Source organism: Condylura cristata, unplaced genomic scaffold, assembly GCF_000260355.1.
Source record: "Condylura cristata isolate star-nosed mole 26May11 unplaced genomic scaffold, ConCri1.0 scaffold00031, whole genome shotgun sequence".
NCBI classification, from domain to species: Eukaryota; Metazoa; Chordata; class Mammalia; order Eulipotyphla; family Talpidae; genus Condylura; species Condylura cristata.
The window spans coordinates 25745107-25816927 of NW_004567132.1; the positions used below are offsets into that span (position 1 = coordinate 25745107).

A 71821-nucleotide genomic window follows, 5' to 3' on the forward strand; every position below is an offset into this window, starting at 1 on the left:
CATGCCCGAATTTCTCTTCTACATTTCTCCAACTCCTAAAGGCATTCCTCCATTCTGCTCTGAATGTTCACTTATCTTTTTACCCTTAGTAACACAGACTCTCCCTGAGGACAGTGCCTCAGAAGCAATGGGACTGTTTCTCTCTATAACCCTTAGCCACAAGGCCCTACACACAGCAGGTGTACACCTTACACCTTGCTATTTCCAAACGACTGCTTTTTCTCCTTTCTAAGGATCCTCAGGATCAGATAGTTACACTCACCTTCTCCGGCACCTAGTCATTGTCCACTGACTAAGATCACTAAGCTCATTCTATGAGGATTTCAGCTCCTGATGTACTCTCACCATTAACATATTCTCTGGGTCTTCACCCCCCCTTCTCTGGCTCTCTTACCTTAGCCATCCAGAGTTCAGCCCCCAGCCCTCGTCCACTACCAATACAACTCCCCTGCCTCGCTGAAATGTCCAGCACTCCACCCGGTCAACCCCTCTTTCCAGTAAATTACATTCTACTTGCTTGACTCCAACAATCTCCAACCTCACCAAAGACTCTAAGCCACTGTTAACTCATTTCCCCCTCACTTCTTATCCTGACCTTTACAACACTACCTGTAATTTCTTTCTTGTCATTTAAAATTTTACAGTCCTTCATTTTATACACTTCCTTTTTTATACCCTCAATCCATTCTCTCCTCCCTCACATCACAGGGTAGAACAATCTTGAGAACCAACTTTCTGCCTTTTCTCATTTTGCACGCATGCAATTGAAGGTGGCTGGAGAAAAAACAATCGCACTGACTGTCTCCTATCAGTCATGCTCACCAATTTCTATAGGGCTGTAACGATGCTCAGTAACAGCACACGTTTCTATTCCATCTACTCCCTCCACTTCTTTCCTAGGTTAACTATTTCATTTTTCTCCTTAAACTTCTAATACTGGCTCTTACATCCCAAAGACAGTGCTTTCCACTTCACTGACAAAAACACAGATAATCAAAACAGAACCCCCATCACATCTATTCAGCAGTTGGGCCCAGGAACTCTCCCTTTCCAGCTGTGACTGCAGATGAGCTGTCCACACCCCCATTCCCTGCCAGCTCGTCTGGGCCTAGGCCCCAGGTCTCTCCCTCATGTTCCTCCCACTAGCTCTTGTACCAAGTGCTCCCTCTCTACCACAGCATCCCCTCAGTATTCAAACTTGCCTTTACTTCTCCTGATTTAAACAGTATACTGGATTGAACAAAATGCAGCACTCTCCCCACCTCTAGCTTCTTGCCCCCATTTGGAGCAAATCCCTTAAAAGGATTGCAACAGGGCCCTCCCTGGTGGTGCAATGGGTTAAAGCACAGCACTGTGAAACTGTCCACAGCCACTGCAGCAAGAGTTCAATCCCCAGCCAGGGAGATCCCACATGGTGCAAAGACCTCTCTTGCTCCGCCTGCTGCTCCCCTCAGCAGTATACTTCAGTGGATCTGCCTGTTCTGCTCCCCACTCTGTCTCTGGTGAATCCTTTCACCCCCTGCACCTCTGACTTGTACCCCAGTTCTTGTATGCATAAATAAACAAGTCTTTAAAAAAAAAAAGAATTGCAATATATTCTGTCACTCAGTCCTCTTCTCCCCATCTGTCTTGAACTGTTTCTAATCCAGTTTTTGCCATTACCACTCCACTGAAAAGTGGTTCTTGTTGGAACCATCAATGACCTTCACAATGAACACCTGTAGTTAGGTCTTGGTTCATGTGATCATCTGGCAGCACCTGACCAGCTGTTTCTCCAAGAAATATGCCCTTCACTCAGCTTCCAGGACACCACGCTCTCCTGGTGTTTGGATTGTTTTTTCTTATGCTTTCTTGATTTCATTTTCTGACTCCTTCTCATCTCTTAAAATATTCTCTGTCTATATATATATATAGTCTCATCCAGAGTCATAGCATAAAATAACATAAAATAAACTGACAGCTCCCAAATTTATATCTGTTTCCAGACCTCTCCTTTGAACTCTGGACCTACATATCTAATCTGTCAGTTGAATTGAGATTGTCTAATGGATTTCTCAAGGCTCCCGTATCCAAAATCAATACCCCCAGTCTCAATCCACCAATTCCTCAACTCATGCATGATTTTTCCTTTAGGGTCTAGCCTGCAACATATACCCCAAAATGCATACTAGGCTCTCAATAAAACTATGTTGAACGAAAGAATGTACTAGAGCATCTAGTAATGTGTCATGCAAATCCCAAGCACATAACAATTATGTTCTTGGCTAGGAATATAAAATACAACTTATATCTTCTCTCTTTTACTTAGTGCACAATGTATACAAATTCAAAGTAAGGCTACAAGCTGACCAAGACAAAAAGTTCAAGTAAACTCATTTAAAACCTTTCTCAGAGAACCTTTTCATCAAATGAGCAAATGCATTAAGCAAATAAATAAAATTGTGAATTTAGTTGCCAATTCTGAATTTCTTAAATACTAACTCATAGTACAATTTGTTAAGTAAAAAATTTCACCCCACTACAAACTTGTAATTCTAGATAACCAACCAAAAGAAGGGAACTAACTCCTTTCCATACATTATGTTGCTTTTTAATTTTTCCTCAAACATTTATTTATTTATGCATTCAAGAACTGGGGAAGAGGCCAGAGGTGCCAGAGACAGAGTGGGGAGGAGAACAGGCAGATCACTGAAACAGAACTCCTGAGGGGAGCAGAGGGCCAGGCAAGCGAGGTCTGCTGTGCCATGTGGGTCAGTCAGCTCCCTGGCCTGGCTGGGATCGAACTAATGCTGCAGATAGCTTCATAGTGCTGAGACTTAACTAACCTCTTGCACTACCTGGGAGGCCCTTATCTTGCTTTTTAAAGGGAACTATCAAAAGCTGAGGAGAGAGAAGAGTATTACAGCAAGAAAATTATTTTATAATGAAATGTTTAAAAATTGATACCTTAGATGTGTCACTTTCAAATAAAGCAACAAAAAACTAAGCTAGAAATCCAGGATTCAGGCCACGTTAACTCTTTCCTAGTCCCATTATAGAAATGTGTTAATTTTTATGTTCAACAATCATTCAGTCACAAATATATGGCTGAATGCAAAACATTCTAACTGAAACAAAACCTAGCATAAATAAATTTTTTAAGCCATAAAAAATTAAGGAGATTAGCAGCATTCTTCAGATACTTTCTTCTCTAATTCACAAACAACATTGCTCATTTATCAACCTATGCATTCTACTTACAACAAAAAAGCTACAATTTTTCAGAATATGTAGTTATTTATACTCTGAATACACACATACATGCACTGGAACAATGGTAAAAGTCTAGTGATCATCTTCAAAGTAAAGACAAATCCAACAATAAAATATACATATCTTATGTATACATATCTTATGTGTATATAAGGACTTATTTTATATATATATATATATATATATATATATATGGGTTTTTTTTTAAAGATTTATTTATTTATTCATACAGAACTGGGGTACAGGTCAGAGATGCAGAGGGTGAGAGGATTCACCAGGGACAGAGTGGGGAGCAGAACAGGCAGATCGACGAAGTACACTGCTGAGGGGAGCAGCAGGGGGGTCAGGAAAGGTCTGCCACGCCATGTGGATCACCTCCGGGACAGGCAGGGATCGAACTCATGTGGAAGTGGCTTGAGCTTCTTAGTGCTGTGCTTTAACCCACTGCGCCACCAGGGAGGGCCCAGGACATTTTAATAAGTCCTTTGGAATTTAACATTTAATGTTCTTTACTGAAAACTTATCATATGAGGGGGAACTTATAAATTAAAAATTCTGTCTTTAATAAACAAAATACTTTCAGATTATAAAGTAATAAAGTACTATTTTAGAAAGCTATATGTCAGTTTGAGCAATAATGAAAAGAAACAGAAATATATAGACAGGAACAATGAACAGCACTCTCTCAACTGCTTCTGATATTCATGTAACTGGTTTCTTTGCTTTCAATAGGCCGGCCACCTTTAATGATTTTAAATCCCTTTACTGGGAATATCAGTAAATCCCCTAACCAATTCTGTCTGGTGTCAGAAAAACATCCTTCATTCTCTTATCTGCTACAAGCTAACTGTACTATTCACCAGACTCTTTCCCCAACATGCTCTGGTAGGGAGGTGCCCCTTCTGGTGTGGGGGGAATGGAGCAGCAACCCTATCTGTACCTGAGAGCACCCAAACCTGTAACAGCTGTCTCTCCTGACCCCAGCCTTTCTGACATCTTTTCTTTTCTTGGATCTCTTTCTCCTAAGCTCTTTCAGTAGTTTTGTTTCTATAGTAGAAAGCTGCTAAACTGCTGGAGTCCCCTGTGCCCTGTTAAGGCCACCTGGGCTCATAAAGACTTTCAAATCTGACATAAGCCCCAGCCCAGCCCTGACCCTCCAAGCACATTTCTAACTTTTTTATTTTAAAGATTTATTTATTTATGCATACAAGACCTAGGATGCAGGCTAGTGGTGGCGGGGTGGTAATGAAAGGATTTACCAGAGACAGAGTGGGGAGCAGAACAGGCAGACTAACTGAAATACACTGCCGAGGGGAGCAGCTGGCCGAGAGGTCTACCATGCCATGTGGGTCACTTCCAGGGCTGGGGATCGAACTTGCACTGAAGCACCTTTAGCTTCTTAGTGCTGCATTTACCCGCTGTGCCACCAGGGAGGGCCCACTAGGAAGTAGTTGCAATAAAAATTCCATTTACAGAAATTCTATTTAATAAAAGTCCTATTTACAAATAGAACCAAGTGAAAAAAATTTTTGAATCCCCCTTCTCACACTTAATTCTGAAACCTAGATGTCCTCCTCTTTGTATTTAAAACATTTCTAATAAAAATGTACAAGTAGCTCCTCTCTTACAAAAAAGGAAGAAAGCAGAAGGCGTTCCCAGGGAGTCTTCAGCGAGAACCATGCAGAAGCTAGAGCTCATAGCAAGTGACAAGGACAGGCCCGCCTTCTGCAAATGCTAGGACTGGAAAGTCTGCCAGTTCAAATTAAGAACATAGCCCTTCAATCCTGTAACACTGTCACATTTAGAGTAAGGTAAAACACAACCGTAGACAGGAAGGATAGACATTACTTGCCCAAAGTATGTTAATGGCTTATAACTTCCCTTGAAAGTTATTCCTAAGTTCTTTAAATATCATTTTTGGTTAACTTTAATAAAAGTCTGAGATGGGAAAGTCAGCAATGTTGGGACCATATGACCCAAACTCCTTTCAATAATATATTCAGAGATTCTATAATTCAATGATTGTGTTAGTTTTTTCTTTTTTTTTTTTGAAGCATGAAAATGCAAATGGAACTGGATTTCTATACCACTGCTTCACAGCTGATAAGTTTGAAAGAGGACAGAGGAGAGAGAAGAAAAATAGAGCAATTGAATCAGACATCTGCAAAGTATTTTCATACTACTGCACTAAATCAAAAAATTCAGCTTACACATATACAGATAAAAGAAGTACCACCGAATATTGTCAAATTTAGTGCAAAGGAAAGGGAACAAATAGTTTAGTGCAATCTTTAAAATAAAACTATTCTTTACAACTTCTAAGGCTGTCAGATGTCCTCAATATAAAGATGTCCATCCCACCCCAAGAATGCCAAGTGTGTTAGCCAGAAAACCGGTAGCTCAGAAATTTTGCCGACATGCATGAAACTCTGCAGGGAAGCGAGAGTGCATATTTCTTCCAACTTTCTGCAGTGGCCATTCCATTTAAATTTCAACTAAATGTAATGTTTAACAAAAGAACCACTGACAACAAAACTGCTACCAGAAAAACAAGTTATTTTAGCTACTTTTTAAAGAAAATAGTTTGTCATTCACTCATTCACATGCCTGAAATGCAGAGTAAGCATTTAGAATGAAACTAATGAGAAGTTCATCAAGAGGGAAAAACACAAGTGAACCAATGAATGTCATGTTGCTTCTTGAGCATCAAAAGACATTATGCAAAAACAGATCTTAATTTCCCACCTCCCTCTTTTTAAGTTTTGCACTGAGTTCTTCACAGCTGTTTGTGACTTAACGCTTGGTTAATTCAAATCTGGTCCCCTAATTCTCCTCCTTGAAACAAACAGGATACTAGCCTGTTATTATGGAACTGATATTTTGGGTTTTTCTTAAATCTTTTTTAAGAGCACTCTGAAAAAACTTTTGCAAACTTTGCATACAGACACACACACACACACACACACACACACACCTTGCTGCCTCTATCAATTTACTTATTCAAGGTTTCACAAACTTTCACACTATCTTAAGATACCAGGTAAAATTTCTCCCTCTTTTTAAAAGATTTGTTTATGCATACAGAACTGGGGTACAGGCCAGAGGTGCAGGAGTGGTGAGCAGATTCACCAGAGACAGAGCGGGGAACAGAACAGGCCGACTGCTGAGGGGAGCAGCGGGGACACAGGAGAGGTCTGCCATGCTATGTGGGTCACCTCCCTGGCCCAGAATCTAACCCCTGCAGAAGTAGCTGCGGCTAGCTTGGTAGTGCTGCTTTAACCCGTTGTACCACCAGGCAGGGCCCTAAAATTTCTCTATTTGTACTCATCTTGTTTCTGCTTGCCAAGTAGATCCTATCCAACTACCTTCACCTCCTCCTCTATTCCTTTCGTTTTCAACCTGCCTATGCTAAGGCCCTCCTCAACTATATACGTAAGTCCCAACTCCTAACATTTGCCTCCATCAGGTTTAGCAGAGAGGAAAGACAAGAGCAAAGCTGAAAAGGATGAATCCTTAACCTCTTTGTCATCTGACTACTCTCAAATGCTTTGCTTGAATCCTTTGTGCGCTCATCACCAAATTCCTTATTCTTCTAGTGGTCCCACACCTCTCACCTAGCCCGCTATATTTCTGTCTCTTTTTCTGGTTCATCTTCTCTGAACTGTAAGACAATTCCAAAGGTTTTCCCACAAGCATCCTCTTGCTCACAGCTTCAGCTATTTACCCTGACTTGTTCCCAGCTCATCATTTCCTCCTACCTCCAAAAGTCTCCATCTGCATGCCTTGTGCCCTTCCAAACACCACATCTAACCCCAAGTCCTCTACCTTTTCTTCCCTACCGCCCTGCCCTACATTTCTCAATTTTCTCATGTGTGTGATCTTACCTTCTAGCCACACAGTCTCAGTCTTTGGGGAAGCGCTAAGAAAAAGTCAACTCACTTTCAAGGGACCAAGAATCTGCCTCAAAACTCTCCCTTTTAGGCTGTATCCACCTCTTATTTGCACGGATGCTCCCCCTGTGGGAGCTTTACCTTGAGTTTTTAGTATACAGTCCTGCAAAAGAAGTATTCCTGAAGCTCCAACTTTAATCAGACCTGGCACACAAGATAATCCAATGCCTCTCAAATGGTAGTGTGGAAGGGGATCACATGGTGATTATGGTAAAATGCAGATATTCATTCAGTGGGTCTGCAGTGCTGACTGACTGGGTTTCTAACAAGTTCTAACAAGTTCCAGTGCTGACTGACTGGGTTTCTAACAGAATGGAAGGGATATGTCTAAAACATGGCAAACTATCCTTCTAGCCCTGTCTTCTACTCCTCCCTGCTCAGCACACACATGCACATCTACATTTCATGCACACAGGGCATACAGATGCACGCACATAGATGTATGAAGTAAGCCATTTCCTAAATATCATTTACAGCTTCTGTACCTTTTCCTGTCTCCTAAAGTTCAGTGTCTGCCCACTTCTCAGGAAACAACTAATTCTGCCACAACCTTTCCGTATCTTTTTGCCTACCTACTCCCTCCCCCCAACTCACTCACCCACTGAATACCACAAAAACTGCAGGACACCAATGATATTTAATTTGTACCACTTTGGCCCTGATTTGTCATTATGGGTCTCCTCATTTAATCCTCACTGTGAGACTATCTGCTACTCCTAAAGGGGAGGGACTATAAACTATAGCCACAGGACTTCTTGGACAGGTGTAAGTGCTAATAAGTACCTGCTGCTAGATTTGTATTCTAAGAAAAATGAATCATCTTACCCAGAGCAGATGCCTACCGAAGAAAAAAAAAAGCTAAACTTAAAAACACTCTTCTAGAAATATTAGTTCATTAGCAAAACCAATGAAAATTGGACCAAATATTTGCTATTCAGGAAAAAAAACCAACCTACATTCAAGCGGTGCCTAACGAGTCTTAGTATTTATCCTACTTATAATAGTTCCAGATATAGAGATCAAAGACCTGATATTTAATTGAAAATTAAATTTGTTAAGCTCCAGTAATTAACTGCATTATAACTTTACAATGCTTTCTTATCCAGATTCCAGTCCTCCCGTTTTAATTTGCTTAATGAGCCTTATCATTCCATTTGTTAGGGGGACATTACTTTCTACCCGGGTTTACTAACATTAACTAGCTACAAAATACTTTGTTAAAATGCCTCCGTTTGTGTCCAGACTTTGAAAAACGTTAAAAACGTGTCTCTTTAAATGATATTTTTAAGGAGGTTAAACAACCAGGGCAACCTTATATTAAAAGTTCTTATAGTAAACCTATAGAGCAAACAGCTGGCACTTAAGACCCTATTCACACTTCTTAAACTCTAGTGTGCTCAAGAACTGCCTGGTTTGCCTGTTAAAAACGCAGATTCCAGCTTCTCACCGAAGGTCTGATTCAGTAAAATCCGAACGGGACCTAGAAACGGCACAGTCAACAAGCATCCCCACGTGATTCTGATGCTGGTATCCCGCAGATCTCAACTTGAGAACTACCGACCTCGACACTGGTCCGCGGACACTACAGGGTTGTGCTTAGGAGGAATGCAGAAATCTTTGCAAAGTCACTTCCCCCAAACAGCTGTCACAACAGTAAAGGCACAGGGTGACTCGAGAGAAAAAAAGACAGGGCCCGGAAAGTTCCTCCGGGCACGAATAAAGCCCCAAAGAACGCAAAAGGAAAGGGATGTTTCTTTCCTACACGACGCTCCAATTTCTGAGCATCCCCAGAAACCTTGGAGGATGCGACGTCGCCCGCGAGCCAACACCCGGCGCCCGGGAGCACAGCGAAGGTGCCCGGGCTCGCCCCAAGTCGCCAGCTGCCCGCCGGCGAGAGGCCACAGCCAGGAAGGACTCGAGCCCCCGGAGCCCCGCGGCTAGCAGGCGTAAACAAGCCTCCCAGGCCCGGCGTTCCCGCGTCTAGCCCGCGCTCCTCACCTGCCGCGTGGCCGCAGCTCGGCCTCGTCGTCGAGTTCCGGCTCACGCGGCTCCGGTTCGCCCGTGGCAGCCGGCAGCGCCTCGGCGTCTTCCACCGTCACCTCAGCAGCAGTTACGACCCCCGCCGCCGGCACCCTCGCGGCGGAGGTGGGGGCGGCCGCAGCTCCCAGGCCGAACGCCGCCGCCGTGGACGCAGGGAGATCGGATGCGCGCTTCGCGGCCACAGTCCCCGCCGCGAACCCCAGCAGCAACTGCAGCAACAGCGCCCGACCTAGCGACCCCGGGCGGGTGGCGCGCTCCATCAGCGGCCCGCCCCGCGCGCGGGCATGGAGGTGCAGCTGCCCGCGCCCGCCTCTCCCGCTGCTCCGAGCCCCCGAACAGGCCGAGGACGCGCTAGGGACCCCGTCGCCGCCCCGACGGCCTGGACAGCCAGCAGTGTTTCCCCGGCCACGTCTCAGCCCGGCCTCCGCCACCGCCACCTGAATGACAGGCTCGCTCGGACATCGCCCATTGAGCAAACTTTCCGTGCGTCTACTCTCGGATTGGCTGCCGCCGCTGCCACTCTCCGGGCCTGCCTATTCCTGTTGGAGAGGGTGGGCTTTCCCTGGTTGTCAACATCAGGTCTGCCAATCAAATCGTATTATCGCCACCTGTGGCCCCGCCCTCTTCCGGACGCGATTACCAATGTGAAACGGTCCTCCCCTCAGCCTTCTTCGCTGATTGGTGGTCTCCGCCGTTCCGGGGATACCTTTACTCGCAGAAGATTGGCCGTCGTGGGGGTTTGCCTCGCCTCTCAAAGCGAGGCGCTAGAGAAGACCTGAAGGTCATTGGTGAAGGCGGATGTTTCTCAAAGATCTGCGACGGCTTCTTCTTGATTGGTTGGAAGCGGCACTTAATACGTGGCTTATTCTGACTGTAGAGAGGACAATCCCAAGTGAAAGCAAGAGCGGGAGGTGAGTCCCTGGTGGCGGAGAGGCGACCGACTTTAAAGGGCAAAAGGGAAGCGGGAAACAGGTGGCCGCACGAGAGGTGTGGCTCCTAGAAGTGAAAGGGATGAGGCGGATGCCAGAGAGCCGGTTTTGTGTGTGGCAACTGCGGTGCAGAGAATTACCTCGTTAAAGCACCTAACACCTACAGAAAATCCCGACTACCCGACATGTCCCCCACCCCCTTCTTGGTTATAAAGGGGAGAAACTGAGACCCCATACTTACGTCATTTGTCTAAGGTCCCATAGCTGTTTACAGAAACGTGCCTCTAACCCAAGCCCACTGCCCATGGCCTACACCACTACAGGGCTTTACCCAAAAGCAAAACAAAACAAAAGGTAAAAACTGCAAAATACCAACTGGGAAAGATTCGAGCGTTTGTCTAAGGCATTGGACGGTTTCATACCGAAGTTAAGGACACCCTGAAGACTTTTTGAGCAGAAGAGTGAGCTCATAGTGTTGTTGGAAAGATGTATCTGTCGGCAGTGTATTCATCAAAGATGAGAGGGCTAAATGCCCCATCAACCAGCAAAACAAACAGAAAGATCCATTTCACTCTCCTCTGCCACCATGTTTCTTTGCTCCTCATCACAGAAAAACTTTACAGTGTTCTGAGCGCCTTAGCTAATGCCTTTTCTCAAAGGCTTTCATGCCCAAAACTGCTGTGGCAGAAATAGTCTACATTTTATCAGCTGTATTTAACTCAGTAACTCAGTCATTCCTACATTAAACATGATTCACTGGCTTTCCTGCTTCCCCACAGGCTGTGCCATAACCCTCACAAGGGCTTCATTTTATCATAATTGCCTCTTTCAAAGTTTCATTTCCAAATGCAGTTACATTCTGAGGTGCAAAGAAATATAAAGACTTCAACATATGGATTTGTCCAGTAAGCCAATCGAGTCCAGAGAGGTTTCATTTTACACCCCACCAGCTGCATGGGAGAATTAGTTGCTCCCTATCCTTACCAACATTTGAGATTGTCAGTCATACCCTGGATGCAATGGTATTTAGTTGTGGTTTTAGGTTGCATTTCCTTTATGACTAATGATGTTGAGCATCTTTTAATGTACTTATGGGTCATTTATAGATTTTGTATTAAGTCTGTTCAAAGCATTTGTAAAGGGAGCATTATGTGAGTAATCACCCAGTACAGTTTGCCATACAGGGAAATACACACTGAGTATATTGCATATTGCTATTGCCGTAATAATGCTGTGTAAGTACCAGCCTGAAGTGCGGTGAAAAACAGCAAACATTTATTCTCTGACACCTTTCACCTGGGAATTAACTTACCTAGCCAGAGCATGATTTTCTTACTGGCAGTGGCAGAAGCATAAGAAAGGTGAGTGGAAACCTACATGGCCTCTGATCAAAACTGTTGTTACTCCCACTCACATTCCGTTAGCTAAGGAAACGCAAATGTCCAGCTGCAACATCAATGAGGCAGAAAAATAGGCCATGCCTCTAGTTAGAGAAACTATAAAATCACTTCACATAGGACATGAATGAATACAAGATTCTAGAGAACATAATAATGTGAAAGTAACTAGTTATATCTGCTCTGCATCTAGCATGAACAACAGGCACAAGATATTGTTCCATACATGTTAGCACAGCTAAGTAGTTGCTGGAAAGGATGGAGAGTAATTGGAGCTCTCATATATTGGTGGTGGTCTACATGCAAATTGGTAAAAGAGGTTGGCATTTTTACATACCATTAGACATATACTTATGATATACGCTAACAATTGCATTTCTAGGTTTTTACCCAAGAGACCTGTATGTGAATGTTTATTGCAGCTTTATTAATGATTACTAAAACTGGAAACACTAAAAGTGCCTATCCACTAGTGAATGTATAATTAAATTGTGGTACATCCAGATGATGTACCTTATGACTCAGCAATAAAAAGAAACAAGCCACAGATTCATGAATAACTTGGATGCATTTTTAAAGCATTGTGCTAAGTGAAAGAGTTCAGACACAAATAATTACGTTGTCTGTCACTTTGTGGCAGGAATGCAATGAGGGATGCAACAGTCATGGGGCAGGTTTGCAAGGTAAGATTCTGCTACTTGAGCAGAAGTTCTTTGCTATTTTTTTAAATTGAAAGCATACAGGCCAGTAAAAGCTAATCATGCAACAATGGTATAAGGAATAGGGCCTGGAGAATGGGATAGGGATGGGGCGGCAAAGTTTTTTTTTTTTAAAGATTTATTTATTTGTGCATACAGAACTGGGGTACAGGCCAGAGGCTCAGGGGCAGCGAAAGGATTCACCAGAGACAGAGGGGGAGCAGAACAGGCAGATCCACGAAGTACACTGCTGAGGGGAGCAGTGGGCGGGCCAGGAGCCATGCCATGTGGTCTCCTCCGGGGCAGGCAGGAATCAAACTCATGCAGAAGTGGCTTTAGCTTCTCAGTGCTGTGCTCTAACCTGCTGCGCCACCAGGGTGGTCTGGGGCGGCAAAGTTTTACGAATGACATCGTGACCATATGTCAAGAGACAGTTGCATCAGCAAAGTATAATGTCATCACAGGCAGAGTTATCCTGAGACTACCGTGGGGCTAGTCATGTAGTCAGGCCAACAGCGGACTAGGCGTCCTGGATCTACCTTGTAATATGGTCTGTACTCCATAGGTAGTCAAGGAATGCTCTGCTGTGATTTGTAGATAATAAGTAGGTCACAGTGCCCATAAGTGGCCAGCTAGTAGCCAGCTCAGAGAAACACACCTCTGTTTATATCTAACAGATAGCATTTAGAGTTTATATACGTGTCATATATGTGTTATTCTGGGAAAGGAAAAACTAATGATGAAGGCAAGGACATTGACTGCAGAATAAGGGAACCGTTTACAGATGCTAGAAATCTTTTTTTTTTTTTTTTTTTTTGGTGATGGAGTTGTTCAAATTTGTCAAATATCAAAGAACTACATATTCTTTTGGAGTGATTTTTACTATATATAATTTGTAAACCTGACCTTAAAGCAAACAAAAGCAATATCAGTTTTTCTACCTAAAACTGAAAAAGGCAAAAGATAAATAAATACTGAGATGTTATTTGTTTGAAAACTGAAAAAACAATGACTCTTAGGCACCCTAGCTTCCCCCAGTCAGGCATTTGCTGATTAAAAAGGAAGCAAAAGACAAACGTTTTTTACTGAAAACCTAAGTATTTTATCTTATCTTACTTTTATCTTACTCATGTGATTTTATTGGGCAGCAAGGGCTGACATCTCTGCAATTGGCCTTGATATCTCATCACTGTTCTTTTTGTGTGACTTCATGCTATGCTGAGTGTGATTCTAGTGTTCGAAGATAGATATTTGCCACTCAAAATGACTTCCAGACTCAAACCTATAATTTTATCTAATGGTCATCTGAGGAAAAATAATCTTTTACAAAGTTGAGCTTACTAAGAATTTTTATGTTCTTTTTCTGTGGTACTTAGAGGTTCTCAAAGGTAACTTTAGAAGTCTGTTCTCAAATAGGAACCAGTTTTAGGGATACTTCTTGAATGTTTTCATGTAAATTCCACCACTTCAACTTTTTATTCTTTTAATTCTTTTTAAACATCTTTATTTTGCGTTTTTTAAAAAGCTAAGCATACTTCATTCAGCATGCTAGCACCTACTTTCTATACAATTTTTACTTATAGTAATGAATTCTTTTTTAAAATGATATAATAGTTTATTTTTACATAATTTTGTGCATTTTTCTATCTCAGTTGTAACTCCTGTGGGCTTCCCATCACCAAATCACCAATGCGCCATCACAATAGTGGAATTTTTTTTTTAATAAATAATTTTTTCCTTTTTTAAAAAAAGATTTATTTATTTATACATACAGAACTGGGGTACAAGCCAGAGGTGCAGGGGGTGAGAGGATTCACCAGAGACAGAGTGGGGAACAGAACAGGCCAACTGATGAAGTACACTGCTAAGAATAGCAGGCGGGGTCAGGAGAGGTCTGCCGCGCCATGTGGTCACCTTGCGGGTAGGCGGGGATCGAACTCATGTTGAAGTGGCTTTAGCTTCTTAGTGCTGTGCTTTAACCTGCTGCACCACCAGGGAGGACCCTGGAACCAGAAAATTTTTAGCAAAACAACTCATTCTATATTTGGGCAAGAAATGCAGAAGTTGATACTGTAATGACATGTCATAAAAGAAAACCAGAAAGTGCTCAATAACCAGTAGAGGTTGCACAGAATCCCTTTGGGAGAAGATGGGACAACAGCAATATTAAAACGATCAAATATGTTTAAATCTACACTTTCAAAAGATACTAAAAATCCTTGGAGGATTTCAGAGAAATTCATTAGTTTAAAACTAAAATGGTAGGTTAATGATTCAAGCATTTCTGCACAAAGGAGACCACTGAGCAATCAAATACTGTGGAAAAGACTTCTCTTTATAGAAGCTTTCTAGCTAATGAAGAAGGTATAATAGAGGTCCAGCCATTCTGCATCTCTCATGAACTAATGGATGTAGGAACTAGAGTTAAAGCAGTGGCATCACAACAGAAAGACGGCCACAGCTAACAAGCACCTGCTAGAAGTATGAAGTCATCTTACCAAGCCTATAGATATATCTAACAGTTCATGGGGAAGACAACAGGCAGAGGAATATTTCCAGTAACTCCACAGGATTCAATAAGCAAAATCCAGACTATGGAAAACAACAGATAAATTAGAAGGGGCAAAAATAAATGGAGGGGAGGCTGTGAATTAAAAGATGTTTAAGAGCTGTCTACTAATTGCTGTTCATGCACCTATGGAATAAAGAATACAGCAGATTCCTCCTGGGGACCCTAGACAGTGCCTTATTTAGATCTTGGTCAAACAAACAAATAAGAAAAAAAAAAAAATCAAGCAAACAGAAAGTGAGACTGCTATCCTTTAAAAGGCCTGTTTGCAAGATTGGGCTTCTGCTGGCATTAGGGAATTTGGGCTGGGGGTGTTCTCACCATTCCTTAATTGATAAGAATGACCAGGTAGAAACTATAAAAATGCTGTAGTTTATGTTAAATACCTGCTTTCAAGCTGGGAGTCTGGAATTTTGGTATGTGCGAGGAATTTTGGGTACATGTTCTCTGTTGAGTTTTCCCGGTAGAAAACATTACAAGCATGTTGTCACAATTCCATGCTGGAGGACTTAAGTGCGGTCTGTGTGGCTACATTAAGAAAGGACCTTTGCAGATAAGAATTGGGATACAGAGACGCAGGAGGTGAGAGGATTCACTAGAAATATAGTGGGGAACAGAGCAGGCAGATTGACTGAAATAAACTACTGAGGGGAGCAGCTAACAGGAGCGGTCTGCTGCACAATGTGGGTCAGCTCCCCGGTCAGGGATTGAACTTGTGCTGCAGTGGCTGCAGAGAGCTTCATAGTGACTGAGACTTAACCCCCTTGCACCACCAGGGAGGCCCATTCATCTATTTGATTTTTTAAAAAAGATTTATTTATTTATGCATACAAGAACTGGGGGACCGGCAGAGGTGTGGGGGGTGAGAGTTTCACCATAGACAGAGCAGGGAGCAAAAGAGGCAAATTGACTGAAATACCCTGCTGAGGGGAGCGATGGTGAGTCCAGAGAGGTCTGCTGTGCCATATGGGTCACTTCCCTGGCCAAGGATGAAACTCGTGCTGAAGTGGCTGGGGACAGCTTCATAGTGCAGAGCTTTAACCTGTTGTGCCACCAGGGAGGGCCCCCATCATCTATTTGATTTTTAATCCTTGCACGTTGATTCTTTTTTGGCAACAGGGGGACTGGGTAATCCCCTCTATTCTCCTGAAATGCAGTGAGGTAGGGCTGCCCCCAGTCAGAATATAGCACCTCTCATGAACTGCTGCCTCAGTAGCATCTGTCCTCCACCAAATGCATTGTAGACTCTTAAGAAATACAAGTTCAATAACATCTGCGTAATTGAATAACTTGATCTAACCATGTTTGCCTGGACTTGTTCTGGAGTTCAGATGGTGGGAGCCTCCACCCTTCTCTGTGTGCTGAGGTCAGAGAACCTCCAGGATAAGCTGGAAGGCCAGCACTGTCTCATGTCTTCAAGCCTTATTTACACAACCGTAATCTGAGTGTAGTGGTCAACAAAGGGTAAGGTGATGTGGATGGCTGTCAGCCTGCTCAGTTTGTTGCTCTGATCTGTCTTTAAGAAAACAAGACTCGGTGATGGGAAACCCACGGGGATTACAATTGAGATGAAAAAAAAAAACAAAAAAACAAATGTACAAAATGATATAAAAATAAACTTATATAAAAAAAAACAAGCTTTGTCTCTTGCAGCTGTATTTTGAGGTAACATGTTTCTGTAGTCTTTCCCCAGAAAACTACAGTTTCCTGAAATTCTTTCAGTTTGAGAGCCTTTTCCTTAGTTCTTGAATTCCAGAAGCAGGAAATGTAATGCTGGTAATAAATTCTTCCTCTTGGCTCCATAATTGTGTTGTCAACAGGGAGACAGTCATCTGACCCTGGAGTTGAGCCCTAGTTTCACTCAGAGAGGCTGACAGTGACTGTGACATACACGTACCTGTTTTATTGAAACCCAGAAAGCAAATGTGGCTGTGGCCTGGCTGCTGGTGGGCAAGGCCGGAGGTTGGTGTGTTTATTTACCAGTTTGTTCTGAGAGAACTGTCAGAAGCTGGAAAAGTGAGACCAGAAAGAGACTGTCATTTCCGCCTGGGCCATCTCCTCATGACCAACTCCCTTTTTGCTAAATGGGTGGGTAAGAAGGGTGATGAGGCAGGGAGGAAACTTGATCTTGAAAAGAAGACAGAAAGAGGCAGTTTTTATGCACAGCTCCGGCCTCCCACATTCTTCAGAATTGTTTCCTTAAATGAAAAGGTCAAGCACATCATGAACTTGAATGTGCACTATTGAATGTGCCGAGAAGGAGGAGCAGAGATAAACCCTAATCCAGGGTTCTTGAGGATAGGGGAGAATCTTTCTGGAAAGATTCTGAAGTGAAACTACGTCACAAGTCACGAATGGAAGAACATCTGGTAAGTATAAGTGCCTACATTAATCCAACTTAGTCCCGACTGTATTATAAATGCCTCTGTGCAGGCATTTAGGTATATTTCTAAGCTCATGGAGATATGCACGACTCTTCCCCCCCCCCCTTTTTAATGAGGGCTAAAGGAGGAAACTATAATTGCTTCATTACATAAGCAAAGCATTTAAATAACCAAAACCAGGAAGAAGGAAGCTTCCAGAAAAACCTTTTGGTTATAACCCCAACTCTCACCACTGGTTTTTAGTTCATAATCAGTTTCTCAAAACCCTACATCTGAACATCTGGTAACTTTTTTCTTATTTATATTCAGAAGTCCCTTTCTGCACACACACTAGGACAGGACATTTGGACAGAGGCTTTCAGTGTCTTAACAGGCAATAAAACCTTCTGTTGTGAACAGAAGATGGGCTTGGACTTAATGGGTTCCAGGAATAGTGTACTTGACTGTAGAAACTCATCACTGAACCACAGTTATGGGAGATATGGCAGCAGAGGAAGAAGGCAGATATCAAAGGCCCTCTCATCAGACCAAGGAATTTATTCTTCAAGCAAAAGAGAACAGAAAACTAGGAAGTTAGAGAAACCATTTTTCAAAGATGATTTGACTGTTATTTCCTGTGTTCTGTGATACACTAATCCCAACAAATGCTTCTAAAAAGAAGTTCCAGCTACACAGCTACATTTAGGAAACCCAGCCTCTCTAGTCTTGGAATCTCCTGGAGACTCACAGTGCCGTTGTTTTAAAGTCATCGAGAGAGACTCCACCTATGTGTGAGAATAGGGAGGTCTAAAAACCCTGTCCCTTAACTAGAAAGAAGTCAATATTTCTCACAGGAAAATTCATTACTATATTGCTAACAAGGGGGGCTCTCCCGATGACCTCTGGCTATTTTAACTCTAGGTTGGCTGCTAGTGGTGGTGCTGGAACAGAGAGAAGGGACTTCTGTCCAGAGTGGCAGGCATTCAGTTTAGCCAAAGAAACTTGTCGCACAGACTCTGTAGCGAACAGACTGTGTCCAGGGAATCTTTTCAGTGAGGGTGAAGTGCAGTCGGGCACCTGGGCTCTGGGTTCCAACGTGAAGAATTGCTGCAGGCTGCACAGGCAGCAGTGTTTCTGCCCTCTCCACCCCGACCCGAACCTCCCCCTCAGTGCTGAGGGAGCAGTAGGAGAGACCCACTGCGTGCTGCAGAGAGAAGCACGGAGGCAGGGCCCTAGAACTCGGGCTTGTGCAGTGATGCTCAGTGCTTCCTCCTCACATGATGGAAGAAGCAAAGTAAGACTCTGCCTGCAATACCACCCCTCCACCAAGACAGGAGCCAAGTCTTGGGCTCCAGCTTTCCTTCCTTCCTTCACCTGCCACCAAGTTAAACAAAGATAAAGAAACAAAAATAAAGACACGAAGCCCTGACTGGAAAAAGCAAATAAGATAACACACATTCTTTGGAAACAAGGAACATAGGAACACAAGATAGAAAAGCTGAAAGAGAAGGCTAAGTTTCCAGAGACCTTATATAAAGTAGATAGAATTTGAAAATTTAACAAGGATTTTAGAATAACAGTCATAAAGAAACTCAGTTAATTCCTAGAAGTTCTAACTCAGAAATGCAGAATCAGGCCCTTAGAAAAGGAGTAGAAAGAATTCTTCACTAGAGTTTGAAGTTGCTTTAAAAACACAAAGAAACAAGGAATGGTTTGAGAATAAATATGCAAAGCATACTAAACAATGTTAAATTGGAAGAAGAGAAAATTTCTCAAATTGAAGATACAAATGTACAGATGACTCAAATGGGAGTTGAAAGAGAAATAAGAGATTTAGGGAACGTGAAAATATTCTACAAACATTATCAGATTCTTTTAGAAGAAGAAACGTAAGGATAATAGTTAGTCTAGAAGGTGAAGAGGAGAAGGGAGCAGAGAATCTAATCAAAAGAACAATAGCTGAGAGCTTCCCAGGCCTGAGGACAGAAGTAAACATGGATGTCCAGGAAGCTGAAAGAACACCCAAATCCCTAAATGTGAAGTGACCTGCATCAATAGAACATTGTTAAATTACCAAAAGTCAATGACAAAGAAAATACATTGCTGGCTGATGGGGAAAAATATGTAATACACAAAAGGAACTCAGTCAGACTGTCATCAGTTTTGAGCAGAAACTAGAAGAGAGTAAAATGATATGTTTACGATTCTAAAAGATAGAAACTACCAGTCAAAACTTCACTGTCCTGCAGTATTATCATTTAAATGTGGAGAAGTAAAGACTTTCCCAGACAAAGGAAATTAGTGGGCTGCAGCACCACTAGACTTTCTCAGCAGGTAATTCTGAAGAGTTCTACAAGAAAAGCTGAAAGAACACAAAACTTTCAGGAGATAAATAGTAATATATTGATAGAACTATAGATAAGAATAATATGAAATAACAACAAAACATTAAAGGGGAGAAAGTACAAGAATGTATCTGTATAATCAAATGACCGTAGGTTCTAGCACAAAAAGAACTAACCTAGATACAAAAAGCTTGATAGAAAATTCATGGTAACCAAAAACAAAAATCTTGAACAGTGACACTAAGAAGAAATGAGGAAACAAAGAAAACGGCTAGAAAAAGTCATCCAAATGAAAGGGCATATAGAAACACATGAAAAAAGAACACACACACACACACACAATCAATAAACAACCAAAAAAAAAAAAAAAACCAAAAGATGGAATGACAGGAAATAAGCCTTATCTATCAATCAATAATCCTTAAATGTGAATGATTTGAACTTACCATTCAAAAGATACAGACCTTCAAAGGAAGCAAGGATAGCCACATGCCCAAAAAATGAAACTTAACTGTCATTTAAATCCATACATAAAATAACTCAAAATGGGTATGAGTTGAAATCATAAAATACATCAAAGAAAACATTGGTGATAATACTGCCTGGCATCAACTTCAGAGATGTATTTGGGGGCTCAACTCCAGCGGCAAAGGAAATGAAAGCAAAAATAGACAAATAGAGCTACATGAAGCCAAATGTTTTTGTACGTGAAGGAAATTATCAACAAACCAAAAAAAGGCAACTTATGGGTGAAAGATATTTGCACATCACATGTCTGACAAGTGGCTAATTTCCAAGAAATATAGATAACTCCTACAACTCAAGGAAAAAACCCAATCAGAAAATGGGCAAATAGATTATTCTCCAAAGAAGACATAAAGATGACTTACAGGCACATGAAAAAAATGTTCAACATCACTTATTGTAAAAGAAATTCATATCAAAGCTACAACGAGATGCCATCTTTTTTTTTTTTGAGCAGGAAATGCTGATTTATATATTTTTTACATCAGTCTTCATTTTGTGCATTTTTTCATCTCCATTGTAATTCCCATGGTTTCCCACCACCAATTCACCTGTGTGCTATCACCATAGTCTAGTGCGCTCTTCCCACTCCAGTTTTGATCCTGTTCCCCTTTCCATCCCCATAAAATGTCTCTGGTTTATAGTTGTTGGTTGTTTTCATTTTTACTCTATTACATTTGTTTCCCTACATTCCCTCCCCCCCACCCCCCACCCTGGCTCCTTATACTTCTGCTATGAGAGAAACCATCTGGTGTTTTTCTCTTTCTGGCTTATTTCACTAAGCATGATACCTTCTAGCTCCATCCATGTTGCTGCAAAAGGCATGAACTTATCTTTTTGATTGCTGAGTAATATTCCATTGCATATATGTACCACATCTTTTTAATCCAGTCATCTATATTTGGGCATTTGGGTTGATTCCACATCTTCCTTATTGTAAGTAGATATGGGGGTACAGGTGGCCTTTTGAATCAATTTTTTGTGTCCTTTGGGTTATACCTAGGAGTGAGATTGTTGGGTCATATGGAAGCTCTTATTCATCTCTTGATGGAAATATAAATTGGTACAGCCTCTCAAAAATAGTATGAAGATTCCTAAAAGAACTAAAATTGGAAAGGCTAACATTGAAATACCTTCTGAACCAACAACACCTACCCAAAGCATGTGAAACACTCATGCAAAAAGATGAATGCACTCCTGGGTCCATAGCAGCATTACTCACAATAACCAAGCCATAGAACCAATGGAAACCTCTGACATGACACCATGAAGGTTTGTTTTATGTAAACTTAATGGGAATTCTACTCAGCTATTAAAAAAGATAAAATAGTACTTTGAGGGGGCAAAGTAAATGGATCTTGAGATGATTACATATTCTGTTTCACTTATGTGTGGAATATAAATAACCAAAGGAAATAAAATGGTAACATACAACAAAACTCTATAATTTTATAAAAACTGTAGTAGGTTACCAGAGGACATTTGGGTGGTAGATAGATTGGGTGGAGATAGATAAGGGGAGGTGTGTTAAGGCTTTGGTCTGGAATGTCAGTGGAGGGTGAGTGAAGCATGTGAACATAGGGAGGTGTGAAACTGTACTCCCCAAATTATGTAGTTATGTAAATGATTGCCAAATCAAATAAAATCTGAGATGAGGAGGAAAATGTGGCAACATGCCAATATTTGTTAAAAGTCTGATTGATGAGTACATAGGATCACTATTTGATTTACTTCTTTATTTTTGCAATACTAAATAAGGTGTTGCTTTAAAGACAATTGAAACAAAAGACACTTGAAACAAAATTCCTCATACTCAAAGTATTAGGTGCCATTGCTCCGTGCTTGCAATATGGATTGTATATTCTGTTCAGCTGTGATACTAGGAATACCAGGACGAGTTTTCACACATCTAGACAAGCAGAACAAAAGACCAAAGAGTCAGACAAAGGCCTGATCTCATGTTCTAGCAGCCTGAACCTGGAGATAGTTGGTCTTGTATCGAGACTGGAAGTTCTAGGTATGCTTTTGTTAAGAAAGGTTTGACCCTATGTCAGAATTGGGTGAAATTAAGTGAACAGGCCCAGTTGGAGGTTATTTATGGTAAAGCTTAAAAGTGAAAGCAAAAAAAAAAAAAAACCAACTCCAGAAATTTCTAGACCAGAATAGTCATTCAACAAACAACCTTAACTGTCAGTTACATGCCATGTAGAGTGCTAGTCTTTGGGTATGTTTGATATTACCCCTGCCCTCAGGAAGCTCACAGGTAAGTGAGGCAGGTATAAAATAGATTGGCAACTAGATGCAATGGTAAATCAGCATCTGGGATGTTTGCCATTTGGGCTGTGTGGAAAGTGGCCCATGGCCTATGATTAAAGAGCACAATGCAGTACTAATCCTTCATTTCTTATACAAATGTCACCTCAGGGTAGCCAGAGGGAAGGCTTATCTTTACAGGTAGCTTGTCTGTATCTGTTTCCCTGGGGCCTATGCAGTACCTGTGAATTGACTACCCCAAAGGAGGAGAGAACAGTGGGGGACAGTGCCTTGGGTCAGCCCAGACCGAGGTTTAGGTGTTCCCGCGGGTAGATGGATGGCAGCTTGACCCCCTCCCCAGCTGCTGGGTTCTCAGGTGTCCCCATTCTCAGGCACTGCTGATAGCCCAACTGTGAGTCACCATCACGGGATACCTGTTTCTGCGCCTGCCCTTGTCCTGCCAGGTCAAACATATTGGCCACAGAGGTGATTTGTTTACCTTGATAACATGGCACAGTTACGGCAGCATATTCATGATTAATTTACAGGCTGGGCTGTCACCTGGAGCCCACCGGCTTAGATGTCTGGCCCGCTGTCCCTCCTTGTTCCCAGCATTGCACATCCAGGAGACAATGTTCTTGGCCAAGGTGATTCGAGTTTCTGCAAACCTTCTAACTTCCTTTAAGCATGTATTTGATGGCTGCTCTTAATCATGCTTAACCGATTGCCCTTTGGTGCCAAATGCACAGCTGAGCAGTTCACACACTCCTGGCCTTTGAGGGGGCAGGAGAGGAGGTGTTGATGAATACCTAGAATGTGTGGGTGTTTTCATTAGCACCAGCTCACCAAATCATCTCCTCTGTTTCTAGAAGTTTCACTTCTGAATCAGCCTAAGTAAATGTGGTTCCCAGAAGAATGGGCACCATGGTCCCTGGAGGTCTTGCAAAAGGTCTCTCTTTTAGAGCTCTTGCCTTTGCCCAATACCCTGCAGCTGGTGTCATACCACTTGCTGTGCACCTGTTGAGAACCTGTGTTACATGTGCTTCCCTTTCCTAAGATTTTTCCAGTGGTTTCTCTTAACTAAGAACCAAATCCAAAGCTTTACTGAAATCTGTAAGACCAGAACTGATCTGGTCTCTCCCTGCCTGACATTTCACTTCCTATCCTTCTTCCCCACTTCACTCTCTGTGTTTTTGTCTAATCCATACTTTAAATTCCTCCCTATTTTAGGGCCTTGACACTTACTAGTCCTCTACCTACAATGCTTTCTCCAAAACTTTGGACACCTGCCTCTTCCTCTTCATATTAGGCTTTATTGTCTCAGAATTGCTTGTGAACACTGCCACAAGATTTAAAGGTAGCGTTAGGCTTATGTGACTGGTTGGTATCCTGGTTTCCAGGGCCTAAGCAAGACAGAGTAAGTGACTATCCAGGTGATGCTGAAATCCACTTCCATTTCCCAGGCTGAAATCCCCCCAAACAGGGAAGAAGAATAAGGCCATCCCCAGGTAGGGGAGCCAACCATTCCAGTTTGACTGGGGCTGGAGAGTTTCCTGGCATATGGGGTTTTCAGATCTAAAATTGGGAAAGTCAGGAAAACTGGGACAAGTTGGCTACTCTACGACTCCAGAAGGTGCAACAGTTGGTTTGAAATCTGATTGAATCATTTTTATCTATTTGGACTTACTCTTTTAGCTTTGCCCAGATTAGGTTCCAAAGAAAAATGAATACATTTTCCATTATCGTGTATAGCTGTATAAAGGAGGGTTTAATGAGAAAATACTTTGCAGTAAACATACACAATCTAAAAGCAAACTGCCTACATCCTGAATATTTAGCATGAGTATGCTCTCCCACTCTGCTGTGTGAGCTTGATAAATTATTTGATAAACTGCTGAACCAGGTTTAACTGAGGACGCTAGTGGATCACATACAAAACTTAAGGGTCACAAAATCTGGAGAAACTGAGCTGTTCTAAAAATTCTTCACAGCAGGAAACAGAGGACGACTTCATAGTCTAAATATAGCTAGTTACCTACCGTTACCGCTAGTGACCAATTGATCCTTCAATTAGAGGAATGGTCTGCCACCTCGTGGTAACTGTAAGTATTGCTTCCTAGTAAACCACAATTCTTTCCAGTGTTGGGTGACTTCATTGGGCATAGAGCTATAAATATGACTAAATAATTTTCACTGTTTTGTAAATATTTTATATGAGCAGTATCCTGATTGGGTAAGGCAACAGAAAAAGAAAACTAAAGTCTGGAATAATTATGTGAACTAAACATTCTATACTGATTATTCTCTTCACAACAACTGTAATAATGATAGTGTTTAATTTACACATCATGAAATGCATACTCAGAGAAGTTAAGACATTACTCTGAGCTGAAACAAGGAAGTCACAGGGATGGTGTAATTCTTTCTGGATCCAAAGCAGCAACTTAGGTTTTTGTTAGACTGCATTCTGTCAAACACTTAAAGTATCACTTTAAAAACTTTATTGCACTATAGTTTATACAGAATATAACAGTATGTTTTTAACATTTGATGTAATTATATTTTCACAGGAAGTTGCAAACATTTTTCATCTTATGTAACTACAGTACATTATCAAAGCCAGGAAACTTATGTAAATGCTATCTTGCCAGCAAGTATCACAACTGAGAAACAGACTTTCTCCACCACCACTAAATCCCCTTTCATAGTCACACTGCTTTGTGTTGGATGTGGTCTGCCAAAGATAGACAGTGATGGTGTCTGCCAGAGATGCCTGGGGGCACTCACTTGGGCCTTATGACTTGTGACAAGTTCCCACAGACATTTCCCCTTTCAGACCAAAGCTGTGGCTGGACCTTGTGCTTCTTACTGTGATTGCAAAATGAAACCAAGCAACAACCATCAGGAAACCTTGAAAAAACAAAGTCCTGGATGGCGCACAGCACTGGCAGGGCCACCGGGCAAGGAGTGGGATGGCAGAGAGAGAGTGTGCGCTTCATGAGTATGGCATGAGCATGAGAGTGTGGACTTAAGGATGGAGGCCTGAGGGTTGCAGGTTCGGTCTTTCAGGAAGGGAAGGGGAAAAACAGTCACTCAAATGGCCAGTTATCTCTATCAACTGTGGCCTCCTGAAAAAGAAGGCTCACTGACAGGTGGCCTAGTTCTTTATCTCATTGTAGAGCTGGCAGTGGTTATACTAGACGGATGTCTTTGAAGTGCATGTCTCAGCATATAAGGCACTTACGTTACAGTCAGAAAAGTTAATTCCCAGGCACTTAAACTCCACACACCCAAACCTCTCTTCTTCACTGTTCCTAAAACAAGGCACTTATGAAGCTGTTCTCCTGCGTCTGATGTCATTTGGCAATGTTGTTGAAGTGGAATTGTGTTGTGTATTGCGTGACCTTTTGAGGTTGGCTCTTTTCCCCTCAACATTCTGTCGTGAGGTTCAGGCACATTTTTTAATGTAACAGTAGTTCATTATTTATTTTTATTAATTCAAATTCCTTGGCATGGAGGTGCCACAATCTGTTTAGCCATTCATCCACTGAAGGAGAGTTTAGCCTCCAGCTTTTATTTTATCAATAAAGCTTCCATAAAGATTCACACATAGGCTTTTGTGTGGATACAGGTTTTCATTTTCTGAAATGTCCAGGCCTGCATTTACTGGCTCATATTTTTTGTTGTTGTTTTTGTTTTTGTTTTTTAGTTTTTTAATTAAAATAGTTTACCTAACTACTTCCCAGAGTGGTATAATACTTACATACCAGCATGTAAAGGACCCATTTCCACTATCTCCTTGTTAGTATTTAGTATTACCAGCTATTTTTATTTTGCAGTTTTAATAGATGTGGTCTTCATTTCTTCATTTGCACATCCCTAGTGGCTAGGAATTTGAGTATCTTTTTGTGAACTTGTTTGTTTTTAGTATATCCTCTCCAGTTAAATGTCTTGTCATGATTCTTGTTTTTTTTTTTTTGTTTTTGTTTTTGTTTTTTATTAAGTTTGGGCTTTATGTACTCCAGCTACAATTCCTTCTTCAGAATTGTGGTTTGCAAATGTTTTCTCCTTTTCTGTATCATGTCTTTCCATCTTTTTCATCATTAACAGGATTCCTTCACAGAGTAGACATTTTAAATTTTAATGAAGCCTATATAATGCAGTCTCCACAGAAATCCTGAAAACAAGGGCCTTGGAGGATGTCCAGGTACTGAGCACATGGAGGAGCTGGACAGTGGTGTCCCAGGAGAGGGCAAGGTAAGCTCAGAGCCCCTTCCCACATACCACGTCCTGGGTAAGCTCTACCATCTGGTTGTCCTTAAGTTGGTTCTTCTAACTCAGCTCTTTACTTGTGTATTATTATTCCAACATTTCACATGGTTCCTATATGATGTTAATCACATATGTAATATATGTTAAATCACATTTTGATAAGCTTTAAGCAATCGTAATTTTTGGATTGTGCTGAAATTTTAACATGCTGATTTTTTTTCATTTATCACTGTCTATTTAATAACCATGTATTAAGTCCTTACCATGATACAGACTCTAGGCTCTGAATGCAAGGAGTTTGCCCTCTACTGGGAAAAATTGGTTTAAGTATGTGTATATAACCTGAAAAGTAGCACTGGGATAAGTTTATTCAGTGAGGCCTAGACTGAGTTTTAGTGGATGAGAAGGAGTGAGCCAGAGGAAGATTAAGGCAGGGACTTTAATGAAGGAATTGTGGAGAGGACATTTAGACGGAGGCACCAGTTTTTGCAAAGGCATGGAGACAGGACAGCACTTGGTGTATCAGGGAAGCTTTGTTGCTGACAATGATGGCTATTAGGTGGTGAGGATGTTCCTGAGGAAAGATGCTATGGGAGGACAAAGGTCAGTTCATGAAAACCCTGCACATCTTAAAAAAAATCTGGGACTTACACTGAAAGCCATGGAGGACCATTTGTAAGATTTAACCAAGGATAACATAATCTGATTTTTTTTTTTTTAATGCTCTAATGGCAAAGGAAGGGAGCTGAAAGGGCCATGGAAAGGGAGAGACATTATGAAGCTGTTGCAAGCGATACACAATTGGTAAATGCCTGAACCAAGGAAGTACCATTGCACAGAAAGACAACCATTGAGCCTAAGGATTATAAAGGGGATAAAATGTAAGGGTAGAAAGTGATTAATTGGCTACAGTGAAAGAGGGCTGTTCCTAAAACTCTACCTTGGAATTTGCTCATTCATTCATTGCAAATGGTTCCTGTTTATTGGTTATTTAAATTTATCCTCTGTAGTGAAACATATAGACATTTTCATGATGCTACCCATTTTCATAATGTTGCTTATATTATTTAACTAGAATAGCATTTTAAATCAGTCTGCCTTTGTTTTGTGTAAAATATCCAGGGTGAAAATTGCTGACAAATGTTTTAAATTCCAATTCTTCGTTTTTCCAAATTGCTCATCAGTCAATTCCTTTGTGACTGGACTCAGTTTGAGCTGGTTTTTTTGTCACTCAGAAGTGAAGTATTTCCTAAGTTGAAATTCTCCCTAAGAGAAGCTTCCTTTCCTTAGAAAAGTCAAAGCCAGTAAGAATAAATGTGGAATCTAGGGTAAAGGTTTGAATTGGCCACTTAAATCTACTTGTTTTGGGCAAATGATATTTATCATATTCAGCTTCACCAGTTACTCCATTAGGCTAGGGAAAATTGGGAGGCAAGGTCCTTGTAGATAATAAGGCATGTTTGCCGTGGAGCGGGAGACTTTTCTTTCTTTTTTTAAGATTTATTTATGCATATAAGAACTGGGGTACAGGCCAGTGGGAGAGTGAGAGAAGTCACCAGAGACAGAATGGGAGCAGAACAGGCAGATCAACTGAAATACACTGCTGAGGGGAGCAGTGGGCAAGACAGGAGAGGTCTGCTGCACCATGTAGGTCACCTCCCTGGCTGGGAATCGAACTTACGCTGCTGTGGCTACAGATAGCTTTGTAGTGCTGTGCTTTAAACCACTGTTCTGAAAAAGCGAGGAGAGTAGAGGAGGCTAAAATCCATTTATTGTTGCTAATTGTGGGCATCAGTCAGCTACAGCTTGGTGGTCAAGGAGGGCTCCTGACCATCTCCAAGATGTCCATCTCCAAGATGAACATCTAATGGAGGCTGTGTGCCCAAAGCTCCTATTTGAATGTGTCTGGTGTCAAAGTCTGTGACTCCTCTGGGTCTGTAACTCACTTGTTTCCCATAGCAGCCAACTTAATAAGTGGTGAAAAGACAGCTCAGGAATAGGAAAAATTTGTAAGAAAAAAATGGCCTAAGGAAATTTAGGGCAGTAAGTGTCTGGACTTAGTTATCAGTTTTTTTGTTTTGTTTGTTTTGTTTTTTAACTTCTTGTTTACCATTCCATAAGAACAGCAAAATTTTTGTCCTTGAATCTTGTCCTGCCCCTGTCCTAGGATACTTCCTGTCTCACACTGATTTGACAGAACGAAATTTGTGTTAAATTTTGTAGGGTGCTAGAAAATTTGGAGCCCCTTAACATTACTTGTGGCTGTATTATCTGATACATATTGCATGAGCCAACCTGGGAAGTTGAGCATCATGTGAAAGAATAGTTAGTAATATCTCTTTTTAGTGAACAGTGCCAATCTGGGGATAAACAGTTAAAGACTTCTGGTTTGAAAATTAAAGGTATTCATAAAATATGTAAGGTATAGATAGCACTGTCTATATTTTTGGTCCTAGTGAATATTTAGGGGACAATACAAAATAACCTTACATATTGGGGTAATAGGAAATGTGTAAAAAGTAGAAACTTAAGAAACCATTTTTTTCTCTGAAAAATGAGAACTTTGAGGTTTTTGAAAAGCCTGTTTCATTTTACATGATTCCCACGTGTACATTTTGTAATTATTATTATTATTATTATTTTATTAGGATCTCATCTTAAGTGTTGACTTTTCTTTCTTGGTGAAAACCAGGAGATATAACTACTATGTCCTTTCTTCTTACCTCCCAAAGTTTCTTCTTTTGTTCCAAAAGGTCTTGCTTAGATATAATGATATCCCATGAGACTAAGTTTCCCTAATTCTCATCCCTGTACAAACCCCTAGGAATTCCTACTCCTTCTGAAGAGAATTCCATGACCACATTGTGGAATGTCAGCAGTCCCACCACGGCAAGCTTGGCGGTGAGCTGAACTCTGTGCAGGATCAGTGGCATGACCTCTTCAGAGCTCTGCCAGCTCCTCTGCCAGCTGCTGCTGTTCAGCTGCCTCAAGCCTGAAGCATGATGGGTGGCCATGCTGATGGGAAGCTTCAAGACTTGGATTGACTTTTTAGATGCAATACCAAAGGCATATATAATCCATGAAAGAAAGATTCAATCTGCGGGATTTCATTAAAATTAAATTTTCCTGCTGTTAAAGAGAATTAGAAGATAACCCACAGACTGGGAAAACATATTACAAAAGAGAATGGAGTTGAGGCATAAAATCTGTTACCTAATCTACTTTAGGTATTTGTTGTGAACCTTCTGTTGTCATACACATGAAGGATGAGCAGGGGGTGGGCCCTCCTTACAAGGTGGGGGGTGGGGTACGGGGAGAGAAGCAAAGTCCCTCTTCTCCAAAACATTACTTTCTAGAGAGGGTAAATGATCAAGAAAAGTTCGAACAATGAATGGGTAAAAAGGATGGTTGGAGCCAATTTACTTTACATGGGTTGAAAGACCAAGAAGTTAGCTAAGTGAAGGATAAAACAGAGTGGATTATAGGAATGTTCAGGTGGGCAACAGAACATTGAAGGGGGTGGGAAGCCCCAGTGTAAATGTCAGAAACTGGAGGGAATTGGCTCATTGACCTTTGAGTAGTGTTGTGGAAAGAATGGTGAAAGACTGCCCCAAGAAAATGCAGACAAGGTCATATATTTGCCTTGGACAGTCACAGCAATTGTCCGGCCCTAGACATTTTGTTCAGCATTTTAAGCAGAATTTTATTATTTCCCAGTTCTGTGTAAAACACAGGACTCAAATGTTACCTCAAGTAACTTTTCCCCCAGCAGATTAAGATGGGGATAAATGGGTTGACAGTTTCGGGGGTTACAGCAGAGAATCTGTAACAGGGTGGTCCCTAGGAAAAGGGAAAGTTCCAGGTTCCCTGCCCCAACCAGAAGGAGGGTGGAGCTGAGCAGAGAAAAAGGAGAGAAGAGAAGGAATCAAAGGAGAAGAGAAGGAAGCTGGATGGAGAAGGAGGAGGAGACCTGAGGAAGCCACATGGAGCAGCAAGCCTGTGAGGAAGAAACCGTGCTTGTTTCCTGACTCTGGACTGGTTAAGACAGATGTGGGTGAGATACCTGTAGGGAGGTGACTATGGCAGTGTTTATATTGATTTTGATTTTGCTCTTTTCCTCCCAGATTTGTTTGGCCATTTCTGACCCTTTTCCATGGGTCCCGGTCAGAAGGTGCTTTAGTCTTGTGGCAGCTTTCAGGCCTTGCTTTGGGCCAATCCCTTTTGGGTGGGCTTTTGCCCACAAGGGGGATGGGTAACTTCAGGTGTTTGATTTAGAAGTTATATTCTTTGTGTTCCGTATTGTGTATTCACTGTATTAAAGTCCCTTTTCATTAAAGTTTTATATGGTTTGTCTTGATGCGGCGAATGGCAGAACCCACTTAGAGCAGGCAGGTTTTGGGCTTCACCGGTGCCCCTCTCTCCCTGCCCTATAACAAATCCAGGTGATGACGGTGACAAGAGTGGCCCATAGGGGTGTCTTGTGGAGTAGGGAGGCCTGGAGTTTGGAGATGAGTTCATGGGAAGACATGAGGAATTCCAACATGGGCAAGCACATGGGTCCTATTTAAGAACCTCCAAACAGTTGGTACTGCTGTGAACGGCATTTGTTTTTCTAGGCCTTTAATCGTGACCAGTGAGACTCTTCTCAGGCATGCTCTCTATACTTCATGATACTTTATAGTTAAAGGTTAAAAAAAAAAAAGTCAAGTTCAACAAACAGTCCTTATCAGACAACAAAGACTGCGGTATCTTCCGGTCTATTCTGAGGTCAGGATCCATCAGGACGAAGCATCAACTTTTTAAATGCAAGAAAACGTTCAAAGCTGGGAGGTTGTGAAACTTTTAGAACTGTATCTTAAACTCCAAAGGGCGCCACAGCTCACACTGCATTTTCCTGGGAAGAGTCTCGAGACGTCACTTGCAAGAAGGCCGCCATGTCTACAGACTACCCTGCGCTCCTGTTCGTCGTCACATTCTTACTTGAGGGGAAACACGAACAGGGGGCGGGGTCTCTAACCCAAGTAGGGGCAGACCAAAAAGAAAAGAAAAAAATTCCTGGGATCCACCCAAGCGCGACGGGAACACTGCTCCTTGGCCTAGGGAGCCGCCACTACTTGGGCGGTACTGACGACGCAAAAGCCAGTTGCCGACAATTTGTGAACCTAGACACCAAGCATTGTGGGCTTCGTAGTTCAACCTAGGATACAGCTTCAGGCTATCTAAGCTCTAGAACTACATTTCCCAGCAAGACCCGCGTTTCACTGGGCGCGGGTCGTGTGCGTAAAGACCAGACTTCCGGAGGAGACGGGGGCGGGGCTGTGGCGGAGGTTGGAGAGAGGCGTCGGGATGCAGCGCCCGGGGCCCTTCAGCACCCTCTACGGGCGGGTCCTGGCCCCGCTGCCCGGGCGGGCCGGGGGCGCGGCCTCTGGTGGAGGCGGGAACCGTTGGGGCGTCCCGGGTTCCCACGTGCAGCCTCCTGGGTGTTCACAGTCCGGTACCTACGGCAGCACTAGTAGTACAAGCACTAGCAGCGGGGACGCGAACAGTGTCTTCCCGGCTCCTTCCACGATGTCCAAGGCTGAGGAGGCCAAGAAGCTGGCGGGCCGCGCGGCGGTGGAGAACCACGTTAAAGTGAGCAGCTCCGGGTGTGGGGTGTGCTTGTGCTTTGCAAGATGGGCTCGGGTTGTGCGCTCTGGGCGCTACCGGGGAGCGCCTAATTCCTCGAAGGGCAGGGGTTGCGTGAGAGCGGAGTGTGCGCACTTAGTGCGGCTTTAAACCCCCTTCCTCTCTACTCCTTAAAAAGTCTTTTAGATGTAGGATCAGTTGGGGGCTGAGACTCCTAGAAGGTGAGCTTTATAAAGGCTCCTTGTCTAGCTGGATAACAGTATGCAAAGTGGAATCTGGTGGTATCTGTGTTTAGAGTGGGGCTGGAAGGTACTTGCCGTGTGGCTTCCTTGTCAGCTAATGCACATGGGTGAGTTTGGGGGCTGCTGAAAGGTCTTCCCTTTCTTTACCGTCCTGGGAAGCCTCTGAGGAACCGACTTGAAGATTGCTTTGAAATTTCACTCCAAGGAGTTTTTTTTCAGCTTAGCGTGCATCCTCTCTTTAGTGTATCCTCCTGACAGTCAAAGAAGACCCAAGCTTTACTTTACACCTCCTGCCTTTGACAGGGTCGGGTGGACTCTGGAAGTGTGGAGGTTGCTGTTCTTTGAAGTTTGGAGGTGTGGAGATGAGTCTCTTAGTCTGTGAGCTCTAAGATCGTCACCAGCTTGTTTGTTAAACATCTGGTGTGGTGCTGTTAGCCGAGTCTCTTCACTTGACTGGATTTAGTGGCCAATTATCTTAATTATAGTACTCTGGGAGCCAAATGGAATATCTCAGCCCTTAGGTGGAATTTTCTTAGCTTTATTGGCGTTTGTCTTTGTTCCCTTAGGGAAGTGTAGCTCTTTACATTTGGCAATTCTTTACTGTGCAAAATTATTCTGTGTAGCTAGATGAATTTTGATCCTCAAATTGCTTGGTTAAGTGGGTGGGGCGAGTGCCTTTGTAACCTGTGGCTCAGCATATTGTGTAGAAGGAATAGCTCAGGACCCTCCACGCCCTCAGGACTCCTGTTGTATTGCCCTGCCACAGGTTCCACCACTGCCGTGTTCTGGTGTGACATGTTCCAAGTGGTAGAATTCATACAGGTAATATAAGATGTGTATTCTAGCTCTACATTTGGGAATTAGTGGCTTAGCTGCAAAACTGGGATAATAGGATAACATTTCCAAATCCTTGAAAATAAAGTGAATAGTTAATGGGACAGGTTAATGAAATCTATACAGGCCCATATCCTGATTTTCATTATTTACTTTCATTAATATTTTGTGGCACAAATCTCTTTGACCTTTGCATTATTATGGATTCGGTTAAATAAAAATCTACAAGTCCCTGCCCTAGGCTAGAGTCCAAGATACAGGATTACAGCCACATTATTCTATGAAATTACCAGACAATTCTGGAGAGATGTGCATTGGTCTTTGGGGGCACCTCACTCCAACCTTAGTTGCATCCCTTTCCCCTACCAAGCTCTCCTGAGATGCAACACTACTTGGATGCTGTATTTTTTGCTCTTTCACGTTGACTTAATCATTTTATTTGTTTACCCAGTATTTATTGAGTGCCCAGTCTGTATCAGGCCCTTGGTATGGCCAGAAATGTGGCTACAGGTGGTAGGAGGTGAGTCAGATTTTGGGAACAGGATAACTAACTCAAATCCATATGCTTATTGAGCATAATCATCATGTGCCTAATTGAAGGCTTAGCTGCTCACTTTAGGGAGTATCTTTTGCCTCATATAAGACTGTTTTCCTTTAGTACTTTGTGTCTGAAATTGCTTACTCACTTGTGTAAGTTTATCCCGGTAGGTTTTGTGCCAGGTCCTGTTGATTCCACCTTTGGAATGTTCTCAGAGCTGACTCTTCCCTTTGACTGACCGTGCTTTCTTTTAGGCTCTCTCCACAACCAGGGGGTTGCAGCTGCCCTCTGCCTGTCTTCCAAGTGATATGTGCTGTTTTCTGAATGCTCTTACACTGTGGCCCTCAGGGGGCCTCATCCAAACCTCTTAACACATCTGTAGCAGCTGCTGAGAACTAGGTACTGGACCTGGGATGTACAGAGAAGAGGCTGTGCTGCTCGTCCTGAAGCCCACAGCCTCGTTTCCTCCTATGCTTCTCCTATATTGCAGAGCACTGGAAAAGTCAGACTGCTGCTAGATTGTACTAGATTGTGCGTTTTAACATTATTACCTTTGACCTCGAAGGCTCTTCCTTTTCCTCTGTCTTTGCCTGATAAGTCATATGTACTTCAGGGTTTGGTTCAAAGGCCATTTCTTTCTTTCAGTTTTTCGTAACTTCCTAAGGAAGATTTCTCCTCTTAAATTTTGTACCACTTTATACTTCTTGGGTGCTTTGTGCTGGTGCCTTATGTTTTAGTCATCTTTGTCTCTCCCATCCCTCTAAGGGGTAAGCTCCTGCTTGCTTGATTGTTCACCTTCTCCATTCAGTGTTAGTCAGAGTTGTACCCGTCTGATAAGTGTTAGTTGAATTGTGTGGAAGGTGGGCACGGATATAGAGGTTATGGGGTTATTGGTGACCCTTTGTTTAGAATCTTGGGAGTGTAAGGTTTCTAGTTCCCTGGCCCATTGGTGTTCTGCTTCAGTATGGAGCATACATCCAAGCCTGGGTGATTTGGAGATTTGGAGAGATCTCAGTTAAATCCTTTGGGTAGGTACCCTGGGCTCAGAGCTGCCTGTTTCTGGTAGTCCTGCGCTCAGGGTGAGTACTACCAGGGCTGTGCTCTCCTGAAAGTTAATAGCCCCCATGTTATTTGGAAAGTGGACTTGGCTTGAAGAAGTCGGTGGGCATGCTTTCCAGTTGGTCAGTAGCAGTATTTTCAGTTATCCCACTAGATAAGGTGAGTGAAAGTCTGATATTGCACATATGGCATGTGGTTTCATTAGAGGGGTCTGCTTCTCCAGCACTGCCAACTTAGCTGCCTTTGTTGGGTCACCTCACAGGCAGCCTTTGGGTACCTCTGGCTTTGACTAGGACACTGATTCCTGGCCAGTCATTTGACTCCAAGGTATAGCAGGGCCACGTGGTTCAAGAGCTCTGGACCTGGCAGAACCTAGCACTTCCTAGCCTCCTCCAAAACCTGAGGGAGCCTTACACAGTGTGTCTGACTCACCCAAGTTCATCGTGTGCCACGAGCCTGCTGGGTGACATGAGTGTCTGGCCAAGTGTGGTAATGAGGAGTCAGGCACTTAAATTACAATACAGCTAGAACTCTCAGCTTCAGCTCAGGTGTTAAGCTTGGGTTGAGCCTACCCAGGCATTAATAAGTCAAGGGGTTTTCTCATGTGAGATCTTTACATGTTCAAATATAAAGTCAATGTGAATGTGCTTGTGCTGTAATCTACATGTTCTGAAGACTTTGCTTTTCAGATTTGCCCAGGTAGCGAAAGGACTGTTGCACCCACTGCTTTTGATCTCAGGTGGATCCCTCACCTAACAGAGCTTGGTGCCGAGTGCCATTGCTATATTTGGTAACTTTGGAACCAGGAACTGTTAAGAGTGGTATCTGTTAGGGCGGGAGCACTGAGGTTGGTGTGTAACGCCCTCTGTAGGTTGGAGCGGCTCAGCTTGCAGTGGGGACATTAGCTTTTGGTTTGTTCCTCTTTGTAACTCTGTTGGCCATTCTTTCCAGTCTTTTTTGAGCTGTAGTCTCACTTTGGGAAGGACCTGTCTGACAAGGGGCCCACGGGACATTTTGGGTATTCCTGTGGCCATTGCAAGGTTTTGGCTTTATCTCCCAGTTTGTCCCAAGGGGCCTTCAGGACTTTTCTTTCTGAATGAAAGGTTTCCTTATGGGTTTCCCCTTGCCAGTTGAGTTGTTAATCACTTACTGAAACTCTTAAGGCATTTGGAGTGAAATGTTTTAACAGATTGAACTTCTGCAAGTTGCTTCTTCAAAGTGAGATTGTGTAGAGGGGTTATTTCTGTTGCCCAAAGATGGTCTTTACAAAGCTAAACTCCTGGTAATTATGCAGATAATAAAGTAAACATGAAATATTTTGTTTAACTCAGAAAATTAAGGAGGGAACTGGAAAAGATGTTGCAAACTGTTACAGGAAAACCCAAAGAATAGTAAATCTATGACCTGGGAAGAAATGTGAAAATAAATACATGCTATCTTTAGGATAATAGTTTGCCATTTTTATGGACAAGAATTGTTTACACTGCTAACAGTTTTCTATAAGCTTCTCTACAGAATTATGAAATGGCCTAGTCATGACAAAGGCATACACCCAGGTAGGATCAGATAATGACTTGAGATAGTAGCCTTTCATTGACAGGACTTTCAGATAATCTCGCACATTCCTGAGTCTTAAATTTTTCCTTACAGTGTTGAATTAATGGCTAAAGTGAGTATAATGGAATCTCAAGGTCACTGGGCTTGATTGTGAGATTTTACTTATGTTAACATTTTAAATCTTCTTGGTAGGTACTTAATGGTATGGTTGGTAGCTGTTGCTTTGGTTTTCAGCTCTTTTGCCTGAGATTGGCAGGTGGATTGCCTCCAGGGAGTTGCTTAGGAAGTCAGTACCCAATAAGTTCCTCACTGTATACACGCATCTTCTTTTGCTGTTTGTGGTTTAACTGACCTGGGTTGGACTCCTGCTCCACCCCTGGTCTACTCATAGGTACCCTCCCCCTTTCCTAAGGTAGCATCACTGCGTGTGACTCCTGTTCCTTGGCGTTTGTACTCAGGAAATACTCTACATTTATTACAAATCCTTCCTCTTGCGGATGAAGACTGTTTCTCATGTTGTTCTTCCCATATTTTCTGAAGCAGGCTTGTGTACAAACTGTGCACCAACTGGACAGATCTGATGTAGCATGTTATTTCATGGTTGTGTCAGACGCTCACCTCTTCCACTCACACTGAGAGAGCTCTAGGTGGTGGGCCTAATGTGTTCCTGAGGTTCCCTGTGATGTCACCAACCTGCGATTGGTCTTCTTACTTCTGGATGTTACGTTTGCGTTAAGCCAAAACCTCTGCTCTCTGCTGTTAGGGTGTGCCACGTTCTGTTGCTTTTTCTTGGCCTTTTCCTTCCTTTTCTGTTGCAGAAAAGAAACTGAATTTCCAGATACAGAACTGAGCTTCCCCCTCACCCCCAGTTTTGTGGGTTTTGCCAGGAATGTTTCAGAGCTCATGTGCAGGCCATGTTTGTGAAACTGACTATACGGTGTAAGTAAGCCATACTGATTGTCTGACAGGATGTAGGGAGTTTAGTTGAAATAAATCCATAGGCCCAAGGTGGGATTGCTTATGTTAAATCCTCACACTGAAGCTAACTTATCCTTACCAGTCGTCCGGAAATGGTATCCTAATCCAGTCAATCAGGACTCATCCAACCAGTGTGGTATGAGTGAGATGATCTCACTCATGGCCTGATAGACCCCTGCCATGCCCCTAAAAGAACATGGCCTTAGAATAACAACCCCCTTTTTTTTTTGCCTAGTATAAGATATTGTTGTTCCTACTCCCTTCGTATTACAAAATTCATTTTGTACAGTTTCTTTCTGCTAGATTGGATGCTGCCTGATTTGAATGGATTTATGCTCAGATAAACAGCATTTTTAATTTGCCTCATTATCGTTCAGTAGGAAGAACTGGTGATGTCAGTGTCAGAAGTAAAAGGAGAGTATCTCTGCTGATAAACTGCCACTGGGCACAAGGATAAAATAATTTTGAGCCCCACGTTGGTGAACTGCTGGTCCTAATGCAGTTGACCCTTGAGCAACTCGGGTTAGGGTTGGTGCCCCATTTCTATTCCTGCCTCATGGTAAGAAATCCACATCACTGCAAATAGGCTAATATTAACCGGTAGCCTTACAGATGATAAACAGCACATGTTTTGTATGTTATATGCATCATATACAGTCTTTTTATAATAAAGCTTGACAAGAAAGTTATTTAAGAAATAATAAGAGAAAATACATTTATAGTACTGTACTGTGTTTATCCAGGCTGTGTAAGTTTTAGTTGTCTGTTTATAAGAACATCTGTAGAAGTGGGCTGTCGCAGTTCAGGCCTCTGTTACTCCAGGGTCCACTGTAATTTTATAACTCTAGGAAGTTGGCTGAAGAAGGAGTAAGAGATGGTGTTAAGTTTTGCTTTTTACTCCCCTTTTCTTGGCAGAATAACCAAGTACTGGGAATTGGAAGTGGTTCTACAATTGTCCATGCGGTGCAGCGAATTGGTATGTTCTTGGGCTCTCCACTGGGTATTTTGTGTGGATGGTGGGGAGATGTGTAAGTGGGGTACTGGCTTGGTCCCTGCCTAGGTGACTCCATTGGCATGGAGTTGGGGAGACTGCCTGCTTTAAGAGAGGGATTTTTCAGATGTGTCTTCATGCATTACCACAGGTTTGTTTACTCTTGTGAGCTGATGGGGAAGAGCTCAATTTTAAGTATCATAGGGCCCATGTTTGTGCAACCTCTCCAAAGCCTGTGGCTTCCTTGGGTACTCTAAGGCTAACAAATCAAGCTCAGCACAGGCTTGCCCTGCCCAAGACTCTGGGGTGGTTATGAGTTTCCCAGATTGATGACTGCCTTCTGTCAGTGCTGACTTCATTCAGATTGGGGAGTCTGAGTGCTTAGCAGAGTCTCAGGAATTGTCAGCTCAGGTGGCCGCTCAACAGGTTTTACTGCCTTGCTGTTTGTTGAGAACAAAGCCCAGAGGAGGGACTTGCTGGAATGCAGATCTCTTCTAGGTGCCAAGGGGCAGTGCTCAGGAGACAAAGTCCAGGAATACTTGGCCTTTAAGGAGTGGTTGTAGTGGTGGTGTGAGCTTCTGGAGCCTTCTTATTGGCCTAACAAGGGCTTCAGTATTGCACACCTTTCTACTTTAGCCCTGAGTGTGTGCAGGATTTCAGGGCAAAGGAATAACTATGGATTTCATAATAGGGGCCTCCAAGTTTCTGAAATTGCACATCTAGTGATTGAAAATATACGAAATTTTAATGACAACTTTTTTTTTTTTTTAATTAAGCTTTCCTGAAAAGTACAACTCCAAAATGAGTGAATAAACATTCTTTAACTGCCCTCTTCGGCCTACATACGATAATATTTTTCTACTGAAAGTCAAAATCAAGCTCTAGCTTTTCCCTATAAAAGCCAGCATAGGGAAGTAGTTAAAGACTATGGAACTAGACTGCCTCTCCCACCCGATAGCTGTGCACTAATCCAGTTACAGTACATCTCTGTGCCTCCGTTTCCTCATGTGTGTAATGGATATAACAACTTATTTTAGGGTTGTTAGGTTTGAAATAGTTCCTGTGTACAAAGTTCTTTGAATATCGTCAGGCACGTACTAACAACAAACAATGCCATTGCTTTCTGTGAGACCCTAAGCCTCCTCAGGCGTTCCAGTGTTCCTGTCTTGTGTAATATGTGATGTATGCTCACCAACTTCCTACCAAGGGTAGGGACACAGAAGGAGAGGAAGCTGTCAGTGAACTGTCCTTTTCTCTTGGATTTGAGTGAATGTACACAAACAAGAAAAATAGAGTGAAAAGAATGAAAAAATAACCAACACAACTTTTGTCTCCACAGCTGAACGAGTCAAACAAGAAAATCTGAACCTTGTCTGTATTCCCACTTCCTTTCAGGTATGTCTTTTTTTCTTTTTTTTTTTCTTTTTTGCATCTTGATAGTTGCTGCTGAATCTTCTAGGTCCCTGAGGACATGGAAGTGTGGCTTTGAGTTGTGCATCAGGATGGTTCTAGGTGGGAGTTTATTTACTGGTGATTGATTGCTGCTCAGAAGTGTGGTTTTAGATGCATTCACTTATTCACCCAGTGCCTGCTTGCATCCATCTTGGCACTAGGCATGATGAAGCGTGTAAGATGGTTGTGTCTCTTGTGGAATTTTATCTCCATTTTTAGATTGAAAAACAGGCTAAAGGGTATCAAGTGATGTGTCAGTAATGTAAGTGCAGTATTTTGAGTTCATGTCAAATGTTTGCATTATAAAATGAAAGAAAAGGGAAGGGTGGATTTTGAAAGAGGAAGGAGAGAGGAGCTCAGATAGCCCCACCCCAACCCTCATCTGATCATTGAGGGCAGGGGTTTGTCGGGGATGTTTTGTGAACTGGGGTAAAGGATGTGGAGACTGGGGCTTAGTTTTGGACAATGGGGTATTAGAAATCTTAACTAGGCCTGGGGACTAAAGCCCTGCCACCTGGAGTGAACTCTGGTGAAGGAAGACAGTGGTTGAAGGGGCCTTGAGGTTCTAGGTAAACCAGGTATGTGTCCCAGCTTGCCAGAGTAGGGGTGGTGGAGGGATTCCAGGTAAGCAGGATAGTGTGTTAGAGTAGGGCATGCAGTCACAGCTACTTTGAAGTTAAGTTTCTTGGGGACTCCCAGGGGCCTGAAGATAATACTGAAATTTCTGCTTCATACTAGAAAATGAGTTGTTTTACATCGCCCTCTTCTTGCCTTGAAATCCTGTTGTCCTGAGGAGGTGCTTGCGAATTTGGAATGAGTATGATAGGTTCTCTTGGTTTTTGAAAAGCTTAGTGTCTAATTTTGCCAAGTGACTTAATCATTTAGTATTTTTACTTCTTATTTAATGAATTAATTGATATTGGCGCATATTTCTAATTAGCTATATGTACACATGGATTGAAGAGTCAAATCATTCTTATTTTTAAATAAAACTAACCACTACACCCTTTTTCCACCACGCTTGACAACATTTTTTAGATAGACAGGCTTTGAAAATTTATTGGGGCCTCCCTGGTGGCATAAGAGTTAAATATCAGCAGTCACTGCCAGGGCTTGATTTCAGTCCCTAGCCAGGGAGCTAACCCACATATGACGCAGCAGACCATTCCTCTCTCTCCTGCTGCTCCCCGCAGCAGTGTATTTCAGTAGATCCACCTAGTCTGCTCCCCGCTCTGTGTCTGGTGAATCCTCTCACTGCCCCCACACCTGTGACCTACACCCCAGATATTCTATACAAAAATAAATAAATGATTTTAAAAAAAAGCCAACTTTTAATTTATCAGATTTTTGTTTTACTGTCCTTGGAGTAAACCTGTTTTCCTTGCTAAATAAAGTTTTTTTTTTTTTTTTCAACTTTAGGTAGTAACTCTACACTGACTAGATGGCTAGAAGAGGAACATTTGGTTATCTTTTACCTCCTTGCTTCCACAGTTTACACACATAACTTCTCTCTCAACCTTCTAGTACAACTATATTTTGGTAATTGTTAATACCAAACAGAATTTTAACATGTAGCTGAACTATATAATGTCCTGTGATGACTCCTCTCTACCTGTCTTATCTTTGCATAAGTTAGTAAATGTTAACTTTGATTTTTCATTTACTCGGTGGTCTGTGAGCTACTTTCTAATCCAGCCCCAGGCTTTACCAGAGGGGAAAGTCTTACTTCTTTACAACATGGTGGGTATTCTGCTCCATCAGTTTCTTCTTTTCAGACAAGTCTTTCTGAGTCTTTGGGATTGGTCAGGCTGTCGTGGCTACACTGGGCTGATGTCTCAAGTCCCCTTCCCAGTCAAGACATTTCTTTCTCCTTTCTCCTGTTTTGAATCAAACTGTTTCTTGGTTCTGTTTTCCTATACCAACTTTTGTTTTGTTTTTATTTTTTTTTTTAAAGATTTATTTATTTTGTGCATACAGAACTGGGGTACAGGCCAGAGGCTCAAGGGCGGTGAGAGGCTTCACCAGAGACAGAGTGGGGAACAGAACAGGCAGATCAACGAAGTACACTGCTGAGGGTAGCAGCGGGCGGGTCAGGAGAGGTCTGCCGCGCCATGTCACCTCTGGGGCAGGCGGGAATCAAACTCATGAGGAAGCGGCTTTAGATTCTCATGTTGTGCTTTTAACCCGCTGCGCCACCAGGAAGGGCCTGTTTTTAATTTTTTTTAAGATTTATTTATTTATGCATACAGAATTGGGTACAGGCCAGAGGGGCAGGGGCGGTGAGAGGCTTCACCAGAGACAGAGTGGGGAGCAGAACAGGCAGATCCACAAAGTGCTCCGCTGGGGGAGCAGCGGGTGAGACAGAGGCTTCCTGTGCCATGTGGGTCACCCTCTGGGGGGGGATCCAACTCGTGTTGCAGTGGCTGCAGACGGCTTCACAGTGCTCTGCTTTAACCTGTTGCGCCACCAGGGGGGGCCCTGTTTTGTTTTCTTTTTAGTTTTGAAGCACATCCTTCAGGTAGATGGGACACACATTTTTGTTGACACTTTAGATGTCTGAAATGTCTTTATTTTAGTCTCTCCGAGTCACTTTACTTAGTAGATAATTCTGCATTGTTCTTGGTGCTTTTGCTCTGATTTATTCTTTTGTATTTTCAGCTTTGTTTTTTCCTAACCTGTTTGTTGAGCTTGCTTTGCTCTCATTTTTCATTTTCATATTTTCTTTGCTCTCATAGTTTCAGATAACTTTTTTCCTCCAACATTTTTTGGTTTTGTTTTATGGATTTACTTTTTTCTCACCTCCCTGAGGTCTTACTGGTGATTTTAAGAGAGCACTCGTTTACAGCATTTCATGTGATGCAGAACCATAGGACCATACCTGCTAAAATGCATGTTACCATTCTACACACCACCAAGGCACCCACAGCCTTCCACGATAGTCCATTGTGCCCTCTCTCTCTCTTTCCCCCTCCCCCTTTGTAGTCTTGATTCCATGATTTTCTAGTGTTGTTCGCTTGTTTTAATCTGCCCCATTATTTTGTTTCTTTACATTTTACATATAAATGATACCATCTGGTTTTTGTCTTTCCCCTGCCTTGCTTTGCGTAGCATTGACCCTTCCAGATTCCATCCATGTTGCAAGAGCTCAACTTTTTTTTTATAGCTGAGTAGTATTCCCCTGTATATATACCAGATTTTTTAAAATCCAAGAAATACCTTTGACTATGGGCTTGATTGTATGACTTGTTTTGTCAATAAAGTGTGACCAAATGGTATGCAGAAGCTTGAAAAGTGCTTTTGCATTGAGTTTGGCCCTCTTGATCCTAAAAGCACTGAGCGACCATGTGAACAAGCCCAGGCTAATCTTCTGGGGGATGGCTCCAAGTGTGTGAGTGAGACCTTCCAACACCGACCAGCCCAAATCAGTCTTCCCAGTTAATCCATGGACTCAGAAGTTGCAATAAATAGTCCTCCTTTACAGCTCTGCGTTTGGGAGTAACTGCTATGCTGCAGGAACTCACGGGAGCAGTACTCTAGTCTGGAACTGCCTGGCAGCCCCGTCCTGACACCTGCTATTTGACTTTCTCCAGAGAGTAAACATGCTGGTTTGGAAGTAGTGGAGAAGGATATGTAGATGTAACAGTTTCTTAAATAAATAGCTTTCTAGCCCATCTTCTTTTTATTCCTGCTGTCATGTCCACTTCCTAAAGTTCACAGTGCCACTGAGTCCTGAACTTTTGGGGAGGGTCTTTGTTTTTATTTTGATTACTTTTTCATTTTCTCCAATAGTGGATTTGTATTTCTGTTTCTTATTTCTGCCATTTGCCACTGCCCAACACAGGCCCAACTTTAAAAGTTGCTCTTTCTCCTCTTTTTGATTTTGTAGCTTTAGAGAGGCTTTTAGGAAGAGCTGAACTAAATACAGGTGTTCAAATTATCATTACTTAGGAGTTTGATCTTGTGTGTTTAAGATTGTTTGCTCTGAACCTACATCTGTTGAGTGGCGGTTGTCAGTAACTGTGTGTGCAGAATGGGAAATGGCTACCACTGCTGGTTCCTTAGGTGAGGAGTCATTCACAGGTGTTCAGAGTTGCTGGTTTTTTTCCCATCATGCCCAAAGTATTAAATTTAATACTCTGCATTAAATTTAACCAGATGCAGTCTCCTGAAATGATTGAAAGAAAAACAGAAATATTTGATACCCTCCTGTTAACATAGGTAAACCTATAGGGTTTTGGAGGAGTTTTGTAGATTTTCCTTTTAAATAAAGTTAAGAGCTTTTAAAAGAAGGGGGAAAAGGCATTTGAAAGTCAGATCTGGTATAAGCCCTAAGTAAACTGTAGTGTTTATTGCTTACTCTGGCTCTTGGTATATGTCCTTAGGAGGTTAATGGGAAAATGCAGTTTCAGATTTCATTGTGAAAGATGGCACCCTTACTTAGCTTGCCCCATCCACTGCCTGTAATCACAAGTGGCATCGGGGCACCAGCTATTGGACTGAAAGAAAGGCTTTGTTTCCTGCTCTTTTTTATTTTTTCTTCCCCCAGAAGCAGAGGCTGGTCCTTCTGTTTCCTGTACTTCAAAGAGCTAGAAGAGGGAAACTATGGGGTATTTGCTCCACACCCTCAGGAAATCCCTTAGCTTGTGAGCTTGGAGTAACTTGGTGTCAAAAAGATTGTGCTTTCAATCTGAGACTGTCAGTGCTACTGAGCCAGTGACAGGCAATATTCCAGGCTAGGACGGTTGTGTTGAATTCAGTATAGTCATTTTATAGGGTTTCTGTAACAACAACAACAACAACAAAAAATCACATAACTGAGTGACTTACAAAACAGAAACTTACTGTCTCTGAGTTTTGCAAACTGGACAGTCCCAGATCAACTTGTCGATTCTGTTGGAGACTGTGAAATAAACCAGACTAATCAAACTTTGGTGTTTTTTTGGCTTTGGCTTGGCTTTGGGTTCATTTCCCTGATCTCTCTCTTTCCTGTTCGAGGTATTTTCCTTTCCTTGGTTTCATCTGTCTTGGTGTCCAAGTTTCCCCATCTGAGGATACAGTCATGTTGGACTAGGGCTCACCCTCTGAGGTGAGCCAGACTGTATTTGCAGGATTAGAACGCCAGTTTGTCTTTCCTTAGGGCAACACCTCTCTGCCCATAACACCCAGGCAAGGTGAAGCCCATGCCACTTGTGATTATGATTGTTCTGTATGCGCAGGGCTGTCAGCAAGGGACTGGTGAGTAATCCAGGCAGAACGGGGAGAGAGTTGGAGAGCCTGTTGATGGAAGGACTCCTTTGCTTAAGGGATTGGGGGCACTTTCTGGAAAGGTTGACAATTGAGTTGGGCCTGAGAGACATTATTGGCAGGAGGCACGGGACATTTCAGGCAGAGGAGGAAATGCCAAGACCTCAGAGGACTCTAGAAAAGTAATTATTGTTAATAGCATTATTAGTGTCACATTATGTGTGATAAAAGAAGGGAGAGGAAGAGGAGGTAGAGAGAGAAGGGAGGGGCTGGGGGGTAGAGTCAGGCTAGAGCTCCCCACTATTCCTCACCCTTCTCCTTATGCCCCCACCCACACACAACCTTCAGCACTGTCCTCTGCATCCCTTCTGCTGTCCCACAGACCCACCCTGAGCCCTGTGGGTGGGGATCACTGCCTAATCCTGGAGGCTGCATTTCAGACATTCCCACTATTGTTTTACTCCCTGGGTCTCAAGTGCTACTTCTGAAGAAATTTGGGAGCTGAGATCAAATCCAGCCATATTATTTTTGTTTTCTCCTTTCATTATATATTTTACTTTAATAAGAACAGTCATTTTTTTTTAACTTGCTTTTCCAGTCAGTTTATTTTAACTTTTTATTATGAAAAACTTCAAAAAGAATAAAGAACAATATAATAAAATCCATATACCTATCTAAGTTTCAACAATTATCAGTTCATGGGCAATTTTATCTGTACCCCAGTCTCTACCTCAGTTACTTTGAAAGACATCCCAGGCATCGTATAGTTTCTCCTTTTACATAGTATAGTTTCTTTTTAAATTGAAGTAACATTGCATTGTATAGGTTTTGGTAGACATAGTGTAATTTCATTGTATGTATTTTAGTATGTCTTTCTGAAAAATAGGGAGATATTTAAACATCTCCACAATACTAAAAAATTACTATAATCTTGAATAGCATTCAATAAACAATCTGCTATTGTTTTATCCCTTAAAAACTATTTTCTATAGTTTGTTTGAATCAGGATCCAAATAAAGCCAGTTATTGCAAATTCCAGAGTTTTGGTTTTATTCCTAGGGTCTTGGGAGATTGCATCTGAAAATTGACACTGTCTTTTCATACATCTCCAGCTTTTTATAGTTGAGAAAACTTACCAGAGATCACTTGACTAGTTTATTAACGATTAGAACTGAGACCTAGTTTATTAATGATTAGAACTGAGATCTTCTGGTACCTTTTCTGCTTTTCACTTTAAGTAGAAAATATATTCAAGACATGCCTTCAGGAAAAGTTTTCTATTTTTGGGTTCCCTCATTCAGGCCCAGGAGGTGGTGATGACCGGGTGACAGTAGAGTAACCTGGTGACACTCTCCTGCCATTAACCACAGGGGAGGGTGTGAGACAGGGTCAGGGTATTAAAGTCAGCAGTGTGAGCTTCCCAGGAATCCTCATGATGCTTCCACTTGTTCTGCTTTGATGCGAAGTGCTCTTTCCTGTTCCCCTAGGCCCGCCAGCTTATCCTGCAGTATGGCTTAACTCTCAGTGACCTGGACCGACACCCAGAGGTGAGAGTGGGGCTGTTATGTCCTCCCTTCTCTTTATGGCTGTCCCTTGTTCGTGGGCTATGGATGTCACATTGAGTTGGGAGAAAGGTCATTTAGTTATGTTATCTTTTTTTCCTGGAATCTGGATTATTAAACATGACTAAAGTGACAAGTGGAAAGGTTGTTAGTGTCTAGTGCAGTCCTGGGTGTGTATCTGTGGGTTGGGAACAGGAATTGGACGAGCCCAGGCTGCTTTCATGGCTTCCTGGGGTCCTTGTGCAGAGGTGTAAGGGTGAGCCTGCTCACAGAGCTTACCTGTAAGTGAAAGGAAGAAATGATCATCTGAGACAGCCAACAACATTAAGAGATTAAAGTGCCATTTTATGGTGAAAGGATCAAACACTTCCAGAGGAGACTGAAAGTCCATGAGGGTTAGTAGCTCATAGTGAGCACTTACCAAGCCCTCACTAGGTACTTACTGTTGTGCCAAGTGCCATGTTCATCTCCAAGTCTTGAGATGCTACCATTATCGCATCTCACAGGTGTGAAAAAGTCACAGAGAAGATGAACCATTTGCCTAAAGCCATGCATTTGGTAAGCGGTAGAGCCTGAGTCTGAAGTTAGTACTTCTGCCTCTAGACAAGTTCTCCTTAGAAAGGTTTTGCTGGAAGAGGCAATGTTTCAGTGAAGCTCTGAAATTTAGGTGGCAGAGGCAGGAAATTACATTCTAGAGGCGTTAGATGAATTTCTAGGCAACCACGTGGGCATATGTGCTCAGTGCCCGGACCAGCTGGGTGATTAGTGAGAGGCTGAGTGAGAGGATTGTGTTGATGCATGGTGGGGGAGGGGAGAACACCATGCTGGATGGAAGAGTGAAGCAGGGTTACAGCACCTTCAAAACCTACTGGGAGTGCGGGGCTTGATGGTGGTCTGGTAACTATGTCATCATGGTATACACATGGGCCTTGAGGAGTTAGTAGGACTAACAAGTAGAATTACTGGGAGATTTGTGTGGGCAGAGCCAGGACACAGGCTGAATCAGCTGTGAGCAGAGTAAGCCTGGCACCCAGACAGAAAAGGTCACCACTTTCCCAGGCCTCAGCATTACCATGGTACAGCCCTGCCCTTGGGCTAACCTGGGGGGCCTAAGGAGGGGAGGGGGAAGCAGTGCAGGCTGTAAATGCAGACAGTGGGTCTATTACAGGGCAGGGAGGGGGGCCACCACTGAACCCCCAAACCTGCCCGGTCTAAATAGGTTCTGCCATCTACTGCATCAAGACAAAACATAAGACTTTAAAGAAAAGGAACTTTAATACAGTGAGTATACAATATGGAAGACAAAGAGTATAATTTCTAAATCAAACACCTAAAGTTACCCATCCCCTCGTGGGCAAAAGTCCACCCAAAAGGGTTTGGTTCAAAGCAAGGTCTAAAAGCCCATCACAGACTTAAAGCATTTTCTGGCCGGGACCCATAGAAAAGGGTCAGAAATGACAGCCAAGTCTGGGAGGAAAAGAGCACAATCAAAATCAATATAAACACTGCCATAGTCAACCTCCCTTGGGTCTCTCACCCACATCTCTTTCAACCAGTCCAGGGCCAAGAAACAAGCACGGTCTCTGCATCACATGCTTGCTGCTCCATGTCTCTTCCTCAGGTCTCCTGGCTCTCCATCCTGCTTCCTTCCTCCTCCTGGGTGGGGCAGGGAACCTGGAACTTCCCCTTTTCTTGGGGACTACCCTGCTACAGGTCCATCCATAAAAGAATGGACAATGGGCACCCAATGAAGCATTCTAGGATTCAGCACCTAGCAAGCAACTTCGGATTTCAGCTTGAATCGAATTTGTATCCTAAAGTCTTTTATCCTTCTGAGCTTTTTTTAATGCTGCTGTTTTAAAAATCCACATTTGAATCTCCCATATTGTCCTTGTGTAACAGGGTGGTCCCCAGGAAAAGGGGAGGTTCCAGGTTCCCTGCCCCACCCAGAAGGAGGGTGGAGCTGAGCAGGGAGAAGAATAATCTGGAGAGGAGACTGAAGAGGATGGAAGTAGAGTAGGGAGCCAGAAGGAGACCTGAGGGAGGCACATGGAACAGAGAGACATGTGAAGAAGCTTTCTTGTTTCTTGGTCCTGCACTGGGTGAAACAGATGCAGGTGAGAGACTTGTGTGGTGGTCAACTGTGGCAGTGTTTCTCTTGATTTTGATTTTTGTCCTTTTCATCCCAGACTTGTTGGCCATTTCTGACCCTTTTTTATGGGTCTCTGCCAGCAGTTGCTCTAGACTTGTGGTGGGCTTTCAGATCTTGCTTTGGGCCTTTTGGGTGGACTTTTACCTACAAGGGGATGGGTAATTTTGGGTGTTAGATTTAGAAACTGTATTCTTCATATTTGCTAGATTGCACAGATTGTATTAAAAGCTCTTTCCATTAAAAGTCTTAACATGTTTTGTCTTGATGTGGTGGATGGCAGAACCTATTTAGAGCAGGCAGGTTTGAGGGTTCATGGGTGCCCTTCTCCCTGCCTTGTAACAGATTTGGTGCCCAAGCCCTGCCATGAAACACAGGCAGAGTACCAGGAGTGATGGGAAATACCTACTTTCCTTGATTTTGAATTTTGAAAGATGATTGAACCCAGCTACTTTAGGAGCTGGCGGTAGAGTTTTTTGATAAGGAAGTATGCAAAACTCAGGTGTTTGGTAGAGTTATTAGTGGGGGTGCCTCAGTTCTGGTAATTTCCAGTTCTGATCACATCAGACATGTCAACTTTATACTTTAATTTCTGTCTGCTCAAAGTTGCCCGTGTTTTGGCCTTGTTAGTACAAACTTCTGCATCACTCTTTGTTTTTTTTCTTTAATGTTCTCCAACTTCCCCCAGTGAAAATTTAATACAAATTTAATAGATACCTCTATGTCTGTTCTTGGGGGTGATACCACTCATATTTGAATTATGTACTGTCAGTAATTCCAGTTTGTTCACAAGAAGCCCATCAATGGGAAAAGAGTATAATGTCACGTGCATGAGCTGAACCCAGCCCTGTATTTTTTCTACTGGTGACTCCAGCAGAAGAACTCGACCTTTCAGAATCTTAGCTTCTTGATTTGTTAAATGGGAATAAATGTACATACCTATCAGAGCACCTGAGGGTCTGGTGTTCAGGGTTAGCACAGTGTCCTCAGAAGCCTTAGTGGTTGTTATACTTCTCCCCGCCATCACAGATTGACCTCGCCATCGATGGTGCTGATGAAGTAGATGCTGACCTCAATCTCATCAAGGGCGGTGGGTGAGTGTTGTGGGAACTTTCTCGTTAAAGGGTTTCTGCCACTTAATCCTTAGCAAAGCAGAATGGAATACAGAACAAATTACTGCTGTGACTTGTACTTGAGATTGTCATGAGGATGCTGATACATGTGGCCATAGAGCCAGCCTGTTGTTCCTGCTGCAGGTCACAGTCTTCATTGAGCTTATTCATTCTAACAGGTTCTCTTTGCATTCTACTGGTTCAAACTTTAAATCTAGCCTGACATTACTAGGACTAGGTTGTTAGGTCTGAAGGCCTCAGTATGTGATCTTGAGTGTTGATTTGGGCAAGTAGAGAATGATGAATGGAGAAAGGTGAAATCCTGTTGTTTCTTACATTCAGGCAGAACTGGAATATCACAATTTTTAAAAAAAAATCTCATGTGCTCTCTCCATTACCTCAGACTGTCAATATCCCCTAGGGCAAGTTGTTCAAGACTTGTCCTTCTCAAGTTATAGAGAAGCATATGTGCGAAGCTCACATCCGCTCACTGGTATCCTGGATGGCACTGGGCCCAGCTGGACTGGGGACGGTTTTCCATTTTCCACATTTCTTCTAGACACATATTGATGCTCCCACAGTCTCATTACTATAAGCAACATGTCTTAGTCAGCTTGGGCTACTAATTAAATAACATCGACTGGATGGTTTAAACAATAGAAACTTATAAATGAGAAATTCTCCCAGTTCTGAAAGTTAGAACGTCAAGATCAAGGTGTCAACAGGGAGGTTTCTGTGAGGACTCTTTCTGGCTAACAGGCAGTCATCTTCTCCTCACTATCCTCATGTGGCAGCGGGAGGCTTGCAGCAAGTGACTCTCTGATGTCTCTCTCTATAAGCATTTGAGTCCTATCAGATCAGCCTTAATAAACCTTGTTGATCTCTTCCTCAGAGGCCCCAACTCCAAATACAGTTACTTTGGAGGGGTTTACTGAATTTAGGAGGGGTTCACTCCATTGTATAACATGGTGGCTTAGATATGTCCCTTCAAGGATTTAAAATAGAATTTCTCTTAAAGTGCCAGAATGAAATGGATTTGGGTTTCCTGTATCTGACCTTAGTTCCCTGCGTTTTTCTTAATCCTGTGTTTATTTGTTTCTTCTCATCTCCAGAGGCTGCTTGACCCAGGAGAAAATTGTGGCTGGCTATGCTAGTCGCTTCATTGTCATTGCTGATTTCAGGTACAGTGCCCTGTGTTCTGAAATGTCTGATGGAGACAGATTAGACCCCAGAACTCATCTCCATTTTATAGAGGAGGAAATAAAGGAAGGGATTATATGACTTCTTTTTTAAGATTTATTTATACAAGAACTGGGGTGTAGGCCATAGGTGAGGGGCTCGAGAGAATGCAACAGAGTGGGGAGCAGAAAAGGTGAATTTATTGAGGGACACTGCTGAGTGGGGAGTAGCAGGCAAGACAGGAGACATCTGCTGAGCCATGTGGGTCAGCTCCCTGGCTGGGGATCGAACTCATACCACAGTGGCTGGTGATAGCTTGGTAGTGCTGAAACTTTAACCCCTGTGCCACCAGAGAGACCCCTGTATAACCTTTTGAGACTTTCTGATGCTTAGGGATTAAAGCTATCTTTTGTTTTGCTTCATACTGAAGACAGATGTTTCTATTTCATGTGTCCACAGGGAGGAGGAGGCAGTATCCTGTCACCCTTGTTAATAGAGCATGTCTTCACATATCACTCATTTGACCCTCACAGGGAACCTCAGCAAGCAGGATGAACCCTGCCACAGGCAGTGACTCAGCATGCCCTCTGAGGTCAGGGATTGCCACACGGGAGGCTTGTGTTAGGGACGCTCTTTGAGCAGACTTGGATTCTCCTTCAGGAAGTCCAGCAGAATGTACTTGTGCTGGCTGAGCATGTTAATTAAAAAATGTATTTGCTTATAAAATAGCTGTAGGAAGAAAGTAAACACTGTAGGGAAAAAAATAAATACCTGTATATTCACAAGCTGAACACACAGATTGTAAGATTTACTTCGGATTCTTTTTTCAAAGGAAAACACAGCCAGTATATTTAAAACCCTGTACACTTGTCCCTCCTTGCTCCCTGGACCCTCTCACTGTATGTAGTTAACCCCGTTCCCGAATTTGGTGTTTATCTGTACTGTTGAGCATCTTTACATTGATTGTTCTTTTGTACTCTTTCTAGGAAAGATTCAAAGAACCTTGGGGATCAGTGGCACAAGGGAATCCCTATCGAGGTCATCCCAATGGCCTATGTTCCAGTGAGCCGAGCTGTGACTCAGAAGTTTGGGGGTGAAATTGAACTTCGAATGGCCGTCAACAAGGCAGTATGTGACTGGGAAGTCTCTGGAGGGCACTTTAGAGACTCAGTGTGCTTGTCTGCCTTTCTGGCTCACATAGGCCCTCTGCACCTAGATTGCATAGTCAGCTTTTATTTACTTCCTTTTAAATGGGTTGTTTATTTGTAGAGTGCTGGCTTTATTTCTATATTCAGACTTAACGCAGTGCACATCCTCTGTGCCAGTGTGGGAATGAGAATGACTGTTTTTCTGTCCCTTGGGGTCCGGTTTACCTTGGGTGCTCTAGTCTTTGTACCTAAGGCCTGGACCATTCCAGTGAACAGCCCTAAATGCTGCTTTGTTGTATACCTCCTCCCCACCCCTCTTCCTGCAGAAGATTTTTTTAGGCTTCATGTTACTACTTTCTTTTTTCCTCACCTCTTCTCATTTTGTGGCTAAATGGAGCAAGTAGAATATCTTAGGGCTTTTGAACTCTTCTTTAGAAATATTACTTAGATGCATAGCCCAAATGGAGCTAAAGTTGGTTGCACAGAAGTTTGTTTTTCTTACACTGAAGCAAAATGAATTAATCCAAAAACCAATTTTGGTTATAGGTATAACTATATAAAAAGTTGAGAAAATACAGAAAGCAAATTACTTGTAACTCTACCGCATGGACTTTTATTTTAATGTGTTTTTGTCCCAGTGTCTTCTGATTGTTAAATCACAGTCCTAACTGTAGTGGTTGTACAGAGCTCTGACTCCTTTGTAACTGAAATGCCAGAAGAGGGTGGAGGTTCTCTTTCACAGCTGGAGATACTGTAGACAGGCACCTTGCATACTGCTCTGAGGCACTCCTAAGTGAGCTCCTGTACCTTCTTGACTGGTTTGCAGGGGAGTTCTAGTTTTCCTGCCTGGACTGTAGTGTTCTGCCAACATTTGTGATCCTAAGTGCTTGCATCTACCCAGAGCCATTGTTTAATTTTGGATTGATTCACTAAAACTACCTCCTGCCTGTTTGACATAGCACCCCACCCTGCTTCTTGTCTTTATGTTGGACTGCCTGATCAGTGGAAGTACTGGGTGAAATAGCATTACTCAGGTTTACATTGTTGAAAGCATTTACTGTAAAGCTGTGAAAATTTTGTGCCATGTTGATAGGCTTTTTTTTTACTACTAGAATTAGTCCTCCATGGTACATGCATGGCCTGTATTGGCTGTACATAAGCTGCTTTATGAAGTATGTATCATTGTCCTTTTGCACTTGAGGTACCTTAGGGTCACAGGGATTAATTGTCCTGTGAGATCTGTACCTGTGTGGCATCAAGACTCATATCCTGACTCCAGAGCTCCTTCGTAGCACTACCTTCTAGAAAGCAGGTAGTGAGGCAGGTGTACTGGTTGGGGTGGGTTAATTCAGATACTTGTTTTTGGTTGTCTCTTCCACTGCCCCTCTCTGCCTACCTGTATCTATGTCCTTGGTCACTGTGGAAAACTGTCTTCTAGGGTCCTGTGGTGACAGACAATGGGAACTTTATCCTGGACTGGAAGTTTGACCGGGTGCACAAGTGGAGTGAAGTGAACACAACCATCAAAATGATCCCAGGTAACATGAGTGGAGGTTACCGAGCAGACGTGTCTCCCTGGCTGCAGCAGGCATGGACAGGGGTTTTTGCAGACTTGGTTAGGAAGAAGACTTTCCTTTATATGATGTTTGGGGTTTCTAACTTGTGCACATTTACCTTTTCCTCCAAAATAGGTATGGCTTACTTAGCAGCTTTGTTGTTTTCATGTTGCACGACCCACTTCCATTGGGATAAGCCTGGAGCGGGTAGTGTCAGAGGGGGCTTACCTTGAAATACGCTCACCCTCTGTGCATTGAGCCCTTCCTTCCAGGAGCTCAACTGCAATTCCTTTGACTAGGGTCAGTGACTCAGTGCACCCACGTTCACTAGGCACATACCACAGGCAGGTAGCTGTGCCACAAGTAGGCAGTGGTTCCATGTGGAATCTGTTCCGGAGAGTTGACGTAAATCTGGGAAAATTGTGTGTGGCCATGTAGAAGCCGGTGAATAAGATGGAGTGTGCTCAGTTCTAGTGGAGTGCAAGGAGACTAGGGTGCAAAGTGTTGCTTCTTTTGGAATGTGGGGAATTCCCTTAGTGGGGAGAGGTGCTTTTTGACCTGTGCATCAGTCTAACATAACCCAGATAATTCTTTCTGTGCTTAAAATGTGTCATTGAGCTCATTTAATGAGATAGATATAGAAGAAGGCACTGACTGAGAAAGGTTAAATGATTCACACAATGGCTGCAGCACCACAATAGAAGCCTTGGTTGTCTGCTTCTAGACCCTAACGTTTTAGTCCTTATTTCCTTGAGAACCATGTTGAAGAATTGTGTGACATGTGCGTTTGGAGCAGTGGAGAGCTTCAGTTGCAGCTGATAACCAGGGAATGATGGGGCCCTGGATGGAAGACAGTGCAGAGTTAAGTTCTCAGTCCAGACTGGGACTAGAAGGGATTAGAAGAAGACAGTCTTATGATAATTGTATAAGATAGTTACTAAGATTCTTAACTGGGAACATTCCATGATGTGGAGCAGACGAGAGTGGCTAATGGGGGAAGTGAGGCCAGGTGAGCAGTAGTGGCTAAGAGTAGGTTGTGCCACAGGCTAAGGATCCTAACTGATCTCTGCTCTGTCAGTGCAACCTCTGAGCAGCTTGTAAACATCTCTGTATCTTAGTTTCTTCCTCTACAGAAGAGGCTAATTCTAGTACTCCCTCATTGGGTTGTTGGGAGGGTGCATAGGGTCTTCACTGTTAACATATGCTAGGCTGGAAGTTACCCATGTGCGCCAGGTAAAGAGCTAATTCCTTTCGTTTGTTATTTCAGTCTTCTGTTGACAATCTTTTTGTCAGATTTAAGTCAGAAAAGGCAAGTTGAGTTATTTTACTCTCACTTTGTGTCATATTTTTAGTGGAAGAATTAAAGAGCCAAGAAAGCAGGAAGAAGATGAAACATAGAGGTCGCTATTTTCAGAGTGCAAAATTTGCCCCTAATGATGATTCAGACAGACCCAGGGGCCGGTAGGAAGCAGCTCACCGCTGTGGCGCTGTTCCTCTGGTGGACTTCTCACAGTGCCCACTAGGTAGCTCTGTTGCGCCTCTTCAGACCTTCCTTGGCTTATTGAGACAATGAGATGTCCTTGTGAGGAAATTTCTCCCACACTTTGCCCTCTGCCTGTCAGCAGAGGCTGTATCCCAAGGTAGGTCAGAGAGGCTTGGTATCTGTCAGTACAGAGCCACCAGAATCACCAGTATGCATTGCTTGCTTCCTAGCCTCATCCATTGTGGTATTTGCTGCTGGAGGAAGATAAGGAAGGAGAAGCACAGCACGATTCCTGTCTATATCTGTCATTCTGCTCTTGGCCCATACACATTGGTGTATGTGTGGACACTTAAGGGACAGCTGACCGGCGCATGACTGGTCACTCCCTTGTATGTCCTGTTGGGTTCCACCCAGAGCAGAGAGACTGCGAAAGCTTCAAAGCTAGTGGAAGAGTATCTATTATATCTGTATGTGTGTGGGGGAAAAGTGAATTGTTTCTACTCTTGACCGACTACCATCTACTCATTTAAGATTTCTTTTTGCATATAAGAACTGGGCTATCCTCTGCAGGGGCAGAGGATTCACCAGAGACAGAGTGGGGAGCAGAACAGGTGGATCTAATGAAATAAACTGCTGAGGGGAACAGCAGGTGAGACAGGAGAAGTCTGCTCTGCCAAGTGGGTCACTTCTCTGGCCAGGGATATTGAGACAGTGGGTGCCAAGACTGAACTCCTTGTGCCACCAGGGAGGCCCCTACCATCTACTCTTGATGGAGGTTTCTAGTGTTTAGCTGTTAGGGGAAGTGCTGCTGTGACCATTTTTTTTTTTTTTTAAAGATTTATTTGTGTTTATTTGTGCTTACAGAATTGGGGTATAGGCCAGACATGTGGTGGGTGAGGGGGTTCACCAGAGACAGAGTGGGGAGCAGAACAGGCAGATTGACAAAGTACACTGCTGAGAGGAGCAGCAGGTGGGTCAGGAGAGGTCTGCCACACCATTTGGGTCAGCCCCCTGGCTAGGGATTGAACTCATGCTGCAGTGGCTTCGGAGAGCTTTATAATGCGGTGCTTTAACCTATTGCACCACCAGGGAGAGCCAGTGACCATTCTTGTACATGTCTTGGTGGCCATTCCTGTGCTTAGCAGTTGTGTCTAGCACCATTGCCTGGTCATCAGGAATGAGCATGTTCAGCTTTAGAAGATGTAACATTTTCCATAGAAGCTTTGCTAGTTTGACTCCTATCAATGCGTGGGAATGTTTGTATCCCAGTCAAATATCATTGTATTCATTCTGGTGAGTGTGCAGTTGTGTCTTATAGTTGTAATTTGCATTCCCATTTCACTAATTGATTTGAACACCATTTTTAATGTTTATTGGCCATTTTGAATAGCCTCATTTCAGAAGCAGCTCTTTAAATCCTTTACCCAATTTCTACTAGGCTGTTTTCTTACTGGTTTGGAGACTTGTTTTTTATTTTGATGTGGCCCTTTGTTGGGTTTATTATGCATTGCAGATATCTAAGTGCACTTTGGGGAAGAACTAAGGCAGATCGTATGACCCCGAATAACTGGGTGAGGGTGATCTAGAGTAGTAGTGGAGGACATCATTGAAAAGACAGCTTGTCCTCTGATACCCCTATAGCATCCCAAGATGCCTTCTCCAGACAATGATGTGAGCAAAGGCCCTGAGGCAGGAACAGGCTCCAGTGAGTGTGGCAGGGGGGAATGGGTTTGCTGGGAAAAGTAAAAAGAATCTCCTTTCACTGTTAGGCAAGAGGGAGAGGCTGGAGATTTGTCCAGTGCTGCCAGTGTCTTTGCTTGTACCGGCCCCGTCCTGTGATCACTGACTCTCGCCTTGGGAAACTGAAACGTAGCCCTTCCTTTGTTCTGCAGGTGTGGTGGATACGGGCCTGTTCATCAACATGGCTGAGAGAGTCTACTTCGGGATGCAGGATGGCTCGGTGAACATGAGGGAGAAGCCCTTCTGCTGACTGCAGGCTGGCATGTGCGCCTTGGCGTCCCGCCCGTGGCCAGGTGGACGTGCCTCTCAGGAGCCTTTGCCTTAACGTGTCTGTGCCAGGTGACGCCTGGCGGGGGCCGGTTTGGGGGGCTAAATCTAGTCTTATGAAGTATTATTATTGTCTTTTTAAAAAGAGAAATATAGACATATATATTTTTACTATTAAAATACTCATTTTTTTTTTATGAAGTAGAACTTGATTTCATGTTTTATAAAAAACATTTACCAAAACAAAAAAAAAAAGAGAGAAGGGAACTGTCTTTTAAACTTTTAACTTGAGCCTGCTGGCTAAGCTTCTGAATATTGGGTTTGCTGAGAAACGTAAATCAAAGCTTTTCTTTAAACTGGTGAAATGAAGGGCCCATCCAGCAGTGATTTCCTTGATGCCTTACTGGAAACATTGACGAATTTGTTTACCTGTCTACCGCACTCTGTTTTGTTTTCGTTTTCATTCTGACCACGCACAATACCTGTTACGTATTTTACGATGAGGTTTACAAACATCTGGCGAGTGGAGCAGTGTGGGGTGTAGTGACTAAAAGTGTCAACTATCAGGAGGAAATGTGATTGTTCATTTGCTAAGATCAGGGGCATCATTTAAGTCCCTGTGGTTGGGAGCTATTGGCCGGATATACTTGCCAGTACTGCCAAAGCACTGCTGTGAAATGTGAAATACTTTTAAACGATTGTCTTTTTGTTGTTAATAATTTGTCCATACCTTTTTATTACTTGCATGGTTTGGCATCAGAAGTTATCACCTCTTTATATCGTTGAGGATTGAAATAAAACAGTTTGGTGCCATTTTTGACTCTGTCTTTTCTGTAGAGTGTGTCATAGTTTTGCAACAAAATCAGAATAAATTTTATTCACCTAACTTAATGTCAGGTCCAGACATGAATGGAATTCATACCCAAAGAAATCTTGAGCCAAAGATTAGATAATTAATATTTCCTTTATTTCTGAGGCCTTTGGCGCAGGGGTGGTGAGAGGTTTCACCACAGACAGAGCGGGGAGCAGAACAGGCAAATCCACGAAGTACACTGCTGAGGGGAGCAGCGGGTAGGTCAGGAGAGGTCTGCACGCCATGTGGATCATTGTCGGGGCAGGGATTGAGCTCATACTGGAGTGTCTTTAGCTTCTTAGTGCTGTGCTTTAACCTGCTGTGCCACCAGGGAGGGTCCTCTGAGACATCTTTTTATCAGTTTTGTTCCAAGACATTTGTGAAATAAAACATTGATTATCCTTGCTAAGTGGGGCTAACAGATGGAAGAAAAGTCACAAAATATCCCCAAGTTTTAAGTTAGTCAGACCTTTAGTCACGGGAACTAATGAGTAATAATGGGTACCTGAATTTCCTCTTGCTTCTCCCAAATCTAATCTTCACATAAGTATGCCCAATGAGCTGTAAATCGTCTTTAAGTGATAATTCTAGGCAGAACTCCAGAATCTGTCCCACTGGATGGGAGTTTCTGCTGAGAACCCTCGTCACCACTTGCTGATTTTCTAAAGTATGTGGGGTAGCCATTTCACTGGGCTCGCCCTCTTTGTAGCTTGGATTACAGTTACTGACCTTGGCTTCTAAATTCCTGCTAAATCAAGTTCCAGAATAAAAGTTAATCAAGACTGAGCATTGAAGAAGTTTTCTTTTCCCTGCTGAATTCTTCTCTTTTTCAGTCTCAAGGTATATTTTTTAAAAAATCATCACTTTACACATGAATAGGACACCTATGACTAGGAGTGTTTTATTTTTCAAGACTATTTTGACCTGGATGACAAAGCAAATTTTGCACAAAATGGGTGATCATTTTTAGCTGAGAAAACTTGCTAGAACTAATTACTTTGAAATGTTTATTTAAAACTCTTTTGGTATGGATTACATTCAGGGATAAAGGCAAACAGCAAAGTTAACTAGCTTTCTGACAAACACCTCCACGCTCTAGATCACATGTAAATTTTCAGCAGTTTTCAGTGACATTGGCACCTGTAAGCAAACTGTAGTTCCTATAAATATTAATGAGGTTTTAATCTTAACACACTCTTGCTATGCTAGGCTCCCATATAAATGTTTGTTTTGGAGGTCAGTTTTTATTAGTGTCTTCGATAAAATTGTTATTAAATCGTGGTCTCATGGATGATACATTTAAGATAGAAAAAACATTAGGCTGTGATCCATCAGAGGGGCTCAGGCAGGCTCTATGTGTGGCACTTGGAAAAGTAAATGACCACGTTTAAGCTGCTGCATTTTTGAAGCCTCCCAAGGGGGGGACATCATTTGAATTTAAATAAAATCTATTTGATTTTAGTTTTAGCTAGAGTTCTCAAAGTTTTGATACTCTGTTCAAACTTCTGAGTCCCCTAACCTATGCCAGTTCTAATTGTGGGTTCAAGGATAGGACAGAGATGAGTAAGATGCCGCCTGTGCCCCAGCTTGCTCTGTGCTCAAGATGCCCTAGTCTGTTGGGGAAGACAGGCAGGCTGACAGAAGAATGATGGAGGAGCTTCATGAAGAGAGTTCAGCATTGCAGGGAGGAGATGGGTCCTGAGGGGGAAATGGTGGCTAGCAGGTGGCTCTGGCTGTCAGTACCTGCCTGTCATTACTGTGGTTAGGTTCTGGACTGGGCCTTTGGCCTGTTACCTCCCAGCAACTTGATGGCATTGCTACTTTTAATTTGTAGAATAAGAATCAGTCTCAGTTTAAGCAACTTGTTCCGATCAGGCCTGTAAAGCAGACCTGACTTCTCTGGCTCTGGGCCTTGCCCCTAATCCAGGTGGTTTTTGGGTTCTGAATAGCTTGTGATTTTCGTTGCACCCATCATCTATAACTTGTGTCACAAGTAATTTGTTCAAACACTGAAGTTAGTGAGCTGGTTTATCTTTATGTGGACAGTCTTCATGGGTAACCAACAGTATCTAGGTTACTATACTATAGTACTAGTTTTTGTTTTCTGATGAGCTTGCTTTAGAGGAAGAAAACATTATACACCCGAGGGAAGGACCATGGGAAGTGAGGCCCTTTGTAGACATCACCTTTACCTGCCACCATTTTCTCTTTTCCTGCACGTGTTTCCTTTTTCCCCTTTCCAGGCAGGGGAAATGTGCACTAGCCGGGAAGCAATGTTTGTAGCTAAGGGTGGTTTCCATTAACCAAACCTTCCACAACACTTAGCTGAGCAAAGTTGGTTTTATTGACCTGTTGAATGAGGAATTTACTAATGATGAAGAGCTATGGGGTGTCTCAGAGGGTGTTGGGACTTCTAAGTTTGGGCTTATGTCTGATACTTTTGGGGGTGGGTTCAAGGAAGAGGAGCTTTGCTCTGGATTAAATGGCAGGAAGCAGAATTCTGCGATCAGATATCTTAATTTTTGTTGAGAAGGTAAGAGTGGAGCGTTGTGAAAGCTGAGACAGGAAAAGAAACAGCCATTGCTCTTCAGTCAAGAGGGGATGTCTGGTCTTATTTTGTGGCTTGGACGATGTTTATGTTTTGTCTGAGTTCAGATGACTGCCAGGTCGTCTGGTTTTTGTCTTTCTCAGTCACAGAATGGCCTGGTCTGATACTGTTCTATGAAATCGCCCCACAGAAGAACACAGCACACAAGCTGCCCATGCCACATCAGCTCATAGCAACTACAGCCTGAAAATTGAGCTGGGCCAGTTCGCAGCTGTTAGGAGCTGCATTTCTTTCTCAGAATGTGGTGGCCCTAGGATCCAAAAGACATCCCCTGGATCCTGGCATTCTTTAATCAGTTCTTCCTTTTGAACGACAGGTACTGAGTACTTGCTGTCTGCTGGGCCCTGGGGTGGAGGAATCAGGCCATCAATATCTGATGACGTGACTTCAGCCTTCAGACTTCACTGGTGCCATGACAACTGTGTCTCATAGCTTTCTTCTCAAATGCCTGAGTTTGCTCACTTCCTGTCGCTTCTAGCAGCTCTAGCCGCCAGATCTAGGATTGCATCAGCCTTCACTCTCCACTGACTCAGTAATCAGATGATGTTTTGACATAGGTTCAGTGCCTTTGCTTTTTTAGGATGGCAAAACACTCCAATATAGCCTGGCATTCAAATGTGCTCAAGTTGACCTCTGTAAGTAAACATCTGTAGTGATGCTTTGAGAGGGTTGAAAGTGTGGGCAGTGGGCTGGAGGTAGAGTCCAGAGTGGGAGAGAAAGGTCTTCCCTTGGAAAGTCAGCCCCAGCGTTCTGTGGGCAGTGTGTTGTACAGACACATGAATGAAGTAAGGCCAGTGGTGTAATCCATTCATTCTTTTATGTTGGATCTCAGTACCTTCTCTGCTCAGTAGCAAGGCCGGAGAGAGGACAGCCCCGTCTCCAGGAACTGAGGCCTGGCTCCCTGCATTCCTCTATTTTGGTCCAGTCATAAGAAGATCTCTGAATATCTAGCTCTGTGGTGACAGAAAAAACTACATTTTGAAGGAGTCTCACCAAGATCTTGTATATCCCAGCCTGCGTTTTAAATAGGAGAGTTGTACTTAACCCTCATTTTACTGAGAATCTGTTTTAGTGAAGGTTTGGACCAATCTCCAGCCATGACTTTGGAAGGTTCCAGAGCTCTGATCTAAGTTCAACTGAACTGTGGCTCATGTTCCTCTGTGCCAGTGGTGCCGCTCCTGTTTCTTTGTGAACCTACTAGAAGTGTTTACAAGGTGTGAGCCCACAAGAAGCAGGTATCCAAGGCAGCACAGGTTTGCATAGCATTGGCTCCTGGATATTTGAGCTACATAATACGTAATTTTACATGTTCTAGTAGTCATAAGCATAGCATAGGCTCCTGGATATTTGAGCTACATAATACGTAATTTTACATGTTCTAGTAGTCATACTAGAAAGGTAAGAAAAAGATGAGGTTAATTTTTGTTGCTTTGATTTTTAAAAAAAATTTTTAAAGATTTATTTATACATACAATAGATGGGGTACAGGCTAGAGGTACAGGGTGTCAGAGGACTCACCAGAGACAGAATGGGAAGCAGAACAGGTAGATGGACTGAAATACACTGCTGAGGGTGACACAGGAGAGGCCTGCTGCACCGTGTGGGTCAGCTCCCTGGCCTGGACTGGAACTCGTGCTGCAGTGGCTAGAGATTGCTTCGTGGTGCTAAGACATAACCCCTTGTGCCACCAGGGAGGCCCTTTAAATTTATTTAATAAAATATTTAACCCAACAAACCTAAGACACTACTGCATGCAATCAGTATTTCACTTTTTTTTTTTTTTTGTAACTGCTTAATCTTCAACACAGTTTGTATTTTCCTTCAGTGTCTTTCATTTTGGACTAGCACATTTCAGGTGCTCCATCCATCACCACTAGTGACAGTGGCTCCAGGATTGGAGAGCACACTTGAGAGCTCAAGGTGAACTTTGCTGTTCTTGCTCTGGCTTATTTTGACTTCTGGGGCAAGCTGGGGTTCGGCTGGGGCCTTAGATGTGACTTGGAACCCACAGATAGTTGCCTCAAATGGAGGGCAACTCCAGCCCCCATGTGACATCATCTATGCTTCAGGATGACCTAGTCCTTGTATGTGACTTTGGCTCAGGAAAGACATTACTGCTTCAGCTTCTATGTTAAATGATGTTCAACATACATGGTTTTGTTCTGAGAGAGGTTAAGTATGATTAAGATAGTAATCTTCATTTGAAATTCTGTCTTTCTACTTTGTAGCTTTTGGAAAAGATACTTCACCTCTAAACTTGGATTTCCTCAGTGTGAAGTAGGTATAATCATACTATCTTAGGTTTGTTTCAAGGACTAAATGAGCTAATGCATTCCAAATGCTTACAGATGTCATTGACACTGACAACACTTAATAAATGTTTAATTACTAGTAGACTTCTGTGGACTTTTATTTTCTAGGATCCTTAAGATTAAGAACATTGGGCTGGGCCAAATGGCTTGTTGAAAATAATTTGGAGAGGTGCATTGGATAGGGACACCATAAGCTGAGTTCATGTTCATTTATATATGTATTATATATATAATATTTTCTATAATAAAGTTTTTCTTAAAATGGCTTGCCAATTTTTGTTCTGGAGTTTTCAGAGAGAAAAAATGTTATAATTGCATCTGCCTTTGTGAAGTACCATGCAAATTTACTTGAGATGAGTGTGTGTGTGCTGTATGCCTGTGGGCGTGTGTGTATTCTGCTTGGGGAAGTCAGGAAAGCCTTACAAAGTAGGTAGTCATTTTGCTGAAATAAAATAATTAAAACAAATTTTTGTTTTTGTGTCCCTCCCTGGGGGCACAAGAGGTTAAATCACAGCACTATGAAGCTATGGAAAGCTACTGCAGCATGAAGTCAATCCCCGACAGCTAGGTGACCCACATGGCTTGGCAGACCCTTCCTGTCTCTCCTGCTTCCCTCGGCAGTGTATTTCAGTCAGTCAGTCTGTTCTGTTCCCCTTTCTCTGGTGAATCCTCTGACCCCCCACACCTCTGGTCGGTACCCCAGTTCTTATGTGTAAATAAATAAATCTTTAAAAAAATTTTTTTTAATTAAAAAATTTTCCCTTGTCAGGATAACTCACTTGCTATAAAATTAACTCACACAATTATAAAGTGTATAATTTGGTGGCTTTTACTACCCAAGGGAAACTGCCCACTGGCAGTCATTTCCTATTTACCCCAGCACTTCCCACTACATCCCCCAGTCCTGAGCAGTCAGGCAGCCATGCAGTCATTTTGTCGTTACAGCTTCTCGTATAAGTGGACATGTCATATAAATGGAATAACACACTATATATGATCTGTGTCTTATCTAGCATGTTGTCAAGGTTTATGCATTTTCTAACAGGTGAAAAACGAATCTGGCCCATGTACAACAAAGCCATGCTTGAGGACCTGCTTTCATTATACTTTGTTGAAGGTTCCAAGGACCTATGAATGATGTTGTCACCATGTGACCAGGGACCCCAAACTGTTAAGGGGAGCTCATTACTGGGGCTTCAGTTCAGCCAGCTGTGTACACAAATGCAAAGGAAGTATGTTCTTAGTGTTTCTAGTAGAATTGGTGTGCCTAGAGAAAGAGAAGAAAGGATTTCAAATAATAGTTCCCCTTTAATCCAACTCCAAAATTATCCCTTCATGGGCCAATGCCCAACCAAACAAGCTTAACACAGAGTGGGGTGGCTGAAGCCTTAACGTTTGCCACAAGTCCAAGGTACCGTCTGACAAGGAACCAAAGGAAAGGAGTTAGACCTTAGGTCAGGTGCCAAAGAACTGAACAGTTTCAAAATTTAAAACAATCCACAATGAGTTCAAAATAATGGGTGTCAGTTATCTCTGCCAAGGCAGAAACAGCCTCCGCATGTGGCTTTCACCCATGTGTCTCTTCCAGATGTCCCTTCCAAGTGTGTCTACCTGGCTGTCTCCCATGTCTCCTCCCTTTATTACTCAAATAATAAGTATTTAAGGATGGACAAGCTGCCATCAAACAAAGGAGTTCAGGTGCTGGGTCTTCCAAGCTCCAGGCTTTAGTCTTTATTGGGCAGAGTAGTAGCTCCTCACTCCGGCCAGCAGGTGGCGCTCCAGCCCAGAACACTGGAGACACCCTTCAAACTGACAGGTTGGGATCAGCATTGCCACAGAGTGAACCCCTAGGGTGGGTATCTACTACCACCCACCCCAACCCCAACCTCCCCACTCCCTGCCTAGAATTTATCTGTCAACTTCCATTTCAGAGTTACCCCTCTTGTTTTAGGTAGGGAACACTGCAAGGACTTAGGAATGTCAAACAAGCAGTCAAGCCAAGCTCTATCAAAACTGGCTGGTTCTTCCTTGTCTCTTTGGAGTGCTTGGCAGGTGTGTGCAATGTACTTGGAGACTCCACTCCTTCTACTGATTATGTTTGACCTAAAGACACTTGCATGGTGGTGCTAATAGGCAATGGCTGGAGTTCTTAGCCCTCTGTGGCATGTAATAGTATAAAATGCTGATATAAAAAAGACTTCCCTTGTATTTCCCAATCACATAAATACACATACAACCTAGGTGGGATCTAACTGGCACCAGCTCCAACCTGAGTTTCTGTACAGACAACAGGTTGGCACCTGCTGGAAATAAAATACCCTAAAATAGTTCTGACTTTTCCATTAATATTCCTCCATTTGCAGTGCACAAATATTCATGTTTGCCATTTCTGCAGTTTCGTCAAGCCATCTCACCCAAAGTGACTGATTCTGGAGGACCACTGTGGCTACTTAACCAACAAAATGTCAGGGGTAGTTAGAGCTGAGTAATTAAGTGTCTAGAGGACATACCTTCAGTTAAATCATTCTTATCTACCTCTCCTGGCCTCGGCCTTCTCTTGGTGCGTGTGGGTACACAAAGACGCCACTGCTCACAGTGCAGGCTGAGCTGGGCTGGAGTCCCTGCCTCCCTGCTTCTCCAGGGCATCTTCATCCAGATGCTACGCCCTGAACATGAGCACACAGGTCCTCAGAGGTCACAGGTTATGGAGTGCGGAAGCTTTCCTGGGGAGAATGGGTCAAACTCTGGCAGTGAACATTGTTAACGTGTAACAGGTCCTTGTTACTGGAGGCACCTGTGACCCCATGAGGCCCCACACTGGGCTGCTAATAGGGCTCCCACAGTGAATGGTGCCAACCCGCTGCCTGTACAGAAACTTGGTTAATGCTGGTCCCAGTTGGATCTCACCCAGGCTGTGTGTGCGTGTATGTGTGTGTGACTGGAAAATCCAAGGGAAAATCCAGTGTGCTGGAAAACAATTCCATGTAATCCCGGATAGTTTGCCTTTCCCAACCATCCCCCCCTTCTTTACGCCCCAGCTGAGAAGGCATGTTCCTTTTCATTCCTCAGTAAGTATAGCACAGTGTATAATTTTATGCTGTTCTGTTTTGAGAAATGAGTTAAAGCCTCTTAAAGGGAAAGGCTTGGGTAAAATGTCGATAAATTAAGCAAAATGTAATGATTAAGCATAAAGCGGGTGATAGATATAATTCTAATTGTGAAAAAATGAGCATGGTTTCATCCAAATAAACTGTTTGGGGCATGAGAAGTTGAGTCTTTGAATAAGCATTAACTTAAGCTGATAATACATCCAAGTGTTGATCTGGAAAATTGTTGAAATACTTTGCAGAGCTGAGAACTGTGTTCTCTGGGATGATGTGACTGATCAGCTCCTTTCTCTTAAGTCCAGTTTTCTTGGTGTAATTAATAGTCAATATTTTATCAAGTTAGAATTAATTAAAAAATTCACTATATATTCTTATTTCTAAAAGAAATATTTGTTTTACCAGACATGTACATACAGGGAATTCTATACTTAAATCTGAAAGTTTTGAGAAAAGAGGAATCCTTTGCTAAGTAACCTTAACCATAACTTTTTAAAATTACACACAAGTGGAATACACGTATTAATTATACATTCATGGGGCGAAATATATTTTCTGCATGTCCCTTTCTGTAGGAATTGCAAAATAACATTTCCCATTCTGAGTGTATTTTGAATATAAATAATGGTGGTGAATAAATAAATGGTCAAAAATATTTATTCAAATAAGAGAATAAAGTCTAGATATAATTAAAAATAATTTATAATTAAAATAAGTAGCACTTTTAATAATATGAGTATATAGGATATAGTAAGGGTAATTCTAAATGAATTCTAAAAGTTTTGGTTTTAGAAGTAGTTCAAGAATTATTTTGCTCTGCAGGGAGAGCTCATATAACTTACATCCTTATATCCCTATATATAGTTTCTTTTATTTCTTAACATAGTTGTTGGGTTTCATTTTCATTAAAAGACCTCTTTCATTAAAAGACCTCATTTAGAGCTAAATATTTTATTAAGACTCCCTTGATTGGGCGGCAGGTGGATGTAGACTAACTTCCCACGATTATTCTTTTGTACTGCTTGAATTTCACTATAGTGAAATATTAAGTGTACTCTGTAGTGTTTTTATTTAATGCATTTTTGTTCTTTGGAGTGCTTTCAAGAATGGAACTAGCAACTAAAAGTGAGAAATTTGAGAGCAGTGACTTGATGAATTAAGGCATGCGCATGCATCAGTCCACGAATATACCCCGTTATTTTATTTTAGACAATTGTTTAGGTCAGATATTTTCACTTTCATAATCCAGAATGGTGAGTTTAGGTTTATGGATGACATGTCAGTTAATAACAAAAGATAATTTACTGTCAGTGGTGAAATTTTCCTTTTGGATCTCTTCAAACTGTTAGGAAGCAATTATCAATTATGTCTGTGGGCTAAGTAACTGTGCTTAATTAACATTGGGCGCTGGGCAAAGGCTTCTCCATTGTGGAATGATCTGTCTAGGGCTAGACACAGAACAAATTCATTTGTTCGGACTGAATCTGAAAACATGGCAACAGCTTATTTCTGTTTCCACTTTGCAGTATTGGCAGTATTTCCCTGTTTCTGAGTATCACTTACTGGGAAAATGCTATTCAGCAACAAAATTTCATTGTGAAATTTTGGAACAAGAACAATTTTGCATTTTAATGTTACTGTCTTACTATTTTGGCCTATGTTTTCTTTCCAATAGTTATTGATGGGAACATATATTTTTACACAAAGCAAACTGTAAAGTGCCTAGAATTCCATGTTTTACAAAGGTCTTACTTGACTTTTCTGTGTTACCACACAGACTTCAGAAGCTTCCTCTTAGGTTTTCATTATTTATACCATTTCTCCTACTGTTGAGTATTTAGGATATTTCTAGTATTTGATTTTTAGACATGTTGAAGTGAATGAATTAGAGGGAATACATTTGTAGTGGTTTTTGATGTGTTACTAAGCTACAAGAGTTTACTGATTTATATTGCCAATTTCACAAGTGTTACCTTTCATCCACATGAGGATTATTTTAGTTTATTTCCACAATTTTCTATCCCTAGTCATCAAACAAACAAGCAAAAAGTTGTCTGAGGGTGAGATAAGACATAGACATTCATTTATACATATATGTTTACTGTTAAGTTGAAGCTTCATGTACTAAATCCTACGTGTATTATCTCACCGAGAATTACAGAAATAACCCACTCAGTTCCAGGATTCAACCCTGGTGTTAGATTCTGTTTGATAACCAGATGGTGTAAGTCTTTTGGTCAGAAACTCTGAACACTAAAGTGGAAACTTTGATTTTCAGTTTCTGAGTATGGCTGCAGGTGTCTTTCCAAAAGGTGGACATGAGGGAAATTGTCCCCACTGGTATAGTTACACAGGACTAAGTAAACAGGGAGGAGGGCAGGGCTGTGAGCCGCTGTCAGCGGGACACGCAATTCCCTTCCACGTCATTGGCAGAAGAGGCAGGAGCCCATGCTGCCTTTCAGGAGTGAATTCTGCCCCCCATCTTGGGAGCTGTCCTTCAGAAGACTGAGCACAGTAACTTTGCCAAGAATTTTCTGGAACCTTGTTTGTGTGCCCATCACTCAATGTTGTGTAGCTCAAAGCAGCTGTTTTTATGTTCAATTTTATATGGCGGCTCATTGTCGACAGGCTAAATGACTCGGCATCACACAGGGTCAGAACCAGAGCCTCGTGTAAGATCTGTTTTCAATTTAGAGTTATTTCATTAGGCTTTATTTCCAATGTGGGCCCCTGGCGTATTTAAAACATGCCATTGGAGGGTAGAAATCTCTCTAGAAGCAGCCTCAGCACAGATGACAGAAAAGGACAGATGATCAGTTGCCTTGGCAATTTTCAGTGTGGACACTAAGACACAGACATTCAAGGGATTTCTAGATTTAATTTGTTTTCTTCTGACTCCATTGTTTAAATAATTGGGTCAATTAATCTCACTTTTGGACTTGATAGGCCAGTTCTCAGCTTCCATGTGGCCAAGCACATGTTTGGGCAGTGAACCCCTAAAGGTCTATCTGGCGGGCACAGGTCCCACAGCAGAGGAGCTGCAGGTCAATCTGCATGGAGGCCGCAGTCCGTGTTATCTGTTACTCAGCTCCTTTTGGGCCAGCTGTCTTCCCCAGAGTCGTGCCTCCTCCTGTGCCTGGTCATTTGGCACATAAGTTGGAATTTTCAAATTCTCTCTAAGAGGAATAAAGTAAGAACTTTTTAGTATTCAAAAAAGACCTCTTCTTATTAAAGCGGTCACTTCCACATCTTTGGATTTGACTTGACATCAAATCCAAAAAAGTAACTGAAGTTTCCTTCAGTTTGACCCCCTCATGTTACACACTGGGAAACTGAGGCCCAGTGGCATGCCCAAGATTGCTAGTGAGGTGGTGGCCGAGGAGGGGCTCTGGCTTCCTTGGACTTCAAGACAGCAGCATACTGATGGGCAGAAGTTTGCTGCAGACAAAGGGAAACATCCCCCACATCAGACATCAGAGGCAAGCCATCAATCACAGCACTCCTTACAACTCTGAAGTCTTTATGGTTTTAAAAGCTCTTACACAATCAGAAGTATGAGTGTGTAAAATGAAATTGATGTGATTTTTTATGAAATAGATGCTTGATTTCAATTTTTCCCTTTTATAACACAACGTATAATACTGTGAGTTTCTGAATCTCAAAGTAAGAACATTATTAAATAAGAAAGGAAATCAGCTCTGCTAGTTTTATTTCACTTCAGTCATGACCTTTTAAATCTCTTCAGTTTATTTAAACTAGGATAACCCATTCCTTCAATAAGGCAATTCACAGGGAATATTCTGGCATCTTGCAATTCTTTCTACTATAATAACAGATAAGAGTGTGAGCACACTATAAATTCTTGCTTATTGTCATCTGTTGCTAAAGTAGTTTGTGGGTTTTGATAACTGCATGCAACAGATTTTAAAGCAGGTTTTGACAGAGTGAAGGGGTCATAACACAACCTACTGAAATTCCCAGAATCCTTTGAATTCGAATTGCTTTTGGGGAAGAGGAGGATGCTAGATAGTCACAAAATTAGGTGTCATAGTTTACGTTCTGAAATGAAGAAACCGAATCATGGAGTAGCTTGTTGGAATCGATGTTCTGATTTTAGGCTTACGAAAACATGAAGAGTAGCTACCTGCACCTAGGCCGTAAGCACTATCATGTTGTTTTGGCCCACGAAACAGCCTTCTCAGAGATGCTCTGTTACTAGCTTAGAATCACAGATGAGGAAACTGAGGTTTCAAAGTGTTAAATCTTGCTCAACACCAAGTTGAGCAACCAAAACCAAGTTGGTAGTAGAGCTGGATTCAAAGTCAGGTCCACCTGGCTTCTCAAGTCCATAATCTTCCCATTGCGTTTGTATTATTACACTGAAGAAACGAAATGATGTTAAGATATTTGTCTTCTCCTCTTGGCAGTTTATTCCCAAACCTAGCAATTGTCTTTTCCTGGGCATGCTGAGTAGAGGGTGTGAAACCTTAACTCCTCCTATGATCTGTGGCTAAGCTGGGCCTTCTCTTGCTTCCCACTCCTGCTTGATCTGCACACACTGAGACTCCATGTGCTCATGACTGGAACAGTCCTGCCTCACTTTTCCCCTTGGCATTATGGTGACCAGCTCTGTAGTGTCTGAATCAGGAATCTTGGGAGGACAGGCCCCCACCCCCATGATTTAGCAGCCTGTGACTTGGACCGGACACCAGTCTGATAGTGAGAGACACTTGTTTTCATTTCTTCTTTTGCTAAGTCCAGCTGGGTAGAGCAGGTGCAGGGCTGAGCTCTTAAAATAGAAATCTTTGTTCCGTGTGTCGTGGCACTATGGAAACCCCCGTGGTTTCTTCACCTGCTGTTCAGATTAATGAGATGAGGAGGCTCTGTCTCTTCATCATGGCGTTTTCCTGACTTTAGTGGGACATTTCCTTTGTCACTTGGCATCTCTAGTATATTACTCATAAAATACTTGATCTTGGTAACCTCAAGGATTCTTCCTAGCTTTGGCATTCGGGTCAGGGGTACTCACCTGGGGGTAGCTGAATGTCCCTGATGAGGGACATAGTCTGTTAGTCTGCTCCCTAGCTTTGATGTTGTGTCCATGGCTCTGACTAGGGTTCAGATGGTGGGATTTACCACCTCACTCCTATTTAGTTCTACTGGCAGCTTTATTTAGTCCCAGCAGGAATAGCTGATGACTAGATTATTCTTGTCTGTTGGTATTCCCTTTGTTCAGTACCCTCTCTAAAGCAGGTGCCAACTACATTTAAAAGCTTGACGAAGTCTTGATGTATGTGGTTGGGATCACAAAACACAAAGGTGATTTAATACCAGAGAGGTTTATTTCCATGACAACTGTTCCTCCTTTTTGGTTTAGGTGCTAAAGATTCCTCTCAAAAGTTCTAAGTCTTAAAAGATTAGACTTTTAAGAAAGTGGGATTTGTAAAATTCTTCTTTTTTACTGATGGCCAAACCAATCCTCAAATCTCAGCCTCTTTTTTGTTTAAATTAGGAAAAATGGTACCTCCTTTTTGAGGATAGCTGTGGGAATTAAGTGAGAATTACATGGCACTGCTTAGCAATTTTACAGATTAGACACACAGAAAATGTGCATCCATGGTCAAATAGTAGGTTC

At 42.5% G+C, this 71821-nt stretch overlaps 2 protein-coding genes across 3 annotated transcripts in view; one reads left to right on the top strand and one right to left on the bottom strand.

Moving 5' to 3' along the window:
* The window catches only part of EIF2AK3 (eukaryotic translation initiation factor 2-alpha kinase 3), a 58823-nt gene extending 49019 nt beyond the window's left edge, over positions 1-9804 (bottom strand). Inside the window, exon 1 of one of the 2 annotated variants that reach the window (XM_004691619.2) lies at positions 9201-9804. In XM_004691619.2, coding sequence (XP_004691676.1) covers positions 9201-9502 — 302 coding nt within the window. In that variant the 5' untranslated portion in view covers positions 9503-9804. The remainder of the gene's footprint in view (positions 1-9200) is intronic. The other variant, XM_012731596.1, reaches the window with a different exon arrangement.
* Positions 9805-31936: 22132 nt separating this feature from the next.
* RPIA (ribose 5-phosphate isomerase A) lies at positions 31937-57508 on the top strand. The gene is made up of 9 exons (XM_004691620.2): positions 31937-32224; positions 38342-38402; positions 39757-39812; positions 46601-46660; positions 49854-49918; positions 51049-51117; positions 52102-52243; positions 53702-53801; positions 57195-57508. The coding sequence occupies exons 1-9, from the start codon at positions 31940-31942 to the stop codon at positions 57290-57292; spliced, it is 936 nt and encodes a 311-aa protein (XP_004691677.1). The 5' UTR covers positions 31937-31939; the 3' UTR covers positions 57293-57508.
* Positions 57509-71821: the final 14313 nt, after the last annotated feature.

What these genes read in the sequence shown, in the direction of transcription:
- RPIA (XM_004691620.2), top strand. Translation starts at nt 31,940, where the DNA reads ATGCAGCGCCCGGGGCCCTTCAGCACCCTCTACGGGCGGGTCCTGGCC. An exon ending in CGGTGGAGAACCACGTTAAA is followed by an intron (nt 32,225 to 38,341) that starts GTGAGCAGCTCC and finishes TTTTCTTGGCAG; the next exon opens with AATAACCAAGTACTGGGAAT. An exon ending in GAATGGCCGTCAACAAGGCA is followed by an intron (nt 52,244 to 53,701) that starts GTATGTGACTGG and finishes ACTGTCTTCTAG; the next exon opens with GGTCCTGTGGTGACAGACAA.